The sequence below is a fragment of the Hydra viridissima genome, unplaced genomic scaffold, assembly GCF_058129835.1.
Source record: "Hydra viridissima isolate aposymbiotic clone 2 unplaced genomic scaffold, HvirCarnegie_v1 scaffold_4, whole genome shotgun sequence".
Lineage (NCBI taxonomy): Eukaryota > Metazoa > Cnidaria > Hydrozoa > Anthoathecata > Hydridae > Hydra > Hydra viridissima.
Window position 1 is genome coordinate 20,746,216 of NW_028324303.1, and position 62,083 is coordinate 20,808,298.

The window sequence follows — 62,083 nt, forward strand, 5'->3', positions numbered from 1 at the left end:
TCAAGCCAGGCAAGACTGAGTCAGCGTCTGAAGTACAAATCCAGAGATCCAAAGCAACTTCGAGGCGACTTGGAAATTATGAAACTTCTGGCAAGGATGAATCTTCCATTCAGCTTTGTTGAGGCAAAACCTTTCAAGGAGTTTATGCACTACTTAGATCCAAAGCTGAAAATAAAGGCTGCCACAACTTATTCTAGATACAAGCTTTGTTGTATGACAATGCCAAGACGGCTGTGGATAAAGTTTTGGAAACTGATCTACTGGAAAGTCCGGGAATGGCTCTGAGCACGGACATTTGGACTTCAAGGAACTTTGATCCATACCAATCATTGTCTGTTCATTAAATTGACAAGGAGTGGACCCTGAACAAGTTTGTCGTTTCTGTCAGTCCGTTCAGTGAGAGGCACACAGCAAACAACATCGCCAAAAAGATCGACAAGTAAGTTAAATTACAAAATGTACTTTTTTACATGAGTTAAGTTAATTGTGTTCAACAGTTTGCACGTTTATAATCAGTGCAAAGGAAAGTTAGTTATGTTAGTGTTTGTATTAGGCATAAATTACCATACTGTGACAATACTAGACATTTCAGTTTGCCGTAATTTTTTGTTACTTTTTTTAGGGTTGTTGCCGATCTACCTGCATCAGGAGCTGTTTCAGTTGTCGTAACTCATGACAATGCTGCCAATATCAAAGCTGCAATTCCAAAGTGCACCTTTATTGATGAGTCTTTGCTTTGTGTGGACCATACCTTGAAATTTGGCCATCAAGGACACTGTCGATGCCACCACAACAGTAAATCATGCAATCACTTGTGCTCAAAGGCTAGCAGAAAAGACGCACAAGAGTCATTTGGCGAATGAAAGAATCAAGGCCGAAATTGCAGCTATGAACAGGGACATTCGTCTTTCCATGGAAACCGATTCAAAGGAAAATGTTACAGAGTTGGTCTACAAAAAGTTCATCACTGCCAACAACACTCGCTGGAATTCTACATACATGTGTGTGCAGAGTGTCTTTGACATGAAAGAACCTCTTTTGGCAATAAAAGCAAGGCCAGGCATTGACCCAGCAGATGTTGCATCTCTTGTCCCCTCTGAATTGGAGTCTAAAATCTTTAAGGAACTGTTGCCTACTCTCAAACTGTTGGCAAAGACATCTGAGAGACTTAGTGCAGATAAAAAGCCAACTCTACACATCGTTGTTGGTGGTCTACACAGTTTACAGCACCACATCAACAGGGTTGAATTGATCAAGGATGATTTGTCAGACATAAGCAAATCTTTTTTAAGAACTTTTCAGCCAAGCTTGATAAAAGGTTTCCCAATGCTGGCGCTCATACTATGTTTCTTGATGTTGGTCATCTCCTTAATCCTTACTACAAGGGTGTAGCATCCAAAAAATTTGGAACATATGATAAAACCTACAAGTACTTGGTTGAAAACCACACCAATCATCATGAATGGCTCAATAAAATCATGGATCAACCAACGGCCACTGCAAACTTGGAGGAGGAAACAGATTCGTTGGCTCAAGACGTGATTGAATTTCATTCTCAACACACAGCAATTTAGGACAAGTCCGACATTGCCAAGGAATGGGATGTCTACAAGAATATGCATCCCTGGCCAATGAAAGAGGCCCAGGAAAATGTTCTTGGGTTTTGGAAAAAACATGAAATGACTTTACCTCTTTTGGCTGAAGCAGCACGGCGTTACCTAGCAATTCCAGCATCATCGGCCACTTCCGAGAGGGCCTTCTCTGCAGGAGGAAACATAGTCACTCACAAAAGGACCAAGCTTCAGCCGGAAAATGTTGAAAAGTTGCTCTATATCCAACAGAACTATGACTTTGTTCAAATCAAGTCCTGGAAACTGACCTCAGAAGATGACAAAGATCCTGGTAGGGCATTCACAAAAATTCTAAAGAGAGATCTTAACTTTATTGTTGCCTTTAGTAAAATCTTAAATTTTGCCACATCCATTTATTGCTTCTATGTTTCTTGTTTTAACTTTAAACTTTTAAATTCTTTTTAAACTGAAGTTTTGCTCAGTTTAAAAAAATTTTGTAATTTTTCTTCCAGATTTGTTGCCTCAAGAAAGTGATCAAGCCAATGTTGTTTAATCAGATGATGTGGTTGAGATTCAGCCTAATCCAAAACTGCCAAGTCAGCCGATGTCACGAGCAAGTACGGCCTCCTCTAGAATCTCTACTGCTACAACATCTCATGTACCAGGTATTACGCCATTAATCACCAGTTCAAGGAGTTCTGCTGCAGCTCCTTTTGTTGGACCATCCAAAGCTCCAACTGATGCACCTTCAACTAGTGACACAAGTAAATGAATTGTTTGACAAAGTTTGTAATTAAAAACTTTTATTTATTGCCAATAAAATTCAGTTAATGTGCATTACAGTACAGCAATCACAAATAAAATAAATGAAACACATGCAAATTTTCATTTCAATTTTTATTTGTCTTGTTAAGCCTCGGTAAATAGTTTAATTACGATAAAGTAACCAAAACAGTTCTAATGGCCGAGCCCCCCAGCAGAATACTAAATTTCGCATTAAAAATTAACTAGTATGTCTCGTTATGTCTCGTTATGTCCCGTTAAAAAGATGTAAATTCCGGGAAATTGTGAAGCTCCTATTTTGTCCGGGACATCTCGTCTCGTCTCGGTATCGTCCCGGATTTCGAGTGAAAATTGAAAATTGTTTCGATATTTATCGCTAATCGGGACAAAGCTTTTAGGATCGTCTCGTCTCGTCTCGATTTAAAAAAATAACGAGACGCAGACCCTTAGTTGATACCGCGTAATTATTGCGGTACCACTTTATTACAAATTGCTTCTTCTTTTCTCGGCGATTTAGGAATGAACAGTTTTCATTAATTTAGTTATATGTCGTTGTGTAAATATATCTATGTATAGTTACATAGTTTCCTATTATTTTCGTGGTACAGCTAAAATGCAATAGAAGAATACGTGGAAATGATGCAGATATTTTTTTCTTGTTTTATTTGCTGGTGTAATAGTGTTTAAATTAGTATATTATGACCATGAAAAAACATGTCATAACTTTGTGACTGTACTAAAGAAAAGATTACTGAGCTCCAGCTTGGTATGCAAGTTGTTTAAAGTGTTCCAGTTAATCAACTGCTATTTCTGCCTTTTTTTTCTGTTACTCAAAAGATTTCAAAAAGAAAAATAAGCAATAACTTGAATATCTAAAACTCCATCTACCATGCAAACATTTGCACATCTGCTATACAAACATTTGCACTCTGTAACATTATCAGATATTGATGTTGTAGCTTTCAAGTCATCTGATTCTATGGATGAATAATGAGAGTGATCTTTAAATCCATTTGATGATAATTGTGATAAAATATTTTTTATCAAATCATTCTGAGTTGAATGATTTTGCAAAAGGTGAATATTTTCCATTTTGCTTAATTTTAAGCTTTCAAACTGTAAGAGAAAAGACTGCTGAATTCTGACACTGCAATAGAGAAGCAGCACTGTGGAAGTAGTTCAATTTAGATGTTCAGCCTAATTATTGTAATGATTTTGAAGGGCTTCTCACTATTAAATATAGAGTTTTTATTGATTATTCTAAAAGAAGCTTGAAATTTTACTTCACAGTAGAAGTATATACAATTCAATCATACAAGGACATTCTGTGAATTTGATAAATTATAATGAGTGTTCTAAAGAATTGGTAATACTGTATTCATGAAAAGGTTATTTGTGCTGAATATATGCTAATCATTTTTCTGCTGGATCAGAAAGGAGTTCACAGTTTGTTACAACAATATATGCTATAGAAGATATAACTTGGAACGTATTCAGGGGAAGAGGTGTGGAATTTCTTGGGGAATAGTAAAGCTGCTTTAAGCTGACTCAAGAGATGGATACTCATATGAACGCAAGCACTTGAATTTAGTAGAAGCACCCAAATTATTTGGAAAATCACTTAAGTGACTTAAGCATGAGAACTTTATGAGAGACACCCCAGAAGTTGTATATTTATGATCATTAAAGAAAAGTATTTTTATGCAGTTGTTATATCAGCATAATCAATGATATGCACATGATTTTATTATTTTCAAAAATTATTTACTTGCTAATTTACATTCACTATCACAACTTTATGATCAATTAATTGTTGAACTAAACTTCTGACCAAAATCCTATTAAGGATTTATGGAAACAACTTGATAATAAAGTAAGTTTGCATGTACATATGTCACGGTTTGTAGATTTGGGGTCCTAATATCAATGAAATACCCTATGGAAACCCTTTTAAAGGGTGATAGTGCATGTCATATGGAACACAAAATGAGTGATTTGAAAATCCTGGATTAAAATCCAACAGACTTATTTAGCTTTGAATGTTTTACTACGAAATACCCATGCATTTAGGCTATGAGTAGCCCAAAAAGTTTGTTGAAAAAAAATTTTTTTTGCATTTTTTTTACAAAACACAACATATTAGCCTGTAAAATTCAAACCAATATTCTTTAACTAATTTATTTTCTAAGTGAGTTCGTTTTCAAGTTCTGTTACAACCTTGGATTTACATTAATGGATTACAGAGAAAAGGCATGTTCTGAAGAAAATTTTCTTTTCTAAAAGGAGCTCCATTGGTGGAATAGCCTCAAGGACAAACTTGTTATCTTGAAATTCAATCAAAGGCACATGAATTACATTTTTGAATTCCTTCGACTTTCTTGAATCTCCTCCTGCCTGGATGTATTCAGAATGCTGTCTTCTGATCTGGCCAAAAGTCCGAAGTTGTCCACAATTTTCAAGACCTGGAGATGCAGCATCACACCAACAACAAGGGTGTTTGCGACTGTGAGACTGAATGCCACAAAGAATGTTGGCCAGCTTTAGGTCACATGAGACAACCAAAGAACCTGTTTGGCATTTTTCTTTGACTTGAATGAGGTCAAAAATGGCCTTCACATTCTGGTAACTCTCAGGAGTGTTTTGTGACAGTGCTATCAGCATCTGCTGCTTAACACTCGTTTTTTTGGTTGATGCTGGTGCCATCAGCATGATTGTCTTCTGTACTGGGCTGTGTGGAGGAGTCTCATCTTCTTCCAACACAATGTGAGTGAAACTCACTTTCAGAAATGATCCACCACCACCAATCCCGAGTTTTAAAATGGAAGATTCTGATAGTTTTCGTGATGCTTTGAAAACATCACTGAGATTGCTGAGGCTCTGGCAGTGCACAACTTGACAAGTTTGACCATTCTCTGCCAATCATAAGTTGCTGACCATGAACTGTTCATTAAGTTTCTGGCCGGCTTGAGCAAACTTCAAAGGAAAACTTGGCTCCACCAATCTAATTGGGCTGATTTGATTTAGTGCTGAACCTAGTTTTCGCATGCCATTGTTTGAAAGTCCTGTATTTTGCTGAATTTGAACCATGGTTCTTTGAATAGCTGCTGAGCCGATGACGGACCTTTAAAAACAATAAAATAACATCCATTAGGAAAAAAAAATTTTATTCTTGCAATGAGAATGATTTAAAGTAAAATTAGGTTGATGAAATAAAATTGAAGCAGGATAATTAATTAAGAGATGAATTTTCAATAAAAGCAGTTGCAATTAGCATTTTAATTAATATAAAAGCATTCTGATTTCTTTTTCTCATAATTATTACAGGTCATAAATTAAATGTTTGTGAATCAACATTTTGAGTGCCTTTAATTTAGCATAATGATACTATGATAATTAACTAGACAATAGAAGTAATTACCTCTCCTCAATGGCAAAAGTTTTCCACAAGGCTAACTGAGTCTAATAGTGCCATTTGGAGATGAGCTTTTGGATACTAAGACTGCTGCAGCCACTTGGTCTGCACCTACGGGATCATCTGTGGCCATTCTTCTCAGGTTTTCATGGCGAGTTCCAATGGTGCAGTTGTGAGGAAGTTCTCGGCCAACAATTGACAAGCATTTTGTGCAGCGCTTTTAAGAACTCTGAGAATTTTGCTTAGGAATTTTTTCGTCGGATTCTTTGACTTTGTCAAACGGATGCTTCTCCTTTCCTTTGATCTTGGCAATTTGGCATAAAAGGCACTCACAAACTGACGAAACTGTGGTTGTAGGTTTGATAGAAATTGACTTGAAGTCAAAAGGTTTAAGCACATGTTTGATTTTTCCAGCACAAAGTTTTCCAATTTGAGATCTGCATGAAACACAAGTAGCCAAAGGCACTCTTTCATCACTGAAATCTATGTCTGTTTGAACCGATTGAAGAATTTTCAACTTATAGTTTTCAGTCAACTCTTGATCACCCTTTTTCATGCATATAACACAAACAGATTTTCTGCAATCTTCATGAGTTTTTGCAAATGTAGGCATCTTTAAATTTATTTAAAAAGCGCTCACTGTGTTTCCATTTTGCTTTCTTCTTTGAATAATTACTGCCATTTCCCGAAAAAATTATTGGCCGGTAATTTTTTAACCGAGGGGCAAAATTCAAACTTGAGAATTTCTCATGATACATCGGAACAGCAACAAGATGCATATTTGGATAAAAGCTTTTAAAATAAAAAAGTTTTGTTTTTATGCATTACATTTTGTATTATATATATTGTTTAAACAAAGCATGTCTTGTAGCATTTTAAGCACATAAATAGATCGCATTATGGTATGCAAAAGCTTATAAACTTCTTGACCAAAATTATGTTTTGGATGTTAATGAGGGATTTCAAAACCCTTTATTTTGGGCTCCCATAGGCATGCACTATCACCCCTTAAAAGGATTTTCATAGGGTATTTCATTGATATTAGGACCCCAAATCTACAAACCGTGATGTATAATTGTTAGTAAGAATAAAATCAACTTTTTTTAGCAAAAATGCAATTCTTTTTTTCCTCAAAAATTTGATGTGAAAGCCAAAAAACAGATAGCAGATTAGGTTCAGCAACCAAATTTAACTAAAATCCATTAGAATACTTTATGTCAGAAAATCGAAAAACAGAAGAATATGTTTTTAAATAGTAATTAATAACAATAATAACAGTAAAATTTTTACAACTTACAACCTACTTATACAACTTGATAGCATATTATTGTTCAAATATTATTTGCTGGACTTTAAATATCATCCACAATATCCTGTGCAAGTTTAATTGTTTTTTTAACACATACACTGTCCTCCAATACTAAGGGAACTCAAAAACAAAATGCTTTTCCAGGGAGCAAAAATGTTTAAAGCGATTATAAAACAGTTTTAACTTCAAAACATTTATTAGAAATACTATTTACTAATGAATGTGGAATATATTCTTCTTTTGTTCTTACGCTTGTAACTCTCTTGTAAATGTTTTTTTGTATGAATAAAAAAACAGTATGAATAAAAGTAACATTTCAAAACAAAGAGAACTTTGATCGTTATACCGTTAAATTCTAGAACAGTACTGCAATTTATTCATAAATTGTTCATTTCGAAACTGGATTTTAATTGAGGAAGACGTAATAGTTTTATAATTAGTTTTTATGTTACATAAAACACTTCAAATGTTATTTAGAAGCTCGAAGTAGGATTATAGCCGAAATACGACAGAATGGCATGTAATAAGTTTAACAGTGCTTTCAAGCGAAAAATCACTGATAATTATAACGCTGGAACAACGCCAAGTGAATTATTTAAAAAGTATAAAATGTCGATTTAGTTGATAAATATAAAACCAAAGGAATTGTTGAAAAAATTCCATTTGCAAGTGCCAGAGATACAATTAAAAAATCGGAACTTGATTTTCAGGGAATACTGTACGGCGATGTTTGGATGATTCATGGTTCTACAGCTTTCGTGTAGCAATTAAAATATTCATATAGGCGAAGAATTGAAAAATAATTTTGGAGTTTGCAAAGACGCACAGAAAATGGGCGGTAGAACAGTGGAGTCGAATATTATGGTCGGACGAGTCGAAGTTTAACCTGAAAGGTTAAGATAGTAAATGAAATGTGAGACCATATGGAAAGCGATTTAAGTGTACACTATTAGAATTGTAAAACATAGGGGTGGCAAAAGCCTGTTGGTTTGGGGTGCTTTTAAGTATTCTCTGGATTAGGATCACTTTATTACATAGAAGGTAAAATGGACAAATACATGTACAATTCAATTCTTTAAAATCACCGATTTTGGAGAACAATATAAATTATTCAAACTGTAACATGCAATCCTCATTGAACAAATGTTATCAAAAATAAGATGAATAGAGATAGTAATCCAAACAATATTTGTCAAACTGTGCGCCATCGTTCATTTTTCCAAATAAGTCATCTGCCTCTAAACGCGTCGAAACAATTTCACTGGAAGTAACGGTGCATAGGAACATGCTCTAAGACCTTGCAACACATCCCCAGGAAATTTTTTTAGTGGGATGTGTTGCAAGGTCTTAGTAGTTGTCGTTTAGATTCAAAAAATGTAAACGACAACTTTTTTTAGTGGGAGCCTGGGGAGAAATCACATATTCTAGGGGAGTGCCCAGGAATTTTGTTGTTCAAGATAGGTAACTAAGAGGCATGGGGCATACTCAAATTTCTAGTATGTTGATACAGGTGTCGAATGAGGATGACTTGCAAAAAATTAGGGTAATTGGAGCAAAATCAACCCCGCCCCGCTACGTCTCCTTTAATCGTAAAAATGTTTTGTTTGTTTTATCATAAACTTGATCAAAGTTCTTTGACAGATTTCAAATTTCATCAAAAAATCTCTTTTAGTTTAAGATTTATAACCATGCAAAGCTTAAAATTACCCTCTGAAAAAACTCTAATTGGTCTTAACTTTTAAAAGAAAAAATTTTTTTCGATGTAGTTTGAAATCTGTCGATGATATTTGATCTAGTTTACTATAAAACAAGCAAAAAATTGAAAACGGTTTTTAGGAACCATACCCTTGGGGAGGGCTATTAAGGGTCGAGAAGGTTTAGCTACAATTATTTATTACAGTTAAAAGAAAATTTCTGGTCTTTATAGTTAGATTATGATTCGCCAAAACTGATTGAAATCCTGATGAATGGATTCGAAAGCTTTTTCGGTCCAGTAACCTAAGCCTATAGAATGTAAGTAGTACAAAAGAAATGCAAGTTTATTTAACAAATATTTGTCATAATTTATGAAAATTTTACGATTCAACTGTTGAAATAGAGTATTTAATTACTAAGGTTATAAATTATTTTTTATCAAACTTAAAAGTTATTATTCATACCGAAGACTCCACCTTTCATGTTGATGAAATCGATAATATGTTGCTCAACTATGTGTACCTTCAAAGGAATTGTAGCCCTTAGATTTCAAAAGCTCGTAAACAACTCCTCTAAATCTTTAACATATGTGGAGCTTAATGATTTTCCAAAACAACCATGAACTATTTTTTCAAAATCTCTAAGTACCTTAATGTATTTGGCAGCGGAAACTCCAAGACTAGACTCATGAAAAAACAGTTCAAAGCTGTCTATGTTTTAAAGCAATTTATTGCAAGCATTGCCTTCCAAACGATGCTGCCCTTGGTAGGACACTCTGCAGATGTTTATCTTACACAGATATTGATTAACAAACTGTAACCCACACTCCTAGTTTTCAAATAAATTTTTTCAATCTCTTTTAAAATTTTCCAATGATTTCGTTGCTCTCAATCAGTTTAATATTGAAACCATATTCCACACTTTTCCGTCCTGCCTCACTTCTCAGAAATTGTGCAACTTCAATCATGTTGTGATTACTTAGAAATCATAATGAAGTTATTACAAAAACTGGCTTTAAACTCATGACAAATTTATTTTTAAAAGTATTTTTAAGCAACAAAAACTTACCTGGAATGTAGTTTTAATTGAAGTTTGTTCAATTTATCTAAAGAAACGAAAGGTTTTTTAACCTCAGTTTTTCCGAAAGAGACAGTGAGTTGTTTCGGACTAAAAGTTTTCAAAGCTAAGGTGTTACCTGAGTCATTTGTGCTGAGATCTTCGATAGAACTGGGCAGAACTTTTCCTTGCATTGTTGGGGATGTTGATTTTACAATGGCTGTCAAATTCTTTTGACTTTCTAATTTCGCATAGGGATGTCGAACTCCTAGCCCCACTAGGGCAGAGCAATCTTGACAAATTAGTCTTTCTGCAAGTTTATTTAAAACATCTTCAGCGCCTTGATAAACATGTTTTCCTGACACATATTCAACCATAGGAGGAAATACTTTTTCCATTTTTGATTTTTTTATTTTTTCACAAACAAAACATTCACATTTTCTCCCTCTGATAACTCTGGTAGGAAGGTCAGGGTTATCTGCTAAATAATAATCTTTCCAAAATATAGTTTTGATAACGTTTGAGTAGTCATTTTTCACTTTATTTAGATTTAGATAAGCTGTTTCAGCATTATTTATTGATCTTAAATCCTTGTCTTTCCTGAAACAGCAAATGCAAAATTTTTTAACAAAGTCACTGTGTTCTTTTGCATGTTTAGGCATTTTAAAAGAATGCTTCAAATAAAAACTTCTGATATGGATTGATAATATTGGCATGATATATCAGTCATATCAATCAAATGTCAATATAATGGCCACAAACATGGTTTTAGTTCGTATGTCAACGTGTGTGATAAGTTGTTAACCAACTGTTAACAATTAGCAACTGCTAGCTTTTAGTAATTGTTATTGAAGGTTGCTTTGCTTTGTTTTTATTTCAATAAAAATGTAAATAGAAAGTAATGAAAATTCCATAACCGTCTGTAAATTTCAATGTTAAACATTTTAAAAAAAAAGAAAATAAAAATTAATAAATCTATGACAAACATTACTGAAAAACTAAATACAGGGGCATGGGCATTATTTTGTGGTGTTCGAAAAGATCCCCCGAATTGAAAAGGGTTTTTAAGAACCATACCCCCAGTATGGTTTTTAAAAACCCTTTTCAATTTTTTGCTTGTTTTAGATCAAATATCATCGACAGATTTCAAACTACATAAAAAAAATTTTTTTCGTTTAAAACTTAAGACCATTTAAAGTTTTTTCAGAGGGTAATTTTAAGCTTTGCATGGTTATAAATCTTAAACAAAAAGAGATTTTTTGATGAAATTTGAAATCTATCGATGAATTTTCATCAAACTTATGATAGAACGAACAAAAAAGTTTTACGATTGAAGGAGACGTAGTTCTAGGAAGGGGGCAGTTAGGGGTCGTGGCGGGGTTGGTTTTGCTCCTTTTACCCCAATTTTTTGCGAGTCATCCTCATTCGACACCAGTATCAACATACTAGAAATTTGAGTATATCCCATGCCTCTTAGTTGCCTATTTAAAATATGTGATTTCTCCCCAGGCTCCCACTAAAAAAGTTGTCGTTTACATTTTTTGAATGAGGAAATGTTTTCTAATGATAATCAAAAATATTTTCTGGGGATGTGTTGCAAGGTCTTAGAACATGTTCCTATGCACCTTAAAGTATCATCGTGGACACTGGCGGCAGAATAATTGGTTTCCTCGTTCACCAACGAAAACATGTCAATCCAAATAGCCCAACTGTACACACTCAGCTTGTTAAGAACAGGTGGATTAGAGCGATGAAGCAGTTTTGCCGTCAACACAGGACCAGTGGATTACTTTTCCATGATTGCCATTCTCATCTAACCCTTCAAGTTGTGGTGGATTTTTCAGTCTTACATAGATGAGTTTCTATGACAATATGTTTCTATGATGATAAACTATATTTCAGATAGTTATATGCTGTAACACTCGTTTTTGGGTTTTTATGAAAAAACTTTTGAATGATTACTTTGTTTCTTTAAAAAACGAAAATAATTTTTAACAAAATAGTTTTTAACAAAATATTGTAAATAATGATCACAGTAAATGAATAATGACTGGAGTGATAAATTAGAATGTAAGTTAGAGAAATTTTATTTAAATTACTATAATTTATCATTTTAACAAAAAGTTATAGTTTAAGTAACTTGTTATCTTTATCAAAGAGACAAAAAAGAAACCTTTTCCCAATGAAATTTTTTCCCGCATAGAATATACACTTATGCTTTATTTTATCTAAACCAATATTTTTTTGTATTGAAATCAAAATAGTCGGTTACGTACTATAATGTTTTTATAATATTATATATGCGTTCCCTTAGTTATGGTGAATAGTGTATATTAAAACGATATAATAAAGTTCAAGTATCCTGTCTTGCAAATGTTTTTTTTAAATAAGTTTGTTTTTACGAATTGCTACACCTCAAAATTACACATAAGATGCAGCTTTTTCTGATAAACAAGAAAACTCTTCACTTTTTTACACTAAAGTTGTTTTTATCATTAAAAAAGATTGAAAAACTTTAAAAAATAAATTTCTCATAACCAAACTATTTTACCTTTACTTTGTTTCAATTCTTATTTAAAATTTCTTAAATCCTTTTGACTTAATCAAACCATGAATACAGAGTAGAGTGTCCCAGAAAAAAATATTTTTGAATTTTATATTGTGCACTACGTCAATCCTCCTCATTTGGTCCCAGTAGACCACTTTAAAAATATCCGGGCTCAAAGACACTGTTTAGCTGAAGGTGTTTTAGAAAAAACTTGCATTTAAATTTTAATGAGTTTTTTTTCCATTTATTTATTGAAATTCCGATAGTATTCAATATTTTTATAAAAAATTCAAATTAACTTAAAGTTCATCATCCAATTCATTTATTCTGAGTGCTATACTTACTGCAACTTTGAAAATATTTTATAATTATTTTATTTTTTGTTAAAATTGTATTGTTTTAAAATGTTTTTTAAAATGAAATACTAGGGAATACAAAAAAAAAAAAAATGGTGGTGCAAGAATTATTAAATTTTTGTTGGAAAAAGTATATTTCAAAAATAAAAATATAGACATAATGTGCTTTTTATCAAAATATTCTTTAAGTCTTGTTTAGTGGCACGTTTAGACACCTTCTACCGGTTGTCTAAAGCCACAATCATCTTGTCTTGGAGCCTGTTTTCGGAATGTGTCCTTCCAATGAAATTTAACAACTGCTAATTGACGTTCACAGGACATAAATGTCTTGAAGGATTTGTTTTTGATTTTTTTTTTTCAAACTCTGACATTCTTTTGATTTCGATATATATTTTTATAACTACTCAGTGACATTTCAATCCAAAAGTTAACAATTGATCCGATTCTCGAGAGTTCTTCTGTTTCCTTTTCAACTTTTTTAATTAAACTTTAATTAACTTTCTGTGTAAAACACTTCTTTAAAGCACATTCATTTTTTATTAATGGAGTAATCACAAATCATAGCTGATAGAACTCGATGTTTCACCGAGCTACTTAAGATGCTAGCTATTCCTTGCGCAGACAAAAATCTTCTTTTTAATATATAATTTATTTAAGTTTGTTATTCGTTGTTCCTAGGGATGAGGGAGGCTTAGGCTCTAAGTATATGTGAAAAGGTAAATGTGGAGGTTGGGTCAAGGTTGATGGCGTGGGAAGTACTTGGTTTGGAAAGGGCGAGGTTTGGGGATAGTTTGGTGAGGGATGGTAAGGTTTAATAAAAAAAGGTTAAGGTTGTGTTTACCGTCCTCAGTGTATTCTATTGTACAATAGAACTCAATAAACGTTCTATTGATGTGTAATGACATGCAATCTTTTATTCATTAGGTTTATAAAATACAATTAATGCTCTCTTACTCTATTTGTAGAGTAAGAGAGCATTATTTGTATTTTATAATTACAACACTTAAATGCCAATTTTAATTTGTCTGAGCATCTACATAAAGTTCTGGTAAAGTCAATCTTCGATTTCAAATGATCATTGGTCGGATAAAAGTTTGTTTAGCTTTTTTACTTTTCTTTTTTTACGTAGTCAGACTTTGTCTATTATATGTTTCAAATTCCAAAAGCACATAAATTGTCGTTCACAGTCACTGGATAAAATTTTTTTTTTTCACCATTATTTTCATTCGAGCAATATCGAAAAATTCTAATGAGTATTGATGAGGAAGATGCTCATGAAATACTGCCAGAGAATACGCATATACTGCCAATAAAATGCAGAAGTATCAATAACCATCAGCAAAACTTTGTTTCATGAGCAAACTTTAAATTAAGTTTCAAACGAATGTGCCACATGTTTCTTAACGGACAATGAACAACCTTAAAAATAGTCCAGTACCAGAATTATATTATAACTTATAAAGAGGTTTATATGAGTGTAGAAGAAATAGTCTTTTTATGGCTGCTTTAAATAACCTAAGATTAGTAGCAAAAAACAAGGGCCTTTACGTCGATTAGAGAGTACTGATTATAAATGAAATCAGTTTTGTTTAAAACCTGTAGTAAAGTAATTTTAAAACATTTCACTTGATTAAAATACTGGCAAGTTCAACTTTTCAAGCACAGGATAGTGGCAATAAGCACGATTATGCAGCCTTACAGTTACACACCTTAACAAAAAACTTTCATTATTAACGTAGTTGGTTGCTAAGCTATATGATTTGGAAAGTTATGAAAATTTTTTGTATATTAAAAAAAACAAGCATTTTATTTCTAATCAAATGGGACTTTTATTTCAAATTAAAAAAACTGAAGAGGGTTATATACAAACCTTTTGCTTTATCAAGAGCATCAAGCAAATTAAAATTATTTGCGAAGTCTTTCATAGTTAATTCTAGTCCGAATTTGCGAAATTGAAGACTTAGTAATAAGACTTGTGTTGGGTAAAACAGTTGTAACTCTTGATAACGTATCACCATATATTAGGAGGGAACCAGTTAATCGCAAGACTTTTACATCGTCATCATCCCACAAATAGGTTTCTTGCTGCACACCATTTACACCCTAAATATAAAAACTAAGTGTTACAAAAGAGAATTCAGATCTTGCCAGCCTAAAATGACCTTGATTTCCGTATTCTTATTCTAAGAAAATTTCACAAACATATTTCATTTTTAAACTTTGAATAAACTTTCATATCATTTATTTTTATTTAATATTGCATCTAAACTTTAATTTCTAAAGTTTTCAAGCCTAATTTTTTTCTTTTTAAAATTCTCTTTATTCTTTTTACATTTTCACTAAACATATTTTCATATTTTCTAATTACTTCTAAATTTTTAATTTCTAAAACTTTTATGGGGAAAGGTTAACACTCAATGTGATACTAGAGATACAAGGGAATCATCAAACAAAGGAGCAATTATATTGGTTGGCTTGTTATCATACACAAAGTAACTTGTTTGAAAAAATTCAAAAATTTATGAAAATGTTTTTAAACTTGTTTGTGCAGGAAAGTTTATACTCACTGAGACAATTGGCAAGTATAAGCATCATTGAACAATTGAGCAATCATATTTGTAGGTTTGGTATCAAGCCAAAACAATCAGTTGGAAAACGTAAAAATGGATGTCATGAGAATATTTTCTAATTAAAATATGTAGAAAAGTTTAAACTTATTGAGAAACTTGGGATGTTGTAGCATCATTGAACAATGGAGAATTTACATTATTTAATTTAGAATCCCACTTAAAATAATGAAAATTTTCAATATCTGGGAGCAATATATGTATTTGGGAGCAATATATCATATATCTGGGAGCAATATATCATATATCTAGGAGCAATATATTATATATATATAATGAAATCACACACATTAAAATAAGCAATATTGTAGCAATATTATTTATGTTGGCAAAGTATATACAGAAAATAAGAAATGATAGGTAGATAAGATCTGCAAAGAAAGAAAAATTCGACCTCACAAAATCATCTTTTAAATGGAACATTTAATTAACATTTAATTAACATCTCATTTCATAGTGGTTCATCAGTATTGATAAAAGTATTTTGAAAAATCAAATTAAATCATAATAATAGCAGTAAATATCTTGGTTTTTTAAAATTTGACTTTTAAGCACAGTAAACTCAATCAGTTAAATCATGTTTTCAACACACTAACTTCGACCAATTGTTGCTAAATGACTTATCTTAGTTGAGCAAAACAAGTAGTTCAGTTCTTTTCCTGCCACTGATGATGTCTTGTTACTACAGTTTTTATCCAACATTATTTTTACTGTAATATGCTCCTGCTTACAAAAGACATCACTAGCAACATTTATTAGTTGTTTATACCTAAATATACTCTAGAATCTTACTCAGTGCTTTATAAAGTTTATTTTAAACTTTCTAGTTTAAACCTTATAATGAAGTACAGTTTCAGTTTGAAGGTTTACTTCAATTTAAGATACAATCTACGAAAAGCAATTTTATAAAATAAAATATTATTTCAACTTAAGATGCTTCTGTAACAGAAAGATTTTCTTTAAGATTTAAGGATTCAAATACCTGAAAAATCTGTTTGATATAGTAAAACTTTAAGTGTAGTAAAACTTATGGGATGTTAAAACTTATGGGATAGTAAAATTAAAAACTTCAAAGGAAAATAATTTTGATTTATTATCTAAGTTTTTGAAAATAAAGAAAACAAAGCTTATTTGAATACTAAAAATTTAATTTTTGATTTTCAAAGTTTCAAAAGTTACTTACAGATGATGCATTCAAAAATTCTTTTTTTCTTAAAGCTAAATAGAAGAGAAAAACAACCTATAAATACAGAAACAAAAATATCAATCTATCATTTACAAAGTTTTTGTAAATTATTTACAAATGGAAACAATTTATTGAGAAAAAACTATGCTGGTTATATCGCAAAAACATATTGGAATAGTTAAAAGGTTGAATGTTATGATAAGTGAACTTGACAGTGATAAGTGAACTTGACACAATAAACATGTGAACACAACTCGTTTTTTATCAGAAAAAAGTTTAAAAATTTTTTGCATGTAAAATTATACAAATTAATCTATTGCAGGAAACCTATCCTACAATAGCTTACTTTGTATAGTGTTAGTAGTCTATCAAAATTTTGGTATAGAAAAAAAACTTTGTCATAAAAATTGTAAACAAAATTTCTTTCCATAAAGTGTTTCTTTAACTTCTTCCAAAGTAAACAGTTTCAAATAGCTCTCCAAAAGATAGAAATACCAAAGCCATAGCATCTTTTAAAAGTATCTGGGTTTATGGATTACAAGTAATATGTTAACAAGCACACAAAAATATTCAAGTACACAAGTAAAATAATAACAAGTACACAAAAATACCTTTACTATCCACTGCAGATTACTTATGTCTTTGTAATCATAATGAAGTTCAGTCCAAGCAGAGATGAACTTTTTTGCAATGAGGAATAAATGGTGAGTTTCATCTAGTTTAAATAATTTCATCCTACAATTTCCAAACTGCTCTGGTGAATCATTAACAACTCTAGCCAGATTTATAGACTGTGTGGGATCAATACAAAGAAACAAATTACTATATCAATACAACAAATTCTATACCAATAAATAAAATGTTTTGATTTTTATAACAAGCAGCATTTGTCTAATATGAACATACTGTATTATATGTATTACAATACTTTTATATTATACACATTCATGTCTATAAAATTAAAAATATAAAAATACACATACTTACAAATACAAACATACATACATACCATACCATACATACCATACATAAAATGTAAAATTAGAATGTTATTATATGTAATTTTAGAGTTTGTATTATGTCTTAAAATCCAGAGTCCCCAAAAGTGATCAACAAGTAATATCAAGAAAGACAATTAGTATATACATCTATTAAAAAAATTGTTCAGTAAAAGCTTTATTTTCTCCACCATACTATGGCTTTTTTATCTACTTTCTACCTATCTAAATTATTATGTATTTTTCTCTCTGACTAGAAAGTTTGATTTTTAGTAATAGTGGTAATAAAAATAAAAATAAAAGTAAAAAATAGAGCTTTAAATAAAATAAAAAAAAAAGCAACATGAATTATTACATCAATAAAAAAAATAGATAAAAGTTAAACTTAATCAAAATATCTCATAGTTAACAAAACCTTCTCTTTTAGTTAATTAAAAAATAATGAAAGTTTATAAATAACTTGATTTCTTGCCATGAAAAGTTAAATAAAAAATGAAACAAGCTTTTCCTTATTTCAGGTAACTTTCATGATGCTGCTCTGCATGAACTTGAGAAACAATTTCTCTTTCTCTATTTTCAAGTAAGAAATCGTTCTCACTAATATCATTTTCAGCGAAGATTCTATATCCAACAAATAAGCAAAAGTGCTTTTAGCATTATTTTGAAAAAGATAACTTATGCATATTAATATAATGGTACATCATATATGAAGAATTAAAAAAAAACAACAGAAGAAATGGATACAAAAACTAAGAAAATTATTATAAAAGTAAGGTGTTAAGCAAAGTATTTTTGTCTTGTAACAAGATAATTTTCAAAAAATAAAACAGTAATTAAATTTGTTTAAAAAAAACTACACACATATTAGAATGCTAATGTGAAACAAAATGAGTAAATAATTGGCTTTTTGTGTTTCATTAACTTATCATTTATTTAGAAGTATACACAGCTTAGGGATATAATGATTATCACAAACTATAATGAGCCTCATACTAATTACATTATAAACCTCTTTGAAACCATCAGGATCATATATTCATCTGCAAATCTTAACCCACATAGATAATTCAGCAACACTTTTGCTAAAACAAAGAATGTTATTTGGGATATTCTTAGAATTCTTAGAACTTTTTACAAACTCATTTAAAACCTTAAACTTGTAAAAGCAATCTACATTGCTATAGGACTTAACAGTCATTTTTGTCTTTTCATGAACAGTAGCATAAACTAAAAAAGAATATACATAGTTTCATATAAATGTATATATGTATGCATGCATGCATGTATGTTTTTATGTATGTATATATGTATGTATATATGTATGTATGTATGTATGTATGTATGTATGTATGTATGTATGTATGTATGTATGTATGTATGTATGTATGTATGTATGTATGTATGTATGTATGTATGTATGTATGTATGTATGTATGTATGTATGTATGTATGTATGTATAAAGATATAGATATAAACATAAATAGATAAATATAAGAACGCAGTTTAATAGCTTTCGCAATTAGCAGAAAATTTAAATGGCCGTTGAACAAGAAAACGTTGAAAATTCCTTAAGAATAGCAAATCGTTCCCTGAAACAGCTTTTCGGTCCATGCAGAAGCATTTCGTTCCTTAATCCGCAGTCAATTCGTTCCTGCGGCTCACATATCGTTTCTTATTTTTACAAATCGTTCCGATAGTTCACATATCGTTCTTCAGGATTTACAAATCGTTCCGATAAGTTTACAAATCGTTCCCTTTATTTAACAAATCGTTCCTAATTTCAAAAATCCAGATTCTTATCATTATTATTATTATTATTGTTATCATTATTAATAATAATAAAAATAATAAAAAGTATATAAAAAAAAATCGGTAAGTATATCGTAAGGTAAGTATATCGTAATGTAAGTAACGTAAGGGAAAATCGGTAAGTAAATCTCCATACATATATTATTACATTTCATCAAAAATGTCTCATATTTCAAAGGAAATAAGATCAAGTTTCAGTTTATAATGGAAAGTGTCAATAACCATATCAAGTTTTAAAAGAAACCTTAAATAAATTAGAAATTTTAACAACTGATTTCAATAGTAAAACAATAGAAAGTGAAACGAGTGTGAGTGCTTAAAGTTTTAAAATCACGCATTATTTTTTTTGAAAATCAAATATCTGTTTTACAAAATACACCAAGAAATGATTATATTAGAATTATGAAAATTATTCTACATGTTTTTACGTTTTTTCTTCCACTAGTTTATGAGGATGATAAAATACTTTTTTCTGTACTAATAAAATTGTAGAGCAAAAAAACAATAAAACTTAACAAAATTGCGGTTATAGATCAATGATTATTGAAGTAAAAGAATTAATCGGGTACCCCGGATATAGTGATTCTAGTAGTGATAGCGACTCAGATGATGAAAACTCTGCTGCACAAAATAATCCTTATAAAAAGCTGGACAAGCAAAAGGAGTACATAGAACGACAGCGGAATTTACAAAAAGTATTTATGAAAAAATATTAAAAAAAGAGCCTGTAAATTTAGATAATTATCCTAGGTATTTTGTAGCGCATTTTAGAGGAATACATTTCTTTAAAGATATTTTTGATCAAGATCAGAGGCGTGCTTGTAGAGAAAAAATTAAGTCCAAAAGTATTGAAAAAGATATCAATAGCCCTGCAGTACATGAATTATGTAAAGTACATTTTGGAAAAGAAATCAATAGGAAAGAAATGCAAAAAGCACAGAAACAAATTTACTATGAGTTATTATGGTTAAAAAGTGTTATCCCTTCAGAGAAGTTTTGGGCGCGAGATAACTCTAGACTTCACGATAATCTATTATATCAACATTATCATAGATATGTAAATAACTACGAAATTTTTAAGCTTGAGAGTTCCCAAAAATACCGTGAATGCTATAGATATCTAACATTTAATACGAACCCTTATGTATCAACAACAGAAAAAGCTGTGCATGCTGTTTATTATGCTTTAGGAGGTAAAACGACAAAAGCACAATCTGCACTGCGCCCATATGATAATAATCTAAGAGCGAAGCATCCTAAAGTAGGTTATGTCCAAGTAATTTTACATTCAATTGAAGATTTACGAGAGCAACAGCCATTATTCCTCTGTTCATTACATGGCTCAAAAAAAATAGATATAAATCCAAGATACCTTAGTGAACGAGAAACTACGTTTTTAAGCTTTATTCCAGCAAGTAACGTTATTGACAGTATTGTTGTAAGATTTCCTTCATTTAAAGGTAGCTATAAAGATTACTATATAGAAAAATATGGAATTTCTAGTAGATCATATAATGCTATTAAAAAAGCTTTATGTCGCAATTGTGAAAATACAACTTTACTTGAAACAATCGCACAACATTATGCTGAATCTTTAATGACTGCTGTTGAAATTGCTGTAAAAGAAAAAGGCGGTGATTTAGTACATATATTATTGGATGGGAATATAGCTTCAACTCCGTTTTCTAATTTCGAGATCTCTAATCTACGTAACTCCAATTTAGTTGGTGATGTATATTCAACATTAGATTTATTTTATTCGAGTAAACAACTAGAAGAATTGTTAACCAAAGTATTTTTATTGTATAGAAATGAAAATAAAAATTTTACTATTCCTAACGGTTTTGCTGCTGTTCCTAGCTTTTACCATGCCATTTGTTACCAATTAAATGAATGCTGTACAGCACAGGATCTACAAAAAATGGCGATAGGCCATATAATAAATTATCCAGAAAATTATATTAAATTTTTAACTGGGTTTAACGCTAATCAAATTGCACCACTTAGAGCTATAGAAGCTTACATTAAATACAAATTGAAGTGTGATTACAGCAGGAACAATGCTTGGGCTGACATTCTAATGATACAAGCTGAAGCTAATGCGTTAGGTGTGAAGATAATAATGCGGATGTTTAATGTAGATGGGACTCCTCAAGAACATGAAGGTAATAAAGTGACGGTAAATTTTATTCCAGTTCAAGAAGCTGCTGAAGGTGCATTAATAGTAGGGAATATAGCTAATTTACGTTTTCTAACTCCAATATGCGTTCCCAATGAAGAGTTTCTCCGCTTAGCCGGTAAATTATCCTTGCTAAGCATCAGTGAATAAACTTAGTTCGGAAGAGCATTTCCTTGACCAGCATCTGTATTAACAGTGTGGTTATAAAACTATTTTCTTTATAAGTGTGGTTATGAGTTATTATATACAGATTGACATATTTACATTGTAATAACTTTTTTTTTTTTTTTCTACGTTTAACTCTTTCTTTTTTCTTTTTTTTTTTCTATAACCGTGGATCTATGTAATTAAGTTGTTGAAGCTGTTTTGAATTGTGTTCTTATCAGTTCTATGTTTTATGGGGAACATAGTTTTTGGACTTGTTGTATTTGTAGTTTTTTCGTTTTGTTTTTTATCATCTTTTTTATGTACATTCCTTTGATCAGCGAATGATTAAAGTTCAGGTTAGGGTTAGGGATAGGATTAGGGTTTAGTGTCCACGAGGGGCGTCCTTCGATTTTAACGTGCCGCTAGGTGCCCGCGTCTAGTAGTTTCGTTGCATCAACCTAGAGGAGTTTTCCGAAAGGTCTTGCGCTTTGGGCTCGGTTAAACGGCCTGCATCCATTGTAAACACGGTCTTTGCCGTTAGAAAATCGTCAACCAGGCGTTTGTAAGCTTTAACAACCTTCCGTTTAAGTTTAAAGCTAACGTTTCCCCAAAAGCCATTCGAGATGGAGACACCAACGGAGGTTTGTTACGGTAACAACCCTGTGGTTTGCCGTCTTCTTTCTTTCCGCCGCGTCGCAAACGGATCGGCTGGTCTTTTAGGTTACGAAAAAACGTCTGATCTCTCGACTCGAACGCTTAACCGGCTAAGATTTGGAGAGTTAGTACAAAGAGTCGTATCTGGCCGCCGTAATTTTCTTCGATGATGTCTTATAAACGCTTGGAGTGCACATTCGAAAGAAGAAAATCCGTTTAAAAATGATTTCTTTAATTTGATGAGACTACGCAGTTAAAATATAAACCCTAAAAACACACCAGCTAAATAAAACCTAAACAAATAGCTTTGCTGTATTGGCTGCCTGATATGTTAACGGACGGCCAGGAACAACCTTGGTCTGTAATGAATTATTTCGTCTTTCCATTCCAGGACACTAATTACTGCAGTTTTAAAAGTCACCTAAAGTATAAGCTCATCTCTCCATTCAAGAAAAACAAGCATAGAGTTTCGGAAAGTTTGCATGCACGACACCACCATCGATGATACTTAAACAGAAAATGAATATGCAAAACAGAACCAGTGAATTGCAAAACATAATAATAGACAGCTAGGAAAAAGCATAGTGATGAGTAAGCTTCTTCAATCGAATCAAGGAACCAAGCATCACAGTTTCGCCAATGGTGCACGTGCAAATCAGCAAACTACGATACTTAATTAAACAACATCACTGTTTTGCTTACTTTGAGGACGGATGGCTAAGAGCAACCTCGTTAGTGAGTATGAAGTCGTCTCTTCATTCAAGGAATTAATAATCAGAGTTTTAGAAGTCTCTTACGTGCGATACTACTATCAACGGTACTTAATCAAACAGCTTCTCAGAATGGCCTAGTTTGAGAACGGAAGGCTAGGAACAACCTTAGTAGTGGGTCATCAGTTCAACTTTTCATTCAAGGAACTAAGCATCTAAGATCTGAAAAATAAAAAGAGGAGCTCTTTGTTAGAAGTTCTTATCTTTATTTTTCCCCAATTCCTACTTCTTCTTTTTTTTTTTTTTTTTTTTTTTTAAATGATGGGTTTTCTTCTTTTATCTATTTATTTTGATTAACTTTATATAACAGGCGCTTTAGGTCGTGTCTGAAACTAACTCTGAAATATTATTTAACACTTTAAATTTTAATAAATGTTTGAACAGAAGAAAATCCTTTTCGTAACGTTAAAATGTAATAAGAATACTTCATCTTTACAAAAAGCGCTTCTAAAGATAGTTTCACAAAATGTCTTTTTAAAAATATGCATTGAGATAAAAAGAAAAAAAAAAAAAACACAAACCTCATAGAGATAAAATAAAGTAGAAGAGAAACATAAAATAAAGAAGAGAAACATAAGATAAAGAATAGGAAAAATGATTAAGAAGGACGCATAAAAAAAATTATGCCATGCCAAACATAAAAACTTTCGTCTAAAAAGAGCATTTTAAGTTCACTTTTGTGTTTAAGGTACATTTTGAATATTTTTTCAAAGAAAAGTCAGCGTAGTTTTCCTCTTTTAAGTTCAGCTTACTAAGCTTGTCATTACAAAACTCAAAATGGCAAGACAAAATAGAAGACAAACTTAAAATAAAATAGAGATGAAACAAAAGTTAGGCTGCATAAAAACAAAAACTGCATTGCCTAACATAATAACTGTTGTCCATAAAGAGCTCGTTCTTTTTGTCTTTTAATTTAGTTATTCGCGATTTGGATTATCTTAGGCGCACATGTCTCTAAGTTGCTTTTTCTTAAGAAAAAGGGCACCAAAAGTTTCTTACGCTGCTACTGCAGCATAATCTTTAACAAAATATTCTTTTGTAAATGTTGACGTTGAAATAAACAAAAACCATTTGCGTAAATAGAGATAAATTAGACAGTAAATGTGCATAAAAAGCCTCGTATAATAAAATATAGATGAAACAAATATTAAGCTGCCTAAAACAAAAACTGCATCGCCTAAAGAAAAAAAATCACGTCAAGAAAGAGCTTTAAAAGTTCGTAAAACAGCGATGATTTTATTGAAGTTTTACTGTACAGTTTGATAAACTGTACAGTAAAAGTTCAATAAAATCATCGCTGTTTTGCTGAAGAAGAAATGGATGTCTAGATCTTTTAAAGTAAGGAATTTTTTGATTTCTTTTTTCCGAATATTAGTTGGAGTAGTTTTCTTTTTTTAAATTTCACTTATGCATTTTAACATCACAGGAAATATTGTTTTGCTTTTTAAGAAATTCTTAAAACATCAGAAGTAATTCTCAGTGCACCTCTAAAAAGTTTTAACAGAATAACAAAACGACTTCTTTTTGTAAAGATAAAAAGTTTGAACTATTTTTAAGTAAGAAATGTGAGAACAGTTTATCAGAATTTCTTGTTTATTAAGTACTTAGAGAAACATAAAAATATTTGCAAAACCACAGGTAAAACGAACTAAATAAATGCCCCATCTTTAGCTGAAAAAACTTATCTAAATTACATAAATGGTCTCACTATATTGCCAAACTGAACAAACTTTTCTAAACTACCCTCTTTTTGAATTTTTAGTTTCATGTTTTTAATTTTGTCTTTAATATGGCTTTGGTACGAGTACTTTTGCAAGACATAAATGAGCTTGTCACTGCTATGACTTGTCAAGATGTTAATGTAATCTTTGTACCAGCATTTTGAGCTTACATCTGTAAACACGTCTTGCAAGATGTATGCCAACGCAAAAGCTGCACAGCGAGGAAAACTTCTGGTGTTGAACCATTCCTTGTAGCCAGGGCATTGGCTAACTTCTGCTTTGTTTTCCTTTGTTCTTGGCTAAGTTGATCATGAAATAAAATACAACCATGTTCATTTTCGAATTCTTAAAAACCTTCAATAGTTTCTAAGTGTTAGAGATGATAACAAGCTGTACATGAATTCCAATGGTGATGTTTCTAACATCAACATTAGAAATCGGGTAGACACAACTTTCTAAAAGTGCACTTAGCTATGATGGCTAGTTTTTCTTAACAGTTAACTAAATGAACTTGTGCAAGAAGAGGTTAGTGTTTACATAAATATTTAAAATTTTGTCAACTTGCTAGAAATGAAAATTTATAGGCATAGCTCCTTTTTTTCCTATACTTGCAAAAATTAGGTTTTACATTACTGATGTGTTCTTGAGTGAAAGATGGCTTTTCAAGCTTGATTTTTTTTCTTCTTGGATCTTTTACTCTTAAAACACAATCAGTTTTAGTAACATTCCCTTGTATAAACATTTAAGCAATCAGAGAATATGTCCTGCAACAATTACATACACAGCTCTTTGTTTTGTTTTGTTTTGTTTTTTTTTTGTTCTTTTTTTTACGGCTTTAACAATTAAATTAAAGCAAGGAGTTGATTTGGTTTTTTTTTTTTTAAAAAGAGACGGTTTTCTAATTGATTCCACTAACTCTCTTACGTATGCAGACTTGCCATATTCGGTTAGCAAACTGTCATTGATGATGTGATGCATTATTTGCTTTTCACAAGGCTTCTCTTCAAATAACGAAAGGGCCTCAGCACTTTTTGTAACTCCTCAACCTTGCAGCGCAAACGTCGGATGGCCTCATGAGAAAGTCCGAAATAGACGTTTCTGGCTTCACTGAAACGAAACAGGAGACAAAGGTAGACAAGACGGTTGTACAACGTGTGACAAGACATGGCTTTTTTTTGGTCAAGTTCACTCAGCTTGGAATTGAGCTGAATGTTTTTAAAGTGCATGGAAAAGTATCTATCATCCAACACATTAGAATTGGTGAGGGCGTTCGGGTGCAGCGTCAGAGTGCTGTCACAACAAGTCAATATTTCAACAACTGCATTTTTGTAGATCTTTGCTTGTGACAAAGTGTTGTTGTTGGCTACCACAAGCCACTTTTCAAAGTCTCTGAAGAGCTCATCTACTGACTGGTAATAAAAGTGAAAAGCATCTTTGTCCAGCTAAAACAAGAGTCTCTTTTCTTCGGTCAAGACATAGGAAGTGGAAAGCAAGTGCTTTAAGGAATTAAAATCCGACTCTAAGACGGATTCGGTTTTCAGCTCTTTGTTATCTACAGAGGTGCATTGGTTTGCAGAAAGAGCCTTGGACGAATCAGCTAACAGCGTACCTCTTCTTGGAACCATAGAAAGGTACAACCCTGTTTACGGACCCACACGCTGCAACTAATGCGGCCCTGACTTTGTTTTTAAGCTTTAAGTCTCTCTGTTCTTGTGACTGCTTTCTTTTCTTCTTTTTTGCTTTAGAGTTCAAAGAAGGGGCAAGAGCAGTGCTGTTTTCTTGTTTGCAACGGCTAAAAAAAGAAAACAGTTAGTGAGAGTTTTTTCCTTCCGCCTGCATCCGATCCTGGAATGTTGCGTACATTGATGAGAAACAACTACAGCGAAGAGCTGTGTTTTTTCGAACCCTTTGCAAAAGAGCAAGAAGAAAGTAAAGAGAGCAACAAGAAGAAACAAAGCTTGCACTAGCAAAAGAAGAAGAACGAGAGCAACTAGCATTATATGCATGGTGGCAACAGTGATTGCTATTATGAGAATGACAATGAGAAAAAAAAGAAACAAAAAATAAAGAGAGGGAGTTTGAGAGGATCTCGCAACCATATTGCTCAAAGAAAGAAACTGTGTTGAAGAAAGGCAAGAGACGGCAAATAGAACTTGCTAACAAAGAGAAATGACAGACATTACTACAACAGTAAAAACTCTCATTTCAAGCATAATAACAACAACAGCATCAACATCACTGACTCAGAGAGTGTTGATAAAACAAAACAGATTAAAAAAACAAGCATAATAACAATAACAGCATCAGAATTAGCATCGCTGACTCAGAGAGTGTTGATAAAATAAAATAGCTTATAAACAAGCAAAGTGGGTGAACATTAACAACACTCATTGCAACTATAACAACAACAACAGCAGCAGTATCACTTAATCAGAGAGTGTTTATAAATAAAACAAAAAACAAAACACAAAAAGCAAATATACAAGCAAAGTGGGTGAACACTAACAGCGCTAACAGCAGCAACAACAGTGTCTTTAGAAACAACAAACAAGTACAACAGCATCAGCAGCAACTGCTTTTACAGAGTATAACAATAACAACAAACATTGCTGACACAAGTGTCGATGGCACTAACAGCAACAAAAGGGTAGGAATAAAAACCTATAGGCAAAAGTAGACGTTTCGAGAGTGGTCGATTTGAGAGCTGCATTCAGACAAGATCGATTACAAAGAGGGTCTTCTTTTGGACAGAGGAGCAACTGCTTTTGAGGGACAGAGAAACTTTTGTTGTTGTTGTGCAGAAACCAACAAACTTATTGAACCGAATATTACCGAATATAACCGAAAGTCTTGTTTGCTTCTGTTTTGTGCCATCTAGAAGGGAAAACAAAACAACACAAAACAAACGAAGCAAACGAAACAAACAAACAAACAAACAAACAAACAAACGAACGAACGAAACAAACAAAAAAAAAAAGCAAACGAAAAAAACAAACAAACAAACAAAAATAAATAAGAAAAACAGAAAAAGCAGTACCGAAAACCTCGCCATTTTTATCCTTCCTCGAGCTTTCTTTGTGCGCCAAAGTCCGAGAAAGTTGCACAAATGTGACGTTTAGGCCAACAGACCGACCAATGGTACGCTTAGGAGAGACCCATGTGAATGCTCGATATTCTTTCTATGTACGCTGAATCCGCTCAATCTGAGGAATTTTCAGCATTTACGTGTCATCACTCCAGCCTCCTGATTGGCCCACACTTTCCACACTTTCAAGACTAGAACCTCACTTATACGCAAGAGAGTCGACTCATTTCTCTCAACTGCCTTAAGTGAGAAGTCTAAAACGTTTAAAAGTTGTAAACTAAGTTTTAAATGAACTGCACAGAAAAAACTTAAACCACAGTTTAGCTGGTTAAAGGCATAGGGGAAAATATTTTATAAATTTTAAGCGATCTAAAGATGTCCTTCTTTGTTTTTGTTTTTTTATCTTCGTTTGTTTTTTGATTTTTTTTTTAAGTCTAGCGATCAAGCATGTTTGAACGGTTTTATCAACCGACCAGCGCACGTGCTCGAGAGCTCGAACTTTGATTGCTTTGATTGTTGAGAGTTGAGAATGTCCGAGCAGGTTTTTTTATCGATTTCATCGCTAGAGGCGAGACAAAATCAAAACGCTTTTTATACGAAAGAAGGGAGATAAAAGGAAAAAGTGAAATAAAAATAATAATAGTAAAATTATAATAAAAACAAAAACAAAAAAAGAGGTTATGTGTCGTAAACATTTGTTTTCTCACGCGATGACGTCTAGTTTTGTTACAGTAATATATGTTTGGTATCAAGTTTGTAATTTCTATCTTATTTTTTGTTACGGATAATTACCAATTATGTCACATTTAGTATACACTACGCTGTTTTCTTAATAACAATATGATACAAACAAGTTATAAAAAAAAGTGTTGGCTCGATCTTCCTTAGTCAGTTGAACAAAAAGAAATTTCACAACATATGATTGACTTGGCTCAGTATAATCGTTTGGTTGTCCTAGCAAGCTGTTTTAGCAAACGGCTAGAGGTTGCAACTGTTGTTGATTGAAAACGAAAAATCTAGCGACAGCAAGAAATTTTTGAATTTCAAACCATTTTTGCGCTTCCTACAACAAAACGCAACCTGCATCACGCGATGGGTAACATAACGCACACAAAAGTGGCACTAAAAAATGAAAATGTAAAAAAACTGTTTACCTTGATGCCAGACTCACAGAGATGTTGTTGCTCGTTGTTATCGACTGCGAACAGCTTTGTTGTTTTTCGAAGTGCCTCTTTATCACCGCCATTTACTTATAGCCGATGTTTTGGCTTTTAAAAAGTACAGGAACGTCGTTAAGCTTAACGCCCTGCTTTAATTGTTGTTCGTGCGAAAACGAAATGCCTAAAAACGGATGAAAGTGTTGGCGAATTACTTATTTCGACCGCGATGCAATTTTTCAAATCTAGCATACATTGTTGGCTCGTGGAACAAAAGCCTCATGATAATAGCAAAGGCTTAATATATGCTAATATGTCAACAAAAGCTTAATATGCTTAATAAACTGTGGTTAAGCTTTTGCGGTGCAGTTCATTTACAACTTAATTTACAACTTGCTGGCACAAGCAAACGTTTATGGCTTCTCGTTTAAGGCAGTTGAGCGAAAATCAGTCGACTCACTCTTTCTCCAATTTCTGTTTTGTTTTTGTTGGGGTTAGGGTTAGGGTTAGGGTTAGGGTTAGGGTTAGGGTTAGGGTTAGGGTTAGGGTTAGGGTTAGGGTTAGGGTTAGGGTTAGGGTTAGGGTTAGGGTTAGGGTTAAAGGGCCCACGAGGGGCGTCCTTGAATTGTAAAATGCCTTTAGACGCACGTGTCTAGTCGTCTCTTTGCACCGACCTAGAGGAGTTTTCTGATAGATCTTGCGCTTTGGGCTCAGTTAATCGGTCTGTATCCATTGTAAACACGGTCTCTGCCGTTAGAAAATCGTTAACCAGGCGTTTGTGAGCTTTAACAACCATCCCTTTGAGTTTAAAACGAACGTTTCCCCAAAAGCCACTCGAGATGGAGGTACTCACGGAGGTTTGTTACGGTAACAACCCTGTGGTTTGCCATCTTCTCTCTTTCCGCAGCGTCGCAAACGCATCGGCCGGTCTCTTAGGTGACGAAAAAACGTCTGATCTCTCGACTGGAATGCTTAACGTACTAATATTAGTAGAGTTAGTACTAAGAGTTGCATCTGGCCGCCGTAATTTTCTTCGATGATGTCTTGAAAATTTCGTGACGTCGTTTTCAAAGCTCTAGGGTCGATTTTAACCTTCGACCTGAAAGTCGATTTTAGCCTTCGGTGTGGCTCTGTACAACTTTTGCGGTGAAAAAGCTTGCGCTTAGTCTACAGTTGTATTTAGCCGACAGACGCTGGCAACGCAGAAACAGAATGACTCTTGGGCGACGCAAACCGAGCGTTCAGCAAATTTCTAGCATTTTACGTCAAAGCGGACAATCTGCACGACAAATAAAGCTAACTTTCTCGTTGCAACAGTTAGTCACTGGACGTTGGACGAGTGTGTACAGCTGTTTTGCGTCGAAAGCCGACCGGTGGCCGGATGCGACTCTTCTTTTCACTCGAAAATCAGAACCTGGCCATCAGTCGTGTATCACCATCGAATGCTTAATGTAGTGATTTCTCGAAACGACAAAAGCTTGTAAAACAAACAGCTTCGCTGTACTGTTGCCTAATATGTTAACGGATGGCCAGGAACAACCTTGGTCTGTAATGAATGAGTTCGTTTTTCCATTCGAGGCACTAATTACTGCAGTTTTAAAAGTCACCTAAAGTATAAGCTCATCTCTCCATTCAAGAAAAACAAGCATCAGAGTTTCGGAAAGTTTGCATGCACGACACCACCATCGATGATACTTAAGGTGGTAGAGCACAAAAAAGACACTTTTCATGAAAGATTTAAAAAATAGTTTTAAAAATATGCAGAAATGCTTCACTAAGAGAAATGAAATGTTTTTGCAAAAAAAAAAATTTGAAAAACTTTACCAAAAACCCATAATGGCGCAAAAACAGTGTAAATAAAGATCTAATTCTTATGTTTTCAAAACACGTTAACTTGAGTTAGACTTAAGAACCATTAATTAAACTTTGCAGATCTGTTAATGAACTTATTTTATTCCATTTAACAGATAGAATTTTAATTAGTCCTTTTATATGTAAAGATATGACCTATTTTTTAAGATAAGTTAAATTTAGTACGATTTACAAGCAGTGTAAAGAAGTTAAAACTAAAAATAATGAGTTTTAAAAACAATTAAATAAAATCTATCTGTCAAATGAATTCTAATGTTGTTAGGAATATGTCCTGAAAATTTCAGAACAAAAGCTTTATTCAATCAGAAAAAATCATGTTTTGAAATCTTGATAAAATATGAAAAACTCAACTTGCAGAAAAAACAAAAATAAGTACAAAATAAAGAAAAACAAAATTCTCAAAATTCAAATTTCTTTAAAAGCAAAGTTGATAAATAAACAATAAAAAGCATGATAGACACAACAAAAAGACAAATTAGCTTGCAATTTTGCTCAACGTATATAATAAACGAGGGTATGTTTGTGGTTGCTATGGCGTTGCTAAGGTAAATAATTTTGCAAATGTAGGTTTTTAACACATTTCCAAAAATAGTTTCAGTTTCATACTAACATCAAAAGAAAGAGGATAAAATTTTAAATAAGATGAATGAAAAATTTTTTTTTTCATATTTTGATCAAATATTTGTATTTTAATTGTGCTCTACCACCTTAAACAAACAGAGAATGAATTGCAAAACAGAACCACTGAATTGCAAAACATAACAACGGACAGCTTGTAAAAAGCATGGTGATGAGCTTCTTCAATCCAATCAAGGAACCAAGCATCACAGTTTCGGCAATGGTGCATGTGCAAATCAGCAAACTGTGATACTTAATCAAACAACTTCACTGTTTTGCTTAGTTTAAGAACGGATGGCTAAAAACAAACTCGTTAGTGAGTATGAAGTCATCTCTTCATTCAAGGAATTAATAATCAGAGTTTTAGAAGTCTCTTACGTGCGATACTACTATCAACGGTACTTAATCAAACAGCCTCTCAGAATGGCCTAGTTTGAGAACGGAAGGCTAGGAACAACCTTAGTAGTGGGTCATCAGTTCAACTTTTCATTCAAGGAATTAAGCATCTAAAATCTGAAAAATAAAAAGAGGAGCTCTTTGTTAGAAGTTCTTATTTTTATTTTTCCTCAACTTCTATTTCTTTTCTTTTTTTCTTTTTTTTTTTAAATGAAAGCTTTTCTCTTTTTTTTTTATCTATTTTGTTCGTTTAAATTAATGTAACAGGCGTTTTAGGTCGTTTCTGTAACATTTTTCTGTAACATATTTAACACTTTAAATTGTAATAAATATTTGAACAGAAGAAAATCCTTTTCGTAACGTTAAAATGTCATAAGGACATTTCATCTTTACCAAATACGCTTGTAAAAATAGTCTCACTTTTAAAGTTTGTTGTATATGTCTTTTAATTTAGTGAATCGCAATTTGGATTTTCTTAGGCGCACGTCTACTTCAGTTGCTTTTTCTGAAGGAAAGGTCACCAGAGTTTTTTTACACAGCTCCTGCAGCATAATCTTTAAGAAAATACTCTTTTGAAAAGTTTTACATTGAAATAAACAAAAGCCATTTGCGTAAATAGAGATAAATTAGAGAATAAAAAGTGCATAAACGCCTCGCTACTTTGATGAAGAAGAAACGGATGACTAGATGCAACTTTTTAATTTCGTGTGCTATCTCTTTCGATTAAGGTACTTTTTGAATATTTTTTCAAAGAAATGTTAGCGTAGTTTTCCTTTTTTAAATTTAAATCATGTTTAAAGGTAGTTTTTGAATGTTTTTTCAAAGAAATGTTAGCGTAGTTTTCATCAATTAAATCTAAATCATGTTTAAAGGTAGTTTTCGAATATTTTTTCAAAGAAAAGTTAGCGTAGTTTTCCTCTTTTAGATCTAGCTTATGTTTAAGGTAGTTTTTAAATATTTTTTTAAAGAAAAGTTAGCATAGTTTTCCTCTTTTGGATATAGCTTATGTTTAAAGTAGTTTTTAAATATTTTTTTAAAGAAAAGTTAGCGTAGTTTTCCTCTTTTAGATCTAGCTTATAATTCAGGTAGTTTTTGAATATTTTTTCAAATAAAAATTAGCAAAGTATAGTTTATTTAGCATGACATCACAAAATACTAATCTCAAAAAGGCAAGATAAAGTTTAAGATAAACGTAAAATAAGATATAGATGAAACAAATGTTAGGCTGCATAAAATCAAAAACTGCATTGCCTATCATAAACACAAATGTCTAGTGAGAGCTTTTAAAGTTCGTTCTTTTCGTCTTTTAATTTGGTGAATCGCGATTTGAGTTTTCTAAGGCGCACATGTCTTTCAGTTGCTTTTTTCTTAAGGAAAGGTCGCCAGAGTTTTTTTACGCAGCTCCTGCAGCATAATCTTTAACAAAATACTCTTTTGTATACCATTACATAGAAATAAACAAAAACCATTTGCGTAAACAGAGATAAATTAGAACGCAAAAGTGCATAAAAAGCCTCGCTACTTTGCTATAGAAGAAGTGGATGACTAGATACAACTTTGTAAATTCGTGTACTATCTCAATGGATTAAGGTATTTTTCGAAAGTTTTTTAAAAGCATAAATAGCGTAGTCTTCCTCTTTTAAATCTAGCTTATGTCTAAGGCAGTTTTTGAATAGATTTTCAAAGAAAGGTTAGCGTAGTTTTCCACTTTTAAGTTTAGCTTATGTAGCTTGACAAAACAACACACAAAAAGACAAGATAAAATATCAGATAAACGTAAAATAAAATATAAATGAAACTAAAGTTAGGCTGCATAAAAAACAAACAACTTAATAATCTACTAGACATGTTTAAGTTGAATTAAGTAAAGTCCTTTGCGCAAATTTGGGTAAATAAGAGAGTAAAAATCCATAAAAAGCCTCGATACTTTGCTGAAGAAGAAGATGACTATATGCAACTTTTTAAAATCGTGAGCTATCTATATCGATTTAGGTCCTTTTTGAGTACTTTTTCAAAGAAAGGTTAGCGTAGCTTTCTTCTTTTAACATTAGCTTATGTAGCTTGACATCACAGAACACAAAACTTACAAAGGCAAGATAAAATATAAGGTAAACGCAATATAAAATATAGATGAAACTAAAGTTAGGCTGCATAAAATAAACGGGTGACAATGCTCTTCTATGTATGTTTACATTGAGTTAAATAAAATCCTTTGCGCAAATATAGGTATGTTAGAGAATAAAAGTGCATAAAAAGCCTCAGTACTTTGCTGTAGAAGAAGTGGATGAGTAGATACAATTTTTTAAATTTGTGTGCTATCTCTATCGAATAAGGTAGTTTTCGAGAGTTTTTTCAAAGCAAAATTAGCGTAGTGTTCCTCTTTTAAATCTAGATTATCTCAAAAATAGATTTCGAATAGTTTTTCAAAGAAAGGTTAGCGCAGCTTTCCTCTTTTAACATTAGCTTATGCAGCTTGACATCACAGAACACAAAAAGATAAAATAAAATATAAGACAAACGTAAAATGAAAAATAGATGTAGCTAAAGTTAGGCTGCATAAAAAACCAACAACATAATAATCTACTAGGCATGTTTAAATTGAATTAAATAAAATCCTTTGCGCAAAAATAGGTATGTTAGAGAGTAAAAGTGCATAGAAAGCCTCGCTACTTTGCTGTGAAAGGAGTGGATGACTAGATACAACTTTTTAAAATCCTGTGCTATCTCTATCGAATAAGGTAGTTTTCGAAAGTTTTTTCAAAGCAAAAATAGCGTAGTCTTCCTCTTTTAAATCTAGATTTATGTCCAAGGTAGTTTTTGAACAGCTTTTCAAAGAAAGGTTAGCGTAGCTTTCCTCTTTTAAGTTTAGCTTATGTAGCTTGACATCACAAAACACAAAACTCAAAAAGACAAAATAAAATATAAGATAAACGTAAAATAAAATATAGATGAAGCTAAAGTTAGACTGCATAAAAAAACAACGTAATAATCTACTAGAATCTAATAAAACCCTATGCGCAAATGTAGGTATGTTAGAGAGTAAAAGTGCATAAAAAGCCTCGCTACTTTGTTAATTGTAGTTTTTGAATAGTTTTTCAAAGAAACCTTAGCATAGTTTTCCTCTTTAAAGTTTAGCTTATGTAGCTTGATATCACAAAACACAAAACACTAAAAGGAAAGGTAATATAAAAGTTAATCGTAAAATAAAATGTAGGTGAAATGAATGTTAGGCTGCATAAAAGAAAAAAAAAATCATAGCATAATAATCTTCTATATATGTTTGGATTGAACTAAATGAATTCCTTTGCGTAAATATAAGCAAACTAGTGAGAAAAAGTGCATAAAGAGCCTCGCTTCTTTGCTGCAGAAGAAGTGGATGAATATATGCAATTTTTTAAAATCGTGTGCTATCTCTATCGATAAGGTAGTTTTCGAAAGTTTTTTCAAAGTAAAAATAGTGTAGTTTTCCCCTTTTAAATCTAGCTTTTGTCTAGGGTAGTTTATGAATAGATTTTCAAAGAAAGGTTAGCGTAGTATTCCACTTTTAAGTTTAGCTTAAGTTGCTTGGCATCACAAAACACAAAACTCAAAAAGAAAAGATAAAATATATGATAAACCTAAAACATAATATAGATGAAACTAAAGTTAGGCTGCATAAAAAACCAACAACATAATAATCAACTAGGCATGTTTAAATTGAATTAAATAAAATCCTTTGCGCAAATGTAGGTATGTTAGAGAGTAAAAGTGCATGAAAAGCCTCGCTACTTTGTTAAAGGTAGTTTTTGAAAAGTTTTTCAAAGCAAGTTTAGCGTAGTTTTCCTCTTTTATGTTTAGACTATGTAGCTTGACATCACAAAACACAAAGCTCAAAAAGGCAAGATAAAATATAAGTTAATCGTAAAATATAGATGAAAAAAAGTTTAGACTGCATAAAAAACCAACAACATAATAATCTACTAGGCATGTTTAAGTGGAATTAAATAATGTCCTTTGCGCAAATATAGGAAAGTTAGAGTAAAAATACATAAAAAGCCTCGATACTTTGCTGAAGAAGAAGATGACTATATGCAACTTTTTAAAATTGTGAGCTATCTATATCGATTTAGGTCCTTTTTGAGTACTTTTTCAAAGAAAAGTTAGCGCAGTTTTTCCCCTTTTAAGATTAGATTATGAAGCTTGACATAACGAAACACAAAACTAACAAAGGCAAGATAAAATATAAGGTAAACGCAATATAAAATATAGATGAAACTAAAGTTAGGCTGCATAAAATAAACGGGTAACAATACTCTTCTATGTATGTTTACATTGAGTTAAATAAAATCCTTTGCGCAAATATAGGTATGTTAGAGAATAAAAGTGCATAAAAAGCCTCAGTACTTTGCTGTAGAAGAAGTGGATGAGTAGATACAGTTTTTTAAATTTGTGTGCTATCTCTATCGAATAAGGTAGTTTTCGAGAGTTTTTTCAAAGCAAAATTAGCGTAGTGTTCCTCTTTTAAATCTAGATTGTCTCAAAAATAGATTTCGAATAGTTTTTCAAAGAAAGGTTAGCGCAGCTTTCCTCTTTTAACATTAGCTTATGCAGCTTGACATCACAGAACACAAAAAGATAAAATAAAATATAAGACAAACGTAAAATGAAAAACAGATGTAGCTAAAGTTAGGCTGCATAAAAAACCAACAACATAATAATCTACTAGGCATGTTTAAATTGAATTAAATAAAATCCTTTGCGCAAAAATAGGTATGTTAGAGAGTAAAAGCGCATAAAAAGCCTCGCTACTTTGTTAAAGGTAGTTTTTGAATAGTTTTTCAAAGAAATATTAGCGTAGTTTTCCTCTTTAAAGTTTAGCTTATGCAGCTTGACATCACAAAATACAAAACTCAAAAAGACAAGATAAAGTATAAGATAAACGTAAAATAAAATATAGATGAAGCTTAAGTTAGACTGCATAAAAAACCAACAACATAATATTCTACTAGTTATGTTTAAACTGAATTAAATAAAACCCTCTGCGCAAATATAGGTATGCTAGAGAGTAAAAAGGCATAAAAAGCCTCGCTACTTTGTTAAAGGTAGTTTTTGAATAGTTTTTCAAAGACAGGTTAGCGTAAATTTCCTCTTTAAAGTTTAGCTTATGTAGCTTGACATCACAAAATATAAAACTCAAAAAGACAAGATAAAATATAAGATAAACGCAAAATAAAATATAGATGAAACTTAAGTTAGGCTGCATACAAAACCAACAACATAATATTCTACTAGTTATGTTTAAACTGAATTAAATAAAATCCTTTACGCAAATATAGGTAAGTTAGAGAGTAAAAGTGCATAAAAAGCTTTACTTTGCTGAAGAAGAAGATGAATAGATGCAACTTTTTAAATTCGTGAGCTATCTCTATCGGTGTAAGGCAGTTTTTGAACAATTTTTCAAAGAAAAGTTAGCCTAGTTTTCTTCTTTTAAGTTTAAATTATGTAGCTTGACATCACAAAATGCAAAACTCAAAAAGACAAGATAAAATATAAGATAAACGCAAAATAAAATATAGATGAAACTAAAGTTAGGCTGCATACAAAACCAACAACATAATGTTCTGCTAGAAAAGTTAGCCTAGTTTCCTTCTTTTAAGTTTAGATTATGTAGCTTGACATCACAAAACACAAAAAGGCAAGATAAAATACAAGGTAAACGTAAAATAAAAGTTAGGTTGCATAAATACAAAAACTGCATTGCCAAAAATAGAATTTGTTGTCTAGAAAGACCTTTTAAACTTTGTTTCTTTCGTTTTTTGACTTAGTGAATCGCGATCTGGTTTTTCTTAGGCGCGCTTGTTTCTTAGTTGTTTTTTTTTTGTAAAGAAACTTTATTCAGACGTTTTTTTTACGCAACTCCTTTAACATTATTTTTAACAAAGTATTCTTTTATACGTGTTTACATTGAAATAAAACCCTTTGCGTAAATAGAGATAAATTAGAGAGCAAAAGTACATAAAAAGCCTCGCTACTTTGCAGAAGAAGAATTGGATGGCAAGATTCGAGTGCTTTCTCTTTCGTTTAAGGTACTTCTTGAATATTTTTTCAAAGAAAAGTTAGCGTAGTTTTCCTCCTTTAAGTTTAGCTTACGCAGCTTGACATCACAAAACGCAAAAACCAATAAGGCATGATAAAATACAAGATAAACGTAAAATAAAATAGAAGTGAAACAAAAGTTAGACTGCATAAAAAAAAAAACAACAAAAAAAAAACATAATATACTTCTATGTATGTTTACATTGAACTAAATAAAATCCTTTGTGTAAATATAAGAAAAAATAGAGAGTAAGAGTTCATAAAAAAGCCTCGCTATTTTGCTGAAGAAGAAATGGATGTCTAGATCTTTTAAAATAAGGAACTTTTTGATTTCTTTTTCCGAAAAATGGTTGGAGCAGTTTTCCTTTTTCAAATTTCACTTATGCAGTTTAACATCACAGGAAATATTATTTTGCTTTTTAACAAACTCTTAAAAACATCAGAAGTAATTCTAAATGCAACTCTATTAAAGGTTTTCACAGAATAACAAAACGACTTCTTTTTTTTTTTTTTTAAAGATAAAAAAAAGTTTGAAGTATCTTTAAATAAGAAATGTGAGAACAGTTTAACAGAACTTCTTGTTTATTATGTCTTTAGCGAAACAGATAAAAATATTTGCAAAAGCGTAGATAAAACAAACTACACAAAAGGCCCATCTTTATTGCCAAACTGAACAAACTTATCTAAACTACATAAATGGTCTCACGATATTGCCATATTGAACAAACTTTTCTAAAGTACCCTCTTTTTGAATTTTTAGCTTCATGTTTTTAATTTTGTCTTTAATATGGCTTTGGTAGGAGTACTTTTGCAAGACATGAATGAGCTTGTCACTGCTATGATTTGCCAAGATGCCAAGGTAATCTTTGTACGAGCAACTTGAGCTTACATCTGTAAACACGTCTTGCAAGATGTATGCCAACACCAAAGCTGCACATCGAGGAAAACTTCTGGTGTTGAACCATTCGTTGTGGCCAGGGCAAGCATTCAGCTTTTCAACTATTTCATCTAAAATTTTACAAACTCAACTCATAACACAAAGTGATTAAATCAAATATTTATTTGGTTCTGAAGTAAGACAAGATTTATTCTGTTTTTTTATTTATTTATTTATTTTTTGTTGACCTTATTGTTTGCACTGATAGCAATAACTGGTTTTTGAAAGATTACCTAATTGGCACTGGCTAACTTCTGCTTTGTTTTCCTTTGATCTTGGCTGAGTTGATCCTGAAATAAAATAAAACCATGTTCATTTTTCTAATTCATAAAAACCATCAACAGTTTCTAAGTGTTAGAGATGATAACAAGCTGTGCATGATTTCTAACGGTGATGTTTCTAACTTCATCATTAGAAATCGGGTAGACACAACTTTCTAAAAGTGCACTTAGCAATGATGGCTAGTTTTTGTTAACAGTTAACCATCTGAAATTGTGCAAGAAGAGCTTTGTGTTTATATATCTTTGTATAAATTAGGTTTTACATTACCGATGAGTTCTTGAGTGAAAGATGGCATTTCCAACTTGATTTTTTTTCTTCTTGGATCTTTTACTTCTAAAACATAATCAGTTTTAGTATCATTCACTTGTATAAACATTTAAGCAATCACAGAATTAGTCCTGCAACAAATACAAACACACTTCTGTGTTGTTTTTTTGTTTTGTTTTGTTTTTTTTTACAGCTTTAACAATAACAATAGGGCAAGGAGTTGATTTGGGCATTTTCATTTTTTGAAAGCGTGTTGAGATTTGCATAAAAATCAAAAATCAAAAAGAATTTACCTCTGGATGTACAGGCAAGACTTTGGCTAAATAGGCTACCAACAGATTGAACAGCATAAGGTGAGAGCTGCTTTGCAAGAACAGTACCAGCCTGTTGGACTGGAACAGCTGAAACTGGATCAGATGAAAGAAACAAACTGGGTTTGGCCAATGTTTGCTGAAAAGCAACAAGGCTAGGAGTCAGAGGAACAGTGATGCCATACATGCATGGTGGCAGCAGTGATTGCTATTATGAGAAGGAGAATGAGAAAAAAAAAGAAAGAAACAAATAAATAAAGAGATGGAGTTTGAGAGGATCTCACAACCATATGACTCAAAGAAAGAAACTGTGTTGAAAAAAGGCAAGAGAGGGCAAATAGAACTTGCTAACAAGGACAAATGACAGACAAAACTACAACAGTAACAACTCTCATTGCAAGCATAATAACAACAGCATCAGCATCACTGACTCAGAGAGTGTTGACAAAACAAAACAGATTAAAAAAACAAACAATGTGGCTGAACAGTAACAACAATCATTGCAAGCATAATAACAACAACAGCATCAGCATCAGCATCACTGACTCAGAGAGTGTTGGCAAAACAAAACAGATTAAAAAAACAAGCAATGTGGCTGAACAGTAACAACAATCATTGCATGTATAACAACAACAACAACAAAAACAGCAACAGCATCAGCAACAGCATCACTGACTCAGAGGGTATTGATAAAAAAACAAACAAAACCAAAAACAAAAAAAAAAACAAATAAAAAAACAAATGAAAAAACAAAACAAGCAAAGTGGGTGAACAGAAACAACTCTCATTGCAAGCATAATAACAACAACAGCATCAGCATCAGCACCACTGACTCAGAGAGTGTTGACAAAATAAAATAGATAATAAATAAGCATATTGGGTGAACAGTAACAGCTCTCATTGAAAGCATAATAACAACAACAGCATCAGCAACAGCATCACTGACTCAGAGGATATTGATAAAACAAACAAACAAACAAACAAACAAACAAACAAAAAACAAACAAAACAAGCAAAGTGGCTGAACAGTAACAGCTATCATTGCAAGTAAAATAACAACAACAGCATCAGCAACATCATCACTGACTCAGAGAGTGGTGATAAAATAAAACAGATTAAAAAACAAGCAAAGTGGCTGAACAGTAACAACTATAAATACAAGTAAAATAACAAAAGCAGCAACAGCATCACTAACTCACAGGGTGTTGATAAAAAAAACAAAAAAAAAACAACAAACAAACAAAGCAAGCAAGCAAAGTGGGTGAACATTAACACTCATTGCAACTATAATAACACCAACAGCAACAGCATCAGTGACTCAAAGGGTGTTGATAAACAAAAACAAAAGCACAAACAAAACAAGCAAAGTGGGTGAACATTAACAACACTTATTGCAAGCATAATAACAACAACAGCATCAGCATCACTGACTCAGAGAGTGTTGATAAAACAAAATAGATTATAAACAAGCCAAGTTGGTGAACATAAACAAACACTCATTGCAACTATAACAACGACTACAGCAACAGCATCACTTACTCAGAGAGTGTTGAGAAAAAAAAAACAAAAAAAAACAAAAAACAAAACAAAACAGAAAACAAAAATACAAGCCAAGTGGGGGAACATTAACAAACACTCATTGCAACTATAACAACAACAACAGCAACAGCATCACTTACTCAGAGAGTGTTTATAAATAAAACAAAAAACAAAAACAAGAAACAAAAATACAAGCCAAGTGGGTGATTACTAACAGCGCTAACAGCAGCAACAACAGTGTCTTTAGAAACAACAAACAAGTACAACAGCAACAACTGCTTTTACAGAGTATAACAATAACAACAACATGGCACTAACGACAACAAAAGGGTTGGAATAAAAACCTGAAGGGCAAAAGGAGAGCTGCATTCAGACAAGATCGATTACAAAGAGGCTCTTCTTTAGGACAGAGGAGAAACTGCTTTTGAGGGACAGAGGGACTTTTGTTGTTGTTGTTGTTGTTGTTGTTGTGCAGAAACCAACAAACTTTTATTGAACCGAATATAACCGAATATAACCGAAAGTCTTGTTTGCTTCTGTTTTGTGCCATCAAGAAGGGAAAACAAAACATCACAAAACAAACGAAGCAAACGAAACAAACAAACAAACAAACGAACGAAACAAACAAACAAAAAAAAAATTAAAAAAATTAACAAACAAACAAACAAGCAAACAAACAAAAACAAATAAGAAAAACAGAAAACGCAGTACCGAAACCTCGCCATTTTTTATCCTTCCTCAAGCTTTCTTTGGGCGCCAAAGACCGAGAAAGTTGAGCAAACGTGACGATGAGGGGGGGGGAGGGGGGGTACTTAAGGACAGCAGACCGACCAATGGCACGCTTAGGAGAGACCCACGTGAATGCTACATTTTCTTTCTATGTACGCTGGATCCGCTCAATGTCTGGAATTTCCAGCATTCACGTGTCATCACTCCAGCCACCAGATTGGCCCACACTTTGCACACTTTCAAGACTAGAACCTCACTTGTGCTCAATTTGAGCAAAAAAAAAAGCTAAGTCTCGCATGGCACGACAACTTTTAGAAAAGCAAACAAAGGCAAACGAAGAAAAAACAAAAACAAATAAACAAAAACAAAACCGAAAAGGGAGAGAGAGAGTGAGTCGACTCATTTCTCTCGACTGCCTTAAACGAGAAGTCTAAAACGTTTAAAAGTTGAAAACTGAGTTTTTTAAATGAACTGCACCGAAAAAACTTTACGACAGTTTAGCTGGTTAAAAACGCAGAGGAAAATATTTTATAAAACTTAAGCGTTCTAGAGATGTCCTTTTTTGTTTTTTTTTTCTTTTTTTTTTTTTTAATATTTTGGTTTGTTTCTGGTTTGTTTTTTTTTTTTTTAATTCTAGCGATCGAGCATGTTTGAACGGTTTCATCAACCTGTTGGCTCACGTGCTCGTAAGCTAGAACTTTGATTGCTTTTGTTGTTGAGAATTGAGAATGTCCGAGCAGGTTTTTTTATCGATTTCATCGCTTGTGGCGAGGCAAAATAAAAGCGCTTTTTGGACGAAAGAAAAAAGATTAAAGGAAAAAGTGAAGAAAAAAAATAATAAATAAATAAAACAATAAAAACAAAAACAAAACAAGAGGTTATGTGTCATAAACATTTTTTTTCTCACGCGATGACGTCTAGTTTTGTTACAGTAATTAAAATATGGTATCAAGTTTGTAATTTCTATCTTATTTTTAGTTACGGATAATTGCCAATTATGTCACGTTTAGTATACACAACGCTGTTTTCTTAATAGCAATATGATACAAAACAAGTTATAAAAAAAAAAGCGTTCGCTCGATCATCCTTAGTCAGTTGAACAAAAAGAAATTTTCACAACATATGATTGATTTGGTTGTCCTAGCAAGCTGTTTTAGCAAACGGCTAGAGGTCGCAACTGTTGTTCATTGAAAACGAAAAATCTAGCGTCAGCAAGAAATTTTTGAATACATAATGTACACAAAAGTGGCACTAACAAATGAAAATGTAAAAAAAATTGTTTACCTTGATGCCAGACTCGCAGAGATGTTGTCGCTCGTCGCTATCGACTGCGAACAGCTTTGTTGTTTTTCGAAGTGCCTCTTCATTCTACTTATAGCCGAAGTTTTGGCTTCGAAAAAAAATACGAACGTCGTTAAGCTCAACGAGCTGCTTTAATTGTTGTTCGTGCGAAAACGAAATGCTTAAAACGGATAAAAGTGTTGGCGTAATTACACTTTTCGACCGCGATGCAGTTTGTCAACTCTAGCGTACTTTTTTGGCTCGTGGAGCAAAAGCCTCATGATAATAGCAAAGGCTTAAAATGTCTTAACATGTCAGCAAACGTTTATGACTTCTCGTCAAAGGCAGTTTAGCAAAATCAGTCGACTCACTCTTTCTCCCTTTTCTGTTTTGTTTTTGTTTTTGTTTTTGTTTTTGTTTTTGTTTAAAATCTTAAATCTTAAAAAAAATAAACAAACAACATAATTATCTACTAGGCATGTTTAAGTTGAACTAAATAAATTCCTTTGCGCAAATATGGGAAAGTTAGACAGTAAAAATCCATAAAAAGCCTCGATACTTTGCTGAAGAAGATGACTATATGCAACTTTTTAAAATCGTGAGCTATCTATATCGATTTAGGTCCTTTTTGAGTACTTTTTCAATGAAAAGTTAGCGCAGTTTTCCTCTTTTAAGATTAGATTATGAAGCTTGACATAATAAAACACAAAACTAACAAAGGCATGATAAAATATAAGGTAGTTTTCGAAAGTTTTTTCAAAGCAAAATTAGCGTAGCTTTCCTCTTTTAACATTAGCTTATGTAGCTTGACATCACAGAACACAAAAACATAAAATAAAATATAAGACAAATAGATGTAGCTAAAGTTAGGCTGCATAAAAAACCAACAACATAAAATATCTACTAGGCATGTTTAAATTGAATTAAATAAAATCCTTTGCGCAAAAATAGAGAGTAAAATGCATAATGTTAGAGAGTAAAAGTGCATAGAAAGCCTCGCTACTTTGCTGTAGAAGAAGTGAATGACTAGATACACTTTTTTAAATTTGTGTGCTATCTCTATCGAATAAGGTAGTTTTCGAGAGTTTTTTCAAAGCAAAATTAGCGTAGTGTTCCTCTTTTAAATCTAGATTATCTCAAAAATAGATTTCGAATAGTTTTTCAAAGAAAGGTTAGCGTAGCTTTCCTCTTTTAACATTAGCTTATGTAGCTTGACATCACAGAACACAAAAAGATAAAATAAAATATAAGACAAACGTAAAATGAAAAATAGATGTAGCTTAAGTTAGACTGCATAAAAAACCAACAACATAATAATCTAACAGGTATGTTTAAGTTGAATTAAATAAAACCCTCTGCGCAAATATAGGTATGCTAGAGAGTAAAAAGGCATAAAAAGCCTCGCTACTTTGTTAAAGGTAGTTTTTGAATAGTTTTTCAAAGACAGGTTAGCGTAAATTTCCTCTTTAAAGTTTAGCTTATGTAGCTTGACATCACAAAATATAAAACTCAAAAAGACAAGATAAAATATAAGATAAACGCAAAATAAAATATAGATGAAACTAAAGTTAGGCTGCATAAAAAACCAACAACATAATAATCTACTAGGTATGTTTAAATTGAATTAAATAAAATCCTTTGCGCAAAAATAGCTATGTTAGAGAGTAAAAGTGCATAGAAAGCCTCGCTACTTCGGTGTAAAAGAAGTGGATGACTAGATACAACATTTTAAAATCGTGTGCTATCTCTATCGATTAAGGTAGTTTTCGAAAGTTTTTTCAAAGCAAAAATAGCGTAGTCTTCCTCTTTTAAATCTAGATTATGTCTAAGGTAGTTTTTGAACAGTTTTTCATAGAAAGGTTAGCGTAGCTTTCCTCTTTTAACATTAGCTTATGTAGCTTGACATCACAAAACACAAAACTCAAAAAGACAAAACAAAATATAAGATAAACGTAAAATAAAATGTAGATGAAGCTAAAGTTAGGCTGCATAAAATAAACGGGTAACAATATTTTTCTATGTATGTTTACATTGAGTTAAATAAAATCCTCTGCGCAAATATAGGTATGTTAGAGAGTAAAAGTGCATAAAAAGCCTCGCTACTTTGTTAAAGGTAGTTTTTGAATAGTTTTTCAAAAAAAGGTTAGCGTAGTTTTCCTCTTTTAACATTAGCTTATGTAGCTTGACATCACAAAATACAAAACTCAAAAAGACAAGATAAAATATAAGATAAACGCAAAATAAAATATAGATGAAACTAAAGTTAGGCTGCATATAAAACCAACAACATAATATTCTACTAGCCTAGTTTTCCTCTTTTAAGTTTAGATTATGTAGCTTGACATCACAAAACGCAAAAAGGCAAGACAAAATACAAGGTAAACGTAAAATAAAGTAGAAGTGAAACAAAAGATAGGTTGCATAAATACAAAAACTGCATTGCCAAAAATAGAACTTGTTGTCTAGAAAGACTTTTTAAAGTTTGTTTCTTTCGTCTATTGACTTAGTGAATCGCGATCTGGTTTTTCTTAGGCGCGCTTGTTTCTTAGTTGTTTTTTTTTGTAAAGAAAGTTTATTCAGACGTTTTTTTTACGCAACTCCTTTAACATTATTTTTAACAAAGTATTCTTTTATACGTGTTTACATTGAAATAAAACCCTTTGCGTAAATAGAGATAAATTAGAGAGCAAAAGCCTCACTACTTTGCAGAAGAAGAATTGGATGGCAAGATACAACTTTTTAAATTCGTGTGCTTTCTCTTTTAAGGTACTTCTTGAATATTTTTTCAAAGAAAAGTTAGCGTAGTTTTCCTCTTTTAAGTTTAACTTACGCAGCTTGACATCACAAAACGCAAAAACCAATAAGGCATGATAAAATACAAGATAAACGTAAAATAAAATAGAAGTGAAACAAAAGTTAGACTGCATAAAAAAAAACAAACAAAAAAAAACGTAATATACTTCTATTTATGTTTACATTGAACTAAATAAAATCCTTTGTGTAAATATATGAAAAAATAGAGAGTAAGAGTTCATAAAAAAAGCCTCGCTATTTTGCTGAAGAAGAAATGGATGTCTAGATCTTTTAAAATAAGGAACTTTTTGATTTCTTTTTCCGAAAAATGGTTGGAGCAGTTTTCCTTTTTTAAATTTCACTTGTGCAGTTTAACATCACAGAAAATATTAATTTGCTTTTTAACAAACTCTTAAAAACATCAGAAATAATTCTAAATGCAACTCTATTAAAAGTGTTAACAGAATAACAAAACGACTTTTTTTTTTTTTAAAGATAAAAAAAGTTTGAACTATCTTTAAATAAGAAATGTGAGAACAGTTTAACAGAACTTCTTGTTTATTATGTATTTAGCAAAACAGATAAATATATTTGCAAAAGCATAGAGAAAACAAACTACACAAAAGGCCCATCTTTATTGCCAAACTGAACAAACTTTTCTAAACTACATAAATGGTCTCACTATATTGCCATATTGAACAAACTTTTCTAAACTACCCTCTTTTTGAATTTTTAGCTTCATGTTTTTAATTTTGTCTTTAATATGGCTTCGGTAGGAGTACTTTTGCAAGACATGAATGAGCTTGTCACTGCTATGATTTGCCAAGATGCCAAGGTAATCTTTGTACGAGCAACTTGAGCTTACATCTGTAAACACGTCTTGCAAGATGTATGCCAACACTAAAGCTGCACATCGAGGAAAACTTCTGGTGTTGAACCATTCGTTGTGGCCAGGGCAGGCATTCAGCTTTTCAACTATTTCATCTAAAATTTTACAAACTCAACTCATAACACAAAGAGATTAAATCGAATATTCATTTGGTTCTGAAGCATGACAAGATTAATTTTGTTTTTTTATTTGTTTTTTTTGTTGACCTTATTGTTTGCACTGATAGCTACAACTGGTTTTTGAAAGATTACCTAATTGGCATTGGCTAACTTCTGCTTTGTTTTCCTTTGTTCTTGGCTGAGTTGATCCTGAAATAAAATAAAACCATGTTCATTTTTCTAATTCATAAAAAAACCATCAACAGTTTCTAAGTGTTAGAGATAATAACAAGCTGTGCATGATTTCTAACGGTGATGTTTCTAACTTCATCATTAGAAATCGGGTAGACACAACTTTCTAAAAGTGCACTTAGCAATGATGGCTAGTTTTTGTTAACAGTTAACCATCTGAAATTGTGCAAGAAGAGGTTTGTGTTTATATATGTTTGTATAAATTAGGTTTTACATTACCGATGTGTTCTTCAGTGAAAGATGGCATTTCCAACTTGATTTTTTTTCTTCTTGGATCTTTTACTTCTAAAACATAATCAGTTTTAGTATCATTCACTTGTATAAACATTTAAGCAATCACAGAATTAGTCCTGCAACAAATACATACACACTTCTGTGTTGTTTTTTTTGTTTTTTTTATTGTTTTTCTTTTTTTTTTTTTTTTTTTTACAGCTTTAACAATAACAATAGGGCAAGGAGTTAATTTGGGCATTTTTATTTTTTGAAAGCGTGTTGAGATTTGCATAAAAATCAAAAATCAAAAAGAATTTACCTCTGGATGTACAAGCAAGACTTTGGCTAAATAGACTACCAACAGATTGAACAGCACCAGGTGAGGGCTGTTTTTCAAGAACAGTACCAGCCTGTTGGACTGGAACAGCTGAAAGAAACAAACTGGGTTTGGCCATCGTTTGCTGACGAGCAACAAGATTAGGAGCCAGAGGAACAGAAAAGACCTCTTTTGAAGGATTAAAAACAACTTGCAGAGAAGGAGCAACATGAACAGGTTTGGCAACCACTTGCTTATGAGAAGGTTCAAGAAGAGCAGGTTCAAGAAGAGCAGGTTCAAGAAGAGCAGGTTCAAGAAGAGCAGGTTCAAGAAGAGCAGCTTCAGGAGGAGCATGGAAAACACGTGTGACAGCCATAAGATTATCTTGCTGTGAAGCAACATTAGACACTGTTTCCAGCAGAACAGAAAAGACCTCTTTTGAAGGACTGAAAGCAACTTGTTGAGCAGGAGCAGCAGAAACAAGTTTGGCAACCACTTGCTCACTAAAGTAAACTGGAGAAAGTTGTGCATAGTGTTCAATAAAATCCGGTTCATCAGGAAATAATGTTAATGCAAGAGGAGAACAAGCTGTGCCAACAGGAACAGCTAGAGTCTGATCTACATCCATACAAACAGCTTGTTCATTAGGAACTAGTTGTGCAAGAGCAGGGGATAGTTCAAGAACTGGACCAGCGATTGTTTGTTCAGAAGGAACAGACGAAACAGGAGTTGAGCTAGGTTCACACAAGAAATCTACAACATGTTCGTTGCTGTCCTCTAAAGGAGCATTGTTTTCTACAGCTGGAGAAAATGGAACCACTGTGGTACAACCGAAAGTAGCAGCACATTCTTCAGAGTCAGAACCGGAGTCTGAATCTTCCTCAAAAATGTCCTCAACCTCATGAAAACCGTACTCCTCTGCATTAGTTCGGAGCCAGTCCATCACATCCTTCTCCTTCTTTGGTGGTCTCTCAGACTTTTCAACAGTCAAAGACTCTATGACTCCGAAGGACTGTCCGATGCCCAGGGCAGGGCGCAACTCCTCTGCAGCGTTCCACTGGGACACATAAAAGCTATCCATTGTGTGTCTGCTGTGCTTCATGTAGAGTGTAGCAAACCGCTCGCGATCTTCTTTGCTGTTGTTGGCAAAGTAAGTGGCTATCGAACCGCGAATGCAAGTGGCAGTAAGACGCTTCATGGGAATGTTTACTTGGCTTTTTCTGAAGCAGGACGTCAGGCTAGAGGTGATAGCAGAGGAACCCATCTGGTAAACAGGCACTCTAGTTGCACCGAGTGTCACACCTTCGTCTTTGTTGGCTCTCACCGAAGGAAAAAGGGGCCTGTAGCAGTCGCTCAACTCCAAAACAGTCTTGGTGTCTGCAGCCATGTAGTGAGAGTCGTTGACAAGAAGGTCTCTGTATCTCAGCAAATAAATATCGATCAACACTTTCAAGTCGTTCGGCACTAGAATGTTTTTGGCTCCGTACTTGTATGCTGTTTTGTAGCGCTTTTGCACAATGCAATATCCACACTCACTCTTCTCAGCAGCCATGTAGTCTCTAATGTTTAAAAGAGCAATGTTAGATTTTCTTAAACTGTTAATTACAGTGACAGAGAGCAGAAGATGGTTTCGTAGAGACACAGCATTGTCTCTAGTCAGCGGAAGAGACGCCTTTCTAATCGATTCCACTAAGTCTCTTACGTATGCAGACTTGCCATATTCGGTCAGCAAACTGACATTGATGATGTTGATGCTTTTTCTTCTTTTCACAAGGCTCCTCCTCAAAGAACGAAAGGGCCTCAGCACTTTTCGCAACTCATCCACCTTGCAGCGCAAACGTCGGATGGCCTCATGAGAAAGTCCGAAATAGACGTTTCTGGCTTCACTGAAACGAAACAGGAGACAAAGGGAGACAAGGCGGTTGTACAACGTGTGACAAGACATGGCTTTTGTTTGGTCAAGTTCACTCAGCTTGGAATTGAGCTGAATTTTCTTAAAGTGCAAGGAGAAGTATCTATCCTCCAAAACATTGGAATTGGTGAGGGCGTTTGGGTGCAGCGTCAACGTGCTGTCACAACAAGTCAATATTTCCACAACTGCATTTTTGTAGATCTTTGCTTGTGACCAAGTGTTGTTGTTGGCTACCACAAGCCACTTTTCAAAGTCTCTGAAGAGCTCATCTGCTGACTGGTAATAAAAGTGAAAAGCATCTTTGTCCAGCTGAAACAAAAGTCTCTTATCATCTGTCAAGACGGAGGAGTTGGAAACCAAGTGCTTTAAGGAATTAAAATCAGAGTCTAGGACGGATTCGGTTTTCAGCTCTTTGTTTTCTACAGAGGTGCAGTGGTTTGCAGAAGGAGCCTCGGACGAACCAGCAACTGATGAGGGCAAGCTTAAAAGAGGATCAGAGGAAAGAACCGGAGAAGAAAAAGACGAGGAAGGCCCAGGAGCAGAGGATGCAGAGCCTGATGCAGACGCTTGTTCAGCTACTGGCTTAATACCAAAGAAGGCAGGTCGAATAAATTGGGGGACATAGAGCTTCTCGTTGTCGTATCGCTTTGCCTCTGCAATCTTTTGTTTGATCATCTTGAAATCGTAGAAATGAGTCTCTTTCAAGTGTATGTCCAGTCGGTCGTAATATTTCCAACATTGCAAACAGGGGTAAGGTTTTGGACAGCCGGACTTGCGTTCGAGACGAGCATGCTGAAACTTCCTGACCATTGCAGAGTGAAAGATGGAAGCTTCATCCAAAGTCCAAGAATGATCTTTTTTAGTCAAGTGTCTTTTAATGTTTGTGGACGAATGTTTGCACAAAGGCATCGGACAGCTAACAGCGTACCTCTTCTTGGTACCATAGAAAGGTACAACCCTGTTTACGGACCCACACGCTGCAACTAATGCGGCCCTGACTTTGTTTTTGAGCTTTAAGTCTCTCTGTTCTTGTGACTGCTTTCTTTTCTTTTTTTTCGCTTTAGAGTTCAGAGAAGGGGCAACAACAGTGTTGTTTTCTTGTGAAGAAGACATGTTCAGGTGTTTGTTTGCAACGGTTTATGCTAAAAAAAGAAAACAGTTAGTGAGAGTTTTTTTCTTCTGCCTGCATCCCATCCTGGAATGTTCACAACTGCAGGGAAGAGCTGTGTTTTTTCGAACCCTCTGCAAAAGAGAAAGAAGAAAGAAAAGAGAGCGACAAGAAGAAACAAAGTTTCCACTAGCAAATGAAGAAGAATGAGAGCAACTAGCCTTACATGCATGGTGGCAGCAGTGATTGCTATTATGAGAAGGAGAATGAGAAAAAAAAAGAAAGAAACAAATAAATAAAGAGATGGAGTTTGAGAGGATCTCACAACCATATGACTCAAAGAAAGAAACTGTGTTGAAAAAAGGCAAGAGAGGGCAAATAGAACTTGCTAACAAGGACAAATGACAGACAAAACTACAACAGTAACAACTCTCATTGCAAGCATAATAACAACAGCATCAGCATCACTGACTCAGAGAGTGTTGACAAAACAAAACAGATTAAAAAAACAAACAATGTGGCTGAACAGTAACAACAATCATTGCAAGCATAAGAACAACAACAGCATCAGCATCAGCATCACTGACTCAGAGAGTGTTGGCAAAACAAAACAGATTAAAAAAACAAGCAATGTGGCTGAACAGTAACAACAATCATTGCATGTATAACAACAACAACAACAAAAACAGCAACAGCATCAGCAACAGCATCACTGACTCAGAGGGTATTGATAAAAAAACAAACAAAACCAAAAACAAACAAAAAAACAAATAAAAAGACAAATGAAAAAACAAAACAAGCAAAGTGGGTGAACAGAAACAACTCTCATTGCAAGCATAATAACAACAACAGCATCAGCATCAGCACCACTGACTCAGAGAGTGTTGACAAAACAAAATAGATAATAAACAAGCATATTGGGTGAACAGTAACAACTCTCATTGCAAGCATAATAACAACAACAGCATCAGCATCAGCATCACTGACTCAGAGAGTATTAATAAAATAAAATAGATTATAAACAAACAAAGTGGGTGAACAGTAACAGCTCTCATTGAAAGCATAATAACAACAACAACAGCATCAGCAACAGCATCACTGACTCAGAGGATATTGATAAAACAAACAAACAAACAAACAAAAAAAAACAAACAAAACAAGCAAAGTGGCTGAACAGTAACAGCTATCATTGCAAGTAAAATAACAACAACAGCATCAGCAACATCATCACTGACTCAGAGAGTGGTGATAAAATAAAACAGATTAAAAAACAAGCAAAGTGGCTGAACAGTAACAACTATAAATACAAGTAAAGTAACAAAAGCAGCAACAGCATCACTAACTCACAGGGTGTTGATAAAAAAAAAAAAAAAAAACAACAACAAACAAACAAACAAAGCAAGCAAGCAAGCAAAGTGGGTGAACATTAACACTCATTGCAACTATAATAACACCAACAGCAACAGCATCAGTGACTCAAAGGGTGTTGATAAACAAAAACAAAAGCACAAACAAAACAAGCAAAGTGGGTGAACATTAACAACACTTATTGCAAGCATAATAACAACAACAGCATCAGCATCACTGACTCAGAGAGTGTTGATAAAACAAAATAGATTATAAACAAGCCAAGTTGGTGAACATAAACAAACACTCATTGCAACTGTAACAACAACAACAGCAACAGCATCACTGGCTCAAAGGGTGTTGATAAACAAAAACAAAAGCACAAACAAAACAAGCAAAGTGGGTGAACATTAACAACACTTATTGCAAGCATAATAACAACAACAGCATCAGCATCACTGACTCAGAGAGTGTTGATAAAATAAAATAGATTATAAACATGCCATGTTTGTGAACATTAACAAACACTCATTGCAACTATAACAACGACTACAGCAACAGCATCACTTACTCAGAGAGTGTTGAGAAAAAAAAAACAAAAAAAAACAAAAACAAAACAGAAAACAAAAGTACAAGCCAAGTGGGGGAACATTAACAAACACTCATTGCAACTATAACAACAACAACAGCAACAGCATCACTTACTCAGAGGATATTGATAAAAAAAAACAAACAAACAAACAAACAAACAAACAAAACAAGCAAAGTGCCTGAACAGTAACAGCTATCATTGCAAGTAAAATAACAACAACAGCATCAGCAACATCATCACTGACTCAGAGAGTGGTGATAAAATAAAACAGATTAAAAAACAAGCAAAGTGGCTGAACAGTAACAACTATAAATACAAGTAAAATAACAAAAGCAGCAACAGCATCACTAACTCACAGGGTGTTGATAAAAAAAACAAAAAAAAAACAACAAACAAACAAAGCAAGCAAGCAAAGTGGGTAAACATTAACACTCATTGCAACTATAATAACACCAACAGCAACAGCATCAGTGACTCAAAGGGTGTTGATAAACAAAAACAAAAGCACAAACAAAACAAGCAAAGTGGGTGAACATTAACAACACTTATTGCAAGCATAATAACAACAACAGCATCAGCATCACTGACTCAGAGAGTGTTGATAAAACAAAATAGATTATAAACAAGCCAAGTTGGTGAACATAAACAAACACTCATTGCAACTGTAACAACAACAACAGCAACAGCATCACTGACACAAAGGGTGTTGATAAACAAAAACAAAAACACAAGCAAAGTGGGTGAACATTAACAAACACTCATTGCAACTATAACAACAACAACAGCAACAGCATCACTGGCTCAAAGGGTGTTGATAAAATAAAGAAATAAAAACAAAACAAGCAAAGTGGGTGAACAGTAACAACTCCCATTGCAAGCATAATAACGACAACAGCAACAGCAACACCATCACTGACGCAGAGAGTGTTGATAAAATAAAATAGATTATAAACAAGCCAAGTTGGTGAACGTTAACAAACACTCATTGCAACTATAACAACGACTACAGCAACAGCATCACTTACTCAGAGAGTGTTGAGAAAAACAAAAAAACAAAAAAAAAAACGAAACAAAACAGAAAACAAAAATACAAGCCAAGTGGGGGAACATTAACAAACACTCATTGCAGCTATAACAACAACAACAGCAACACCATCACTTACTCAGAGAGTGTTTATAAATAAAACAAAAAAACAAAAAACAAAAAACAAAAATACAAGCCAAGTGGGTGATTACTAACAGCAGCAACAACAGTGTCTTTAGAAACAACAAACAAGTACAACAGCAACAACTGCTTTTACAGAGTATAACAATAACAACAACATGGCTGACACAAGTGTCAATGGCACTAACAACAACAAAAAGCTAGGAATAAAAACCTGTAGGCAAAAGGAGAGCTGCATTCAGACAAGATCGATTACAAAGAGGCTCTTCTTTAAGACAGAGGAGAAACTGCTTTTGAGGGACAGAGGGACTTTTGTTGTTGCTGTTGTGCAGAAACCAACAAACTTTTATTGAACCGAATATAACCGAACATAACCGAAAGTCTTGTTTGCTTCTGTTTTGTGCCATCAAGAAGGGAAAACAAACGAAGCAAACGAAACAAACAAACAAACGAACGAACGAAACAAACAAAAAAAAATAAAATTAAATAAGTTAACAAACAAACAAACAAACAAGCAAACAAACAAAAACAAATAAGAAAAACAGAAAACGCAGTACCGAAACCTCGCCATTTTTTATCCTTCCTCAAGCTTTCTCTGGGCGCCAAAGACCGAGAAAGTTGAGCAAACGTGACGTTGAGGGGGGGAGGGGGGGTACTTAAGGACAGCAGACCGACCAATGGCACGCTTAGGAGAGACCCACGTGAATGCTACTTTTTCTTTCTATGTACGCTGGATCCGCTCAGAGTCTGGAATTTCCAGCATTCACGTGTCATCACTCCAGCCACCAGATTGGCCCACACTTTGCACACTTTCAAGACTAGAACCTCACTTGTGCTCAATTTGAGCAAAAAAAAAAGCTAAGTCTCGCATGGCACGACAACTTTTAGAAAAGCAAACAAAGGCAAACGAAGAAAAAACAAAAACAAATAAACAAAAACAAAACCGAAAAGGGAGAGAGAAAGTGAGTCGACTCATTTCTCTCGACTGCCTTAAACGAGAAGTCTAAAACGTTTAAAAAGTTGAAAACTAAGTTTTTTAAATGAACTGCACCGAAAAAACTTTACGACAGTTTAGCTGGTTAAAAACGCAGAGGAAAACATTTTATAAAACTTAAGCGTTCTAGAGATGTCCTTTTTTGTTTTTGTTCTTTTTTTTTTCAATATTTTGGTTTGTTTCTGGTTTGTTTTTTTTTTTTTAAATTCTAGCGATCGAGCATGTTTGAACGGTTTCATCAACCTGTTGGCTCACGTGCTCGTAAGCTAGAACTTTGATTGCTTTTGTTGTTGAGAATTGAGAATGTCCGAGCAGGTTTTTTTATCGATTTCATCGCTTGTGGCGAGGCAAAATAAAAGCGCTTTTTGGACGAAAGAAAAAAGATTAAAGGAAAAAGTGAAGAAAAAAAATAATAAATAAATAAAACAATAAAAACAAAAACAAAACAAGAGGTTATGTGTCATAAACATTTTTTTTCTCACGCGATGACGTCTAGTTTTGTTACAGTAATTAAAATATGGTATCAAGTTTGTAATTTCTATCTTATATTTAGTTACGGATAATTGCCAATTATGTCACGTTTAGGATACACAACGCTGTTTTCTTAATAGCAATATGATACAAGCAAGTTATAAAAAAAAAGCGTTCGCTCGATCTGCCTTAGTCAGTTGAACAAAAAGAAATTTTCACAACATATGATTGATTTGGTTGTCCTAGCAAGCTGTTTTAGCAAACGGCTAGAGGTCGCAACTGTTGTTCATTGAAAACGAAAAATCTAGCGTCAGCAAGAAATTTTTGAATACATAATGTACACAAAAGTGGCACTAACAAATGAAAATGTAAAAAAAATTGTTTACCTTGAGGCCAGACTCGCAGAGATGTTGTCGCTCGTTGCTATCGACTGCGAACAGCTTTGTTGTTTTTCGAAGTGCCTCTTTATTCTACTTATAGCCGAAGTTTTGGCTTCGAAAAAAAAATACGAACGTCGTTAAGCTCAACGAGCTGCTTTAATTGTTGTTCGTGCGAAAACGAAATGCTTAAAACGGATAAAAGTGTTGGCGTAATTACACTTTTTGACCGCGATGCAGTTTGTCAACTCTAGCGTTTTTTTTTGGCTCGTGGAGCAAAAGCCTCATGATAATAGCAAAGGCTTAAAATGTCTTAACATGTCAGCAAACGTTTATGACTTCTCGTCTAAGGCAGTTGAGAAAAATCAGTCGACTCACTCTTTCTCCCTTTTCTGTTTTGCTTTTGTTTTTGTTTTTGTTTTTGTTTGTGTTTTTGTTTTTCTTTGTTCGTCTTAGTTTAAAATATAAAGAATTCGAAAGGAAGGTTGTTGCTTTGCTTGCTTATTGAAAGTTGTCGCCAGTTGTGAGACTTAGTTTTGTATTTGTTTACTTTTTAAAATATCGAGGAAAATATTTTAGGACATCGCATTCTAAAGGTGCCTTTTTAATAAAACATCTAACGATTTAGCTTTTAACGTTATGCTCAAAAGAATGCCCGTTTCGGTTTCTTTTTTCTTTTTCTTTTTTTTTTTCCTTTGTTTCAGTTGGGCAGAGTGCTCATTTGAGCAGCCCGCCCATGATCCAAAATTATGAACTCTGTACAAGGTACTTTTCATGGACTGTAGAAATTTCAGGAAACCAACACAGTGACTAGTTGCTAGTGTGTGAGATAGTTGCACCTTTATTCACGGTATAGAGCGGACCTGTTCGAGTACTCGAACATTGGGTCACGTCTGGAACGTGAGAATGCTAGAGTGCGTTTTACAAACAATTTTATCGCTTGTGGCCAGGAAAGCAAAACTTTCCGTTTTTGTCTTTTGCATTCTAAAGGAGCCTTTTTAATAAAACCTCTAACGATTTAGCTTTTAACGTTATGCTCAAAAGAATGCCCGTTTCGGTTTCTTTTTTTTTTTTTCTGTTTGTTTTTGTTTTTGTTTTTTTTTCAATTCGGCATTCTAAGGGTGTCTTTATAACAACATCTAACGATTAAGCGTTTAATGTTGTGCTCAAAATAAAAAAAGTGCCTTTTATATCTCTCAATGGTCTCCAACGATAAAACTGCCGACCAATCGCAACGATTAAACAGCCGACCAATGGCAGCTCAATAGTCTCCAAACATGAAACTGCCGACCAATGGCAGCTCAGTGGTTTGAGAAGTGAGATCATTCGATTTCGTTTTATTATCTCCAGTTTGAACTAGTGCTTGGCTTGTGGTGCAGAAACTAAAACTTCCCGCTTTTGTATTTTGTTTTGAATTTCTTTGCTTTGAGATTTTTAATCGATCGATAGCTTTAGGAGAAAAGAAGAAACCCCTCTGACGAAGTCTTGGCTTTTTTAAAAACGCTCAAATTTTGCCAAACAAATCTTATACGAAACGCTACTTTGATGTCAAACCTTCGTTACTCCCTATTCCCTTCTAGCGGAGGGCCGGCTAAAAGCTAGAAAAAAAGAGAGAAGGAAACTTTTTTTTTTTTTTTTTTTTTTTTTTTTAAAAGGGGTGGGGGGGAAGGAGTAAGAGAATTACGGGGTTAGGATTGGAGGGGGATGGGGTTACGGTTTCGAAGCCTGGGGACAATGAAAAATTGCGTTCGTATAGTGTTAAGGTTAAAGGGTTAGGGTTAGGGTTAGGGTTAGGGTTAGGGTTAGGGTTAGGGTTAGGGTTAGGGTTAGGGTTAGGGTTAGGGTTAGGGTTAGGGTAGGGTTAGGGTTAGGGTTAGGGTTAGGGTTAGGGTTAGGGTTAGGGTTAGGGTTAGGGTTAGGGTTAGGGTTAGGGTTAGGGTTAGGGTTAGGGTTAGGGTTAGGGTTAGGGTTAGGGTTAGGGTTAGGGTTAGGGTTAGGGTTAGGGTTAGGGTTAGGGTTAGGGTTAGGGTTAGGGTTAGGGTTAGGGTTAGGGTTAGGGTTAGGGTTAGGGTTAGGGTTAGGGTTAGGGTTAGGGTTAGGGTTAGGGTTAGGGTTAGGGTTAGGGTTAGGGTTAGGGTTAGGGTTAGGGTTAGGGTTAGGGTTAGGGTTAGGGTTAGGGTTAGGGTTAGGGTTAGGGTTAGGGTTAGGGTTAGGGTTAGGGTTAGGGTTAGGGTTAGGGTTAGGGTTAGGGTTAGGGTTAGGGTTAGGGTTAGGGTTAGGGTTAGGGTTAGGGTTAGGGTTAGGGTTAGGGTTAGGGTTAGGGTTAGGGTTAGGGTTAGGGTTAGGGTTAGGGTTAGGGTTAGGGTTAGGGTTAGGGTTAGGGTTAGGGTTAGGGTTAGGGTTAGGGTTAGGGTTAGGGTTAGGGTTAGGGTTAGGGTTAGGGTTAGGGTTAGGGTTAGGGTTAGGGTTAGGGTTAGGGTTAGGGTTAGGGTTAGGGTTAGGGTTAGGGTTAGGGTTAGGGTTAGGGTTAGGGTTAGGGTTAGGGTTAGGGTTAGGGTTAGGGTTAGGGTTAGGGTTAGGGTTAGGGTTAGGGTTAGGGTTAGGGTTAGGGTTAGGGTTAGGGTTAGGGTTAGGGTTAGGGTTAGGGTTAGGGTTAGGGTTAGGGTTAGGGTTAGGGTTAGGGTTAGGGTTAGGGTTAGGGTTAGGGTTAGGGTTAGGGTTAGGGTTAGGGTTAGGGTTAGGGTTAGGGTTAGGGTTAGGGTTAGGGTTAGGGTTAGGGTTAGGGTTAGGGTTAGGGTTAGGGTTAGGGTTAGGGTTAGGGTTAGGGTTAGGGTTAGGGTTAGGGTTAGGGTTAGGGTTAGGGTTAGGGTTAGGGTTAGGGTTAGGGTTAGGGTTAGGGTTAGGGTTAGGGTTAGGGTTAGGGTTAGGGTTAGGGTTAGGGTTAGGGTTAGGGTTAGGGTTAGGGTTAGGGTTAGGGTTAGGGTTAGGGTTAGGGTTAGGGTTAGGGTTAGGGTTAGGGTTAGGGTTAGGGTTAGGGTTAGGGTTAGGGTTAGGGTTAGGGTTAGGGTTAGGGTTAGGGTTAGGGTTAGGGTTAGGGTTAGGGTTAGGGTTAGGGTTAGGGTTAGGGTTAGGGTTAGGGTTAGGGTTAGGGTTAGGGTTAGGGTTAGGGTTAGGGTTAGGGTTAGGGTTAGGGTTAGGGTTAGGGTTAGGGTTAGGGTTAGGGTTAGGGTTAGGGTTAGGGTTAGGGTTAGGGTTAGGGTTAGGGTTAGGGTTAGGGTTAGGGTTAGGGTTAGGGTTAGGGTTAGGGTTAGGGTTAGGGTTAGGGTTAGGGTTAGGGTTAGGGTTAGGGTTAGGGTTAGGGTTAGGGTTAGGGTTAGGGTTAGGGTTAGGGTTAGGGTTAGGGTTAGGGTTAGGGTTAGGGTTAGGGTTAGGGTTAGGGTTAGGGTTAGGGTTAGGGTTAGGGTTAGGGTTAGGGTTAGGGTTAGGGTTAGGGTTAGGGTTAGGGTTAGGGTTAGGGTTAGGGTTAGGGTTAGGGTTAGGGTTAGGGTTAGGGTTAGGGTTAGGGTTAGGGTTAGGGTTAGGGTTAGGGTTAGGGTTAGGGTTAGGGTTAGGGTTAGGGTTAGGGTTAGGGTTAGGGTTAGGGTTAGGGTTAGGGTTAGGGTTAGGGTTAGGGTTAGGGTTAGGGTTAGGGTTAGGGTTAGGGTTAGGGTTAGGGTTAGGGTTAGGGTTAGGGTTAGGGTTAGGGTTAGGGTTAGGGTTAGGGTTAGGGTTAGGGTTAGGGTTAGGGTTAGGGTTAGGGTTAGGGTTAGGGTTAGGGTTAGGGTTAGGGTTAGGGTTAGGGTTAGGGTTAGGGTTAGGGTTAGGGTTAGGGTTAGGGTTAGGGTTAGGGTTAGGGTTAGGGTTAGGGTTAGGGTTAGGGTTAGGGTTAGGGTTAGGGTTAGGGTTAGGGTTAGGGTTAGGGTTAGGGTTAGGGTTAGGGTTAGGGTTAGGGTTAGGGTTAGGGTTAGGGTTAGGGTTAGGGTTAGGGTTAGGGTTAGGGTTAGGGTTAGGGTTAGGGTTAGGGTTAGGGTTAGGGTTAGGGTTAGGGTTAGGGTTAGGGTTAGGGTTAGGGTTAGGGTTAGGGTTAGGGTTAGGGTTAGGGTTAGGGTTAGGGTTAGGGTTAGGGTTAGGGTTAGGGTTAGGGTTAGGGTTAGGGTTAGGGTTAGGGTTAGGGTTAGGGTTAGGGTTAGGGTTAGGGTTAGGGTTAGGGTTAGGGTTAGGGTTAGGGTTAGGGTTAGGGTTAGGGTTAGGGTTAGGGTTAGGGTTAGGGTTAGGGTTAGGGTTAGGGTTAGGGTTAGGGTTAGGGTTAGGGTTAGGGTTAGGGTTAGGGTTAGGGTTAGGGTTAGGGTTAGGGTTAGGGTTAGGGTTAGGGTTAGGGTTAGGGTTAGGGTTAGGGTTAGGGTTAGGGTTAGGGTTAGGGTTAGGGTTAGGGTTAGGGTTAGGGTTAGGGTTAGGGTTAGGGTTAGGGTTAGGGTTAGGGTTAGGGTTAGGGTTAGGGTTAGGGTTAGGGTTAGGGTTAGGGTTAGGGTTAGGGTTAGGGTTAGGGTTAGGGTTAGGGTTAGGGTTAGGGTTAGGGTTAGGGTTAGGGTTAGGGTTAGGGTTAGGGTTAGGGTTAGGGTTAGGGTTAGGGTTAGGGTTAGGGTTAGGGTTAGGGTTAGGGTTAGGGTTAGGGTTAGGGTTAGGGTTAGGGTTAGGGTTAGGGTTAGGGTTAGGGTTAGGGTTAGGGTTAGGGTTAGGGTTAGGGTTAGGGTTAGGGTTAGGGTTAGGGTTAGGGTTAGGGTTAGGGTTAGGGTTAGGGTTAGGGTTAGGGTTAGGGTTAGGGTTAGGGTTAGGGTTAGGGTTAGGGTTAGGGTTAGGGTTAGGGTTAGGGTTAGGGTTAGGGTTAGGGTTAGGGTTAGGGTTAGGGTTAGGGTTAGGGTTAGGGTTAGGGTTAGGGTTAGGGTTAGGGTTAGGGTTAGGGTTAGGGTTAGGGTTAGGGTTAGGGTTAGGGTTAGGGTTAGGGTTAGGGTTAGGGTTAGGGTTAGGGTTAGGGTTAGGGTTAGGGTTAGGGTTAGGGTTAGGGTTAGGGTTAGGGTTAGGGTTAGGGTTAGGGTTAGGGTTAGGGTTAGGGTTAGGGTTAGGGTTAGGGTTAGGGTTAGGGTTAGGGTTAGGGTTAGGGTTAGGGTTAGGGTTAGGGTTAGGGTTAGGGTTAGGGTTAGGGTTAGGGTTAGGGTTAGGGTTAGGGTTAGGGTTAGGGTTAGGGTTAGGGTTAGGGTTAGGGTTAGGGTTAGGGTTAGGGTTAGGGTTAGGGTTAGGGTTAGGGTTAGGGTTAGGGTTAGGGTTAGGGTTAGGGTTAGGGTTAGGGTTAGGGTTAGGGTTAGGGTTAGGGTTAGGGTTAGGGTTAGGGTTAGGGTTAGGGTTAGGGTTAGGGTTAGGGTTAGGTTAGGGTTAGGGTTAGGGTTAGGGTTAGGGTTAGGGTTAGGGTTAGGGTTAGGGTTAGGGTTAGGGTTAGGGTTAGGGTTAGGGTTAGGGTTAGGGTTAGGGTTAGGGTTAGGGTTAGGGTTAGGGTTAGGGTTAGGGTTAGGGTTAGGGTTAGGGTTAGGGTTAGGGTTAGGGTTAGGGTTAGGGTTAGGGTTAGGGTTAGGGTTAGGGTTAGGGTTAGGGTTAGGGTTAGGGTTAGGGTTAGGGTTAGGGTTAGGGTTAGGGTTAGGGTTAGGGTTAGGGTTAGGGTTAGGGTTAGGGTTAGGGTTAGGGTTAGGGTTAGGGTTAGGGTTAGGGTTAGGGTTAGGGTTAGGGTTAGGGTTAGGGTTAGGGTTAGGGTTAGGTTAGGGTTAGGGTTAGGGTTAGGGTTAGGGTTAGGGTTAGGGTTAGGGTTAGGGTTAGGGTTAGGGTTAGGGTTAGGGTTAGGGTTAGGGTTAGGGTTAGGGTTAGGGTTAGGGTTAGGGTTAGGGTTAGGGTTAGGGTTAGGGTTAGGGTTAGGGTTAGGGTTAGGGTTAGGGTTAGGGTTAGGGTTAGGGTTAGGGTTAGGGTTAGGTTAGGGTTAGGGTTAGGGTTAGGGTTAGGGTTAGGGTTAGGGTTAGGGTTAGGGTTAGGGTTAGGGTTAGGGTTAGGGTTAGGGTTAGGGTTAGGGTTAGGGTTAGGTTAGGGTTAGGGTTAGGGTTGGTTAG

The 62,083-nt window shown here is 34.3% G+C and overlaps 3 protein-coding genes and 1 long non-coding RNA gene across 5 annotated transcripts; 1 reads left to right on the plus strand and 3 right to left on the minus strand.

Moving 5' to 3' along the window:
- Nucleotides 1–5,986: 5,986 nt before the first annotated feature.
- LOC149890458 (uncharacterized) lies at nucleotides 5,987–6,379 on the minus strand. The gene has a single exon (XM_090085277.1). The coding sequence runs from the start codon at nucleotides 6,377–6,379 to the stop codon at nucleotides 5,987–5,989; it is 393 nt and encodes a 130-aa protein (XP_089941403.1).
- A 7,384-nt stretch (nucleotides 6,380–13,763) lies between these two features.
- On the plus strand, nucleotides 13,764–16,618 carry LOC149890459 (uncharacterized). The gene is made up of 2 exons (XR_016451834.1): nucleotides 13,764–15,813; nucleotides 16,543–16,618. It is a non-coding gene; the product is annotated as an uncharacterized LOC149890459 (long non-coding RNA).
- A 22,012-nt stretch (nucleotides 16,619–38,630) lies between these two features.
- On the minus strand, nucleotides 38,631–54,677 carry LOC149890460 (uncharacterized). Of its 2 annotated transcripts, none has more exons than XM_090084954.1 (5): nucleotides 54,614–54,677; nucleotides 47,936–50,986; nucleotides 47,623–47,688; nucleotides 47,305–47,361; nucleotides 38,631–39,033 (listed from the first exon to the last, which is right to left on the minus strand). In XM_090084954.1, exons 2-5 carry the CDS (start codon nucleotides 50,955–50,957, stop codon nucleotides 38,714–38,716), a joined length of 3,465 nt encoding a protein of 1,154 aa, XP_089941080.1. In that variant the 5' UTR covers nucleotides 50,958–50,986; nucleotides 54,614–54,677; the 3' UTR covers nucleotides 38,631–38,713. The 2 variants fall into 2 exon arrangements, with proteins under 2 accessions (XP_089941080.1, XP_089941079.1); XM_090084953.1 differs by lacking the exon at nucleotides 38,631–39,033 and adding an exon at nucleotides 46,641–47,148.
- On the minus strand, nucleotides 39,042–40,009 carry LOC149890461 (uncharacterized). Its single transcript, XM_090084020.1, has 4 exons — nucleotides 39,805–40,009; nucleotides 39,512–39,577; nucleotides 39,215–39,252; nucleotides 39,042–39,053 (listed from the first exon to the last, which is right to left on the minus strand). The coding sequence occupies exons 1-4, from the start codon at nucleotides 40,007–40,009 to the stop codon at nucleotides 39,042–39,044; spliced, it is 321 nt and encodes a 106-aa protein (XP_089940146.1).
- Nucleotides 54,678–62,083: the final 7,406 nt, after the last annotated feature.

Bases quoted from the DNA above. Each gene is read 5' to 3' on its own strand.
- LOC149890458 (XM_090085277.1), bottom strand. From the start codon at position 6,379: ATGCCTACATTTGCAAAAACTCATGAAGATTGCAGAAAATCTGTTTGT.
- LOC149890461 (XM_090084020.1), bottom strand. From the start codon at position 40,009: ATGTATGGCATCACTGTTCCTCTGACTCCTAGCCTTGTTGCTTTTCAG. The intron at 39,578-39,804 runs GTAAATTCTTTT...ATTATGTTTTAG, and splicing joins TCTTGCCTGTACATCCAGAG to AAGTAAAAGATCCAAGAAGA. The intron at 39,253-39,511 runs GTAATGTAAAAC...ATTTTATTTCAG, and splicing joins TTTCACTCAAGAACTCATCG to GATCAACTCAGCCAAGATCA.
- LOC149890460 (XM_090084954.1), bottom strand. From the start codon at position 50,957: ATGTCTTCTTCACAAGAAAACAACACTGTTGTTGCCCCTTCTCTGAAC. The intron at 47,689-47,935 runs GTAAATTCTTTT...ATTATGTTTTAG, and splicing joins TCTTGCTTGTACATCCAGAG to AAGTAAAAGATCCAAGAAGA. The intron at 39,034-47,304 runs GTAATCTTTCAA...GTAAAATTTTAG, and splicing joins AGTTAGCCAATGCCAATTAG to ATGAAATAGTTGAAAAGCTG.